The sequence below is a fragment of the Amblyomma mixtum genome, chromosome 3 (genome assembly GCF_055824585.1).
Source record: "Amblyomma mixtum isolate Tamu chromosome 3, ASM5582458v1, whole genome shotgun sequence".
In the NCBI taxonomy this organism is placed as follows: domain Eukaryota; kingdom Metazoa; phylum Arthropoda; class Arachnida; order Ixodida; family Ixodidae; genus Amblyomma; species Amblyomma mixtum.
This window is the reverse complement of record NC_143014.1, coordinates 38,355,726-38,412,899: the sequence shown is the minus strand read 5'-3', so window position 1 is coordinate 38,412,899 and position 57,174 is coordinate 38,355,726. Positions and strand designations below refer to the sequence as shown.

Genomic DNA, 57,174 nt, shown 5'->3' with positions numbered 1-57,174 from the left:
GACGGCGACGCCGACGATCGGCGGTCGCGTCGGCCAACCTGGTCGTTCCCCGACTAGCCAGTCACACTGCACCGACGACGACGACGACGCCCCCAACGTTCAAGCGTCGTCCTAGTGTGACAACGTCGCCGACCAAAGATGCCGACGAGACCCATCGGCCGACGTGTCTTGGGTAGATCGGTGGCCGAGCGAAAACATTCGCCGACCAAAAGCGAGTACCGAGCTCACAGCGCGAAGTGCAATCATTATGTAGACAAATAATGCACGCGCAGCAACATTCATCACGCCATACGACTACTTGGCCGACGCGCAGCAGCGATCGTCGCTTGCGAACTGCCGCCCCACTGCAAGTAGGGACACACGGAGCGGTGAACATCGCTGCAAGCTCCGCCCACAATCGGTGTCGCACTTCGCCGCCGTGCAGCAGTGCCTGTGCGCTGCTTGGGATGGTGTACAAATGTTACAAGAAAAGACAAGATCGCCTTGTCGTCAGAAAGACTGCTCGAGCAGCGATAAAGCATGCCTGCATATGTTTCGAGCTTTCGGCAACGGCACCGCTCGCGTGCGCTCCGGGCGGCGAGCTCTGCTGCTGCCTGGCTGCCGTGGTCGTCGCTAGGCCTATAGCCTCTTTCGCATCGGAGTCGCAGCGGCTGGCGCTTCGGAAGTAGCCTGAGCTATAATAAAAAGGCCTACTCTACACATCGCTTTACTGTCAACAGCATCATCTCACAATAATATAATAGTATGGTAAATTTCCGTGACGTCTTCAGCAACGAAGCGAGCGGGCGCAAGGCGAGCCGGACCCCAACGTCAGGCCAGCGGCAGCTGCGAGGCGGTTGTGGGAAGAAGTTTGCTTGTATCACAGTCGTTACCTTTGCCAACAGCTCAGTATTGGTCAGCGATCCTCAGAAATGAAACATTTTTCACATTTCTTATCACAGGGTTTAATATTTACGTCAAGAACACTCTTTAGCTCGTTTTTATGACACCGGCAGACGGGATCCAGGCTGGCCGGCCGGCCGGCCGGCCGGCATGCTCGGCGTAAACATGTACCGTACTTCACGTTCGCACTAGAAAATACGAAACAGCTGTGAACCAGAAAGGATGCTTGCTAGATTAGAGCAACGATAATGTGCCTGCGCAAAAGTGGATCTTTCGGCAATGACACCGCCTGCGGCAACGCCGGGCGACGAACTGTGCGCTGGTCCCAAGCTGCCCTAGTCGTCGCTAGGCCTAGGTGGTTTCGTATGGACTCCGCAGCTGACGGCGCTTCGGAAGTCGCCTGTGCTGTAATAAAAGGCCTACTATTCACATCGCTTTACTGCCAACTCGTCCCATAATAAAATATATGTTCGATTTCCACGACGCCTTCAACAAAGGAGCTAGCAGACGGGCCGCGCGCACGAAGCAGCAGCGTCGAGCTGTCGGGATACGACGAGGTCGGCGCTGTTGTCGGCAGAGTGAGACACGCGGGTCGGCCGACGCCTGCTATGTCGCCGACGCGACGGCCATGCGCTCGTCGGGCGACGAGCGGCGCTCGGTCGGCGTCTGCGCAGTGTGACAGGCGCGCCGACGGCACGAAAATCGCTGCCGCCGACCACCGCCAGACCGAAATCGGCCGATCGTCGGCCTAGTGTGAACGCGTCTTAAGCACTTTTAAAGTGATCACAGAGTCTCCCTGCCAACGACATGAACAAAAAAAATGTCATTCACCCTCTGCTTTTAGACGCACGGCCGTAAAACGTTCGCCAGCCATACCGCTGGTACCGGGCGCCGCCATCTTGAAAGACGCTTTCCCGCCACCTGCCGTGCTACAGCTGCACTACGCAAAACGGAAAACGTTGGCGAAGTACGGCGGGAACGTTTGATTGCGTTTCTGAAGGTTTATCGCGGAAGCCAGCACTGTTCTTTTCATTGAAATCATGTGTATCACATACAGTACACGGGGCAGCAGAAGATTGACGTTTAGAAAAAATTTATTTACATATGTACACATGCCAAGGTTACAAGATACATTCACATTAACAAAAACACATGACATTAAGCATGTAAGGTGAGCCAATTAAACAGGTACCGTAAACATTTCTAAGTAACTAACAGGAATGGGCAATGTAAAATAAGAATGCACATATACCGATTGACAGAAGAGCGAAAAGTCGATAATTAGTCATTGAAACATTGAAAAGGAGACCTTAGCGCCAGTTTGGCCTAAAAACCAAGACAAGACGACCGTTATTAACAGAAATAAATGCGCATGACTATTGTCGGAGAAACTCTTCCTCACCCAAGAAAAAGAGTTCCTCGGACAAAAAACTAATCAGCTCCCGTCGGAGACGGCCGAGAATTGGCCACACAGCGCGGCGTCGAAAGCCACTAGCGACCGCGGCGCATCGACTGCGCCATAAACTAAAAAGACCTGCAACTATTAACAGGCGAGCAAAACGGCCGCTGGGGAAGCGGCCGCGGGAGACGAAGCACGAAATGCCCTGCCCACGAAATCCCGCATGAACCGCGCGCCAAAAGACACGCGCTACAACACAGGTGACTGTAGCATGGCGATTAGATTCCGGGAGCGGGCAATTCGGACAGGTACTGGAGCGTAACACACCCCACCGCTCTAACCGGTCACAAGTAGGGAGCACTGCCCAGCCAAGTTTCCAGACAAAGTCACGTAGATGATCTGGGAGAGGTGTCGACGCTAAACGCGCCCACTGAACGCGGCGCATAGGTGAGCGGCGAGACGCCGGCACAACAGGTAACAATAGTGTGCCCATAATGTCCACCACACGGTCTGCAACGATGTTGACAGCAGGTGCTACTGCTCTTACATGCCTGTAAAAGGCCACTGATTAAGCGTAGAAAGCGGTAGGTTGCTCTGACTGGGGTCCATGATTAACAGGGGCCGCCGGATCCAAAAAGCGTAAAGAAGGGCCCAAAAAGTACCGAGCCAGGATTCGCGCCGGAGACGCGTTTCCTAGCAGGATACGCAAAATACTCTTCAACGCTAACAGCGAGGACGTGACGGACAAATTTGGAAAGGCAAACCCTCCTCTCTCCCGTGGTTGTCCAAGAACAGCACGGGCTACAAGCTCGGTTCCGCCTGACCAAAAGAACGAAAAAACTGTAGTCTGCACTCGCCTTATGACACGGAGGGGTGGTTTAACAGTGTAGCAGAGGTACCAGACGGCACCAAGTATGACGGACTAAACCAGGTAGCGCCTCTCAAGCGGAGGCAACTCGAATGTCTGCGCCCTTCGCACACGAGCTGTAATGTCTTCGACGACCGAAGACCACACACCATTCCATATTCCAGCACAGTCGTAGGTCACACCTAAAATGCGCATCTGCGCGCACCACTGCAAAGGTATTGAAGATGTAATACGAGTCTGGGAAGACCCCACAAAAAAGTAACAACTCTTCGAGTAATTAAGAGCAGCCCCAGACAAGGAGGCGTACTCACGGAAAACATTTAAAGTTTCAAGCAGGCTGCGTTCATCAGCTAAGTACAGAGTGATGTCGTCTGCATAAGCAGTGACGCGTACCGCTTCGCTGCCTGGCAAAGCCAGACCTCTAATAAAGGAGTGGCGATTGACTGCCAAGAGGAAAGGCTCTAATGCTAAGACAAACAAAAGCGGGGAGAGCGGACAACCTTGACGGACGCCGCGGCGAACATCAAATGCGGTACTTTCCCGGCCATCGAGGAACAGAGTGCTTGAAATATCTCTGTACATCTCTTTAATGAGAAGCACGAATGAAGGTGGGAAGCCGAAAGCATCCAGCATCCCGTAAATGTACTCGTGCTCTAAGAAGTCGAACGCCTTTTCCTGATCAAGGGAAACAAGAAGACCCTGTGCGCGCCGTCGTAAAGTATACGCTAGGATGTCTCGCGTTACAGAAGATAAACTGTGTATTTCACGGCCTGGGATGGAGCAAACCTGGTGGCAGGAAATAAGTGACGGGAGGAGAGCTCGTAGACGACGAACAGTAATTTTGCTAATACTTTGTAATCTGAATTTAGCAGGGTGATAGGGCGCCAATCTGCCGGGCATGTCGACATAGGAGACTTTTTAGGAATAAGGACAATGCGGCCTCTTTTGAATGATTCAGGAAATACGTGCTCAGTAAAGCATATTTTTAATACTTCCGAGAAAATAGGGCCCACAATATCCCAAAATTCTAAATAGAACTCCACAGGAAGGCCGTCTGGACCAGGCGCTGAGCCTCGTTTCATGGAGTCCAACGCCTCCTTAATTTCATCTGTTGTTGGCACAGCCATAAGGCCGTCATGGAGTTCAGTTGAAACCTGCGGCAAGCCTGCTAAAAATGGGGCTGCGGAAACGACATTGCGATCAACTAGAATGACCGACTGAGCAATACCCCTGAAATGGCTAAAAAACGCACTGAAATTCCTGCCACCTGGTTGGGACGTAGCCCCGGCGGAAGATGTAAACGCAGGGGCACCTGGAGTGTACAACAGCTCTTGGCGGGCCAACCGAAGCACCTCAGGATGAGCAGTTGGACTGCGTCGACAACGCCATGCAGCCGCTGTCAAAGAGGAGGCACGTAAAAGACGCTGTAGGCGCTCCGCAAGCTCCTCTTTCCATGCGCACATAAGCGACGAAGGCGACGGGGTGCGTTGAGCAATACGTAGCTTCGCCGTCACCACACGCACCTCATCTGACACGCGAGCCCTAAGGGCTCGACCAGATGCGGCGCAATGGTGACGCCACTGCTCCTTCAGACGGTCCCAGTCACCAGGCACCGCCCCAACAACCGAAAAACGCAAGACCCGTGTGAGCCCCTCTTTAGTGCTGGCGTCGTGAAGTATGCGTACATCCAACCGCCATGGTCTATGGGGTGATACTGCAGGCGCCGGAACCGTGAGTGATAGAAGAAAAGGGCGGTGGTCTGATATGTGCACCGGCGAGGATGGCAGCGTCAGTACATTAGCTACACAAACTGACCGCGAAAGGCTCGCCGGAACGTACGCCCTGTCTAACCTACTCGACGATAACCCGCGACGCCAAGTCCACACAAAGACGTTGCCATAGAGGAGCTCATACGCGTCCGTGAGCATGAAATGATTCACTAAGCGGCGCAACTCACGCGCATTCCAGCCTGGCCTACCCCTACCAGGGCCTTGCACATCGGCGACCGTATCGAGCACGCAGTTGAAATCGCCCAACATCACAACATTACGCCCTCCAAGAAAATACACATCTAAATCTTTAAAGAATGCGTTTACCAAATTGGAATGCGCAGGCGCATAAATACAAAGAATTCTCAGGTGAAGTGCGTTAAACGTGCAGTCGAACGCCAACACGCGTCCAAGCGCATCGTAGGTAACATGATGATCGCGCAACAGTGAGCGAAAAGAAGGCATCGACGCCAAACCTACGCTTGAATTTCAACACGTCACTGAGGCGAAAAAAATTGGTTTCCTGCAGACAGACAATATCGCAATTCGAGGAACGAGCGAATGCGACCACCGCTGCCTGCTTCAAAACACTGCGGAACCCCTGCACGTTAAGAGTAATAATTTGAAGGTTAGTCATTTTGGAAATGAAAAATGAAACCTGAACAGTCGTGATGTTTAGGCAATTCAAAGCGCGCCGCGAACGGCGCTAAACCACCTCACTTTTTGCGAAGGGTCGGACCAGAGGAGGCACGAGGCCTCCTTGGCCGACCGGCAGAATTGTCCGAGTCCATAGTCGACGCATGTGGACGCTTTAAGCTCGAACTTAAAGCGACCATCTCAATATCCGAAGACTCTTCGCTAGAAGTGCTAGCGCTGATCCTCGATGTTGAAGAGGACGGCGACTGCACAGGGTCAGCGTCTGGAGATGATCTTGGCTCTCGTACAAGCGATGACGAAGACGACGATGGCGGCGTCGGGTCCTCCTCAGGCGTGATGGCAGTCTCGTCAGTGACGAGGTTGACTGAAGAGTCCGAGGACGTCAAGCTGCTGTCGTCACCGTCGACCTCAGCTATGTCGGCGTCCCTGCTCAAAACCGCAGCGCTGGCCGCGGGCTCTAGCGCGGGCTCCGAGGGTGGCACGTTCTCAGCCTCAGATTTTTCCAGGGACACAGTAGGCTCGGATCCTGTCTCATCAGGGACGCTCGGAGAGACTGAGGCTGACGCAGCAGGAACCTTTACTGTCTGCTCGCTTGGTGCAGCACTGGACGCATCAACAGCAGACTCCGGCTCTTCCACGCAGCGACGCTGAGACGCAGTGGAAGCACCCGTAACGGCGGCGGTGTTGGATCCGCCGGTCTCCTTGATGGCTCCAACCGCTCCCTAGGCGGCCTGCGGGGGCGCAGGGCGGGCCGCAGCCTCCGAGTACGAGGGCTTGATAGCGCACGCCACAGTAGCGTGCGGATCACCACAACGACGACATAGCAGCACGCAACCCTGGCCTTGGTGCCCAAAGACCCCACAGCGGGCGCAGAAAGGAGCCGTGCACTGTGCCCTGAAGTGCGCAGTTGACCCGCAACGCCGGCAAACGCGCTGCATGCCCTTGTAGTCGCACGTCACGCGGTGGCCCGCGACCTTGATGTAGTTGGGTACGGGTGACTCTGGTTTCATTTCAATCCGCACGTAGCGGGTCCCGGTGGTGACAGTGGGACGCGATCCCATGACGCCGCGACTAATGTGCAGCACCTTGCCAAAAGGGGAGAGAGCCTTGGCAAGGGCGTCACTGGGTACACGTGCGGGCAGAAAAAGAACAGTCACCTGGGTCACCTGCGGGCTCAGGGGAACGATGGCGACGCGTTCCTTGCCGATGGTGAGGCAGGAAGCTTCAACGATTTTAGCCATGGCGGCTTCACTTTTCACAGTGACTTGCTAGTTGCGTCCACCGAAGTGCTGGACGCAGTACACTTCCTCCAATCCAACTACGGAGGCTGTCGCATCGACGACATCCTCCGGACTAGCCCCCTCAGGGACGACAACATCAAAGGCCAGAGCCTTTGTAGGTGGCTGGCTCACCATAATGAGGCGCCCGCCAGCCGAAGGACACCTTAACAAAACACGTCGAAAGGTCACACACCGGCCACCGATGCAAGCCGGCGGCCGGAACACACACCGAAGCAAATGAGCAGAGACTTTCCCAATACCGCTGAAAGAAATCGTACAACATCAGCTTCGCCTGCCAAGCCTAGCTGAAAAGTCGCCCAATGTGCGCAGGCCATTGAGAGCCATTACTGAAAGTTTCCCGAGCTATTTCGTCAAAAAACTGTCATACAAAGGAAATCTTGACTGATCACGACACATTTCACGGTTCTTTAATTCAAGAGCCCTCAAAAAAGGCAAATCGCACTTGAGACTACTGGTGAAGTGCCAAGAAAATGTATGTTCTCAACCCAATGGCCATACACTCTACCAAGGTAGCCAGCACGGTGTCTTGAGCCCTAGACGGTCAGAACTAACGTGCAAGTGTTTGTGCATCAGCCGTTGCAAAGAAACCGTGACGCCAAGCTGCCAAAATCTGACCCGGGCGACTCTGACAATTTGACCTTGGCCGATTTGGATGAAAATCGATGTACAGCCATAATTTAGCGTGCCCGACATGACGGTGGCCTCCAAATTAGGCCCGGGCGAACCCGAAATTTGACCTCGGCCCATTTAGACCAAAATGAATGTCCAGCCATAACTGATCCTGCCCGACACGACGGTAACCTTCAAGTTTGGCCCGAGCCATTTCCAAACTTTGGCCCGGGCGACCCCCGAAATTTGACCTTGGAGGATTTTGACGAAAATCAATCTCTAACCATAATTCAACGTACCCAGCACGATGGCGACCTCCAAATTTGGCCCTAGTAATTTCCGAAAACTAGCCCGGGCGACCCCCTAAATTTGACCTCGGATGATTTTGACCAGAAAGCGAAGTCCAACCACAAATGTCATTGTAAATTATTAAAACGAGGTTGGTACAGCGAATTAACGGTCATGGCGTGTCTCTAATGATTGAGCTTTGTAGAGTAATTCATTTGGCAAAATTATCATTTTAAAAATTTTAGGCGGGGCACGAACCCTCGATCCATCAGTTGCGAACCTGACATAGTACCAACTAGGACACACAAGGCTCGCTTGAACGGCTTGGGAACGAGCGGGAGTTCGCATCCAAGCCGTGCAGTCTTTCACGTAAAGTGGCATCTTAAGACTGTATACTAAAGAGTATGTTTGTATTTAGACAGGGCCACACCCGCTATCGTGTAATACCTGTATGTATCTGTAAGTATGTACCTGCATGTATGTACCTGTATGTACCTGTATGTGTAATGTATCTGTTTGTCTTGTTTGGTGTGTCTGATACGCATGCGTCTTCTGGTGACCTAGTTTCGCCGTTTCTCGATTAAACTTCAGTTGTTAGTCCAGCGTTGTCCTGTGTTCTTTTTCTCCTCGTGTCTCGTTCTTTCGCTGGTGAATTTATGTATATGTACGTGTAATACCTTCAAGGAGGAGCTTATGTCTACCCCTAAATTTTTCTTTCTTCTTTTGTGCCTTCCTCCAACCCTTCTTTCAAGGCGCGGTTGAGGTGTCCACCGAGAAGTGACAGGATTACTGAGCTTTTTCTTTCCTCAAAAGCAGTTGTCTTTTTATTGCGAAAGCAATACTGCTTGCACTTTTCTGCCATCGATGGAGGTTCATGCTTCGCTCCGGCGGAGCTGCAGCGCGCTACCAAGTGACCGCGAGACGTCACGACAAGAGGAGAGCTGGGGGCCCAACTCGTCTCATCGATGGAGGTTCATGCTTCGCTCCGGCGCAGCTGCGGCGCGTTTTGCTAGTAACCATGCGACCGATTAAAGAGATCGTATAGTGATGCTCCAAGTACACTGCAAAAAATTCCGTGAATGTTACGTACAAACTCTCCATAATACAACAAATGCTTGCTCTGTTGCATCTAAAATGGAGGCACCATCCGTAACACATTCGTGACGGTGGCTGGCCGTATTATGCATTTTCTGAAACGTATTACTCGCCGTAACTGTTGGCCCCCAGACTAGGCACCACGTGACGTCCCATTTGTGATCTGTGTGGTTTACTCTTGTTCAACAACGTCCGCAAACTAGCATGGCGAATAAGCTTGAGCAGGTCTAATGAGATTAACCCCATGTGCAAAGGTGAAGATCCGAGGCGGCGGTGATAATCAAATTAGACCGAAGTGACGCATAATGTTGCTTCAACATTGAGGGACTGCTACAAATTGTTAGCAACATTAAATAACAAAGGACTTACTTTGCTGTAACTTTAAAAGAAGAACGTTGACTTGATAAAAAAATGTTTTCACCACGTTGCTAGCCACATGACAGGGTAACAATCAATAAATGCATTTAATAAATAATCTAGAAACCCAGCGTAATGAGGTCAAGAGTCACAAAAACATTTAGACACAGACAATGGTTAGACAACTTCTCCAAATTGAAACTGAACACCAGCTGAAAATACATTACAAACATGATGAAAGTGCACAAGCTGAAAGCCGAATTACCGTCTGCCGTTTGATAAGGAAACGAACCACTGAGAAAGCCAAAAGCATGGCCAAACAAATTTGTGAACGCAGTGCAATGTAGCACTCACATCTTTGCTACACAACCATCAATCAAAAACGCTAACTCCTTCCCGGATAACAAAAGCACAGGCACAACAAAATCTTGCTCCTTGCAATCTTTAATTTATTAGGGACCTATAGCCGGCCATTCATGTCTGAACCAACGAATCCCAACGAAAACCACAAAGGACCATCTTCCCACATCTCTGTCTTCCATGCGTTATACATGACAAACCACCCAAAGAGCTTTTCGTAACCATGACCGGACTAGAGATCTGTGCTCGAGAGCGACCCGCCTCCTTTACCCCGAGAACACGAAAATCCACTGTAGGATATATATGGTTTGGTTTATGGGGTTTAACGACCCAAAGCGACTAAGGCTATGAGAGACGCCGTAGTGGAGGGCTCCGGAAATTTCGACCACCTGGGGTTCTTTAACGTGCACTGACATCGCACAGTACACGGGCCTCTAGAATTTCTCCTCCAAAGAAATTCTAGACAGCGCGGCCGGGATCGAACCCGCGTCTTTTGGGCCAGCAGCCGAGCACCATAACCGCTGAGCCACCGCGGCGGCTGTAGGATATATGATCACAAAAAATGTCATTCACCCTCTGCTTTCAGACGCACGGCCGTAAAACGTTCGCCAGCCATGCCGCTGGTACCGGGCGCCGCCATCTTGGAAGACGCTTTCCCGCCACCTGCCGTGCTCCAGCTGCACTACGTAAACCGGAAAACGTTGGCGAAGTACGGCGGGAACGTTTGATTGCGTTTCCGAAGGTTTATCGCGGAAGCCAGCACTCTTCTTTTCGTTGAAATCAAGTGTATCACATACAGTACACGGGGCAGCAGAAGATTGACAATTGAGCACAAAGAGAAATTTATTGTGTACGAACGGAACCTAAGAATACATAATCAGTACATATATGCACAAGGGAGCCGGCTGAGCAGAGACTTTCCCAATACCGCTGAAAGAAATCGTACAACATCAGCTTCGCCTGCCAAGCCTAGCTGAAAAGTCGCACAATGTGCGCAGGCCATTGAGAGCCATTACTGAAAGTTTCCCGAGCTATTTCGTCAAAAAACTGTCATACAAAGGAAATCTTGACTGATCACGACACATTTCACGGTTCTTTAATTCAAGAGCCCGCAAGCAAGGCAAAGCGCACTTGAGACTATTGGTGAAGTGCCAAGAAGATGTGTGTTCTCTACCGAATGGCCATGCACTCTACCAAGGTAGCCAGCACGGTTCTTGAGCCCTAGACGGTCAGAACTAACGTGCAAGTGTTTGTGCATCACCCGTTGCGAAGCAACCGTGACGCCAAGCTGCCAAAATCTGACCCGGGCGACTCTGAAAATTTGACCTTGGCCGATTTGGATGAAAATCGATGTACAGCCACAATTTAGCGTGCCCGACATGACGGTGACCTCCAAATTAGGCCCGGGCGAACCAGAAATTTCACCTCGGCATATTTAGACCAAAATGGATGTCCAGCCATAACTGATCCTGCCCGACACGACGGTCACCTTCAAGTTTGGCCCGAGCCATTTCCAAACTTTGGCCCGGGCGACCCCCGAAATTTGACCTTGGACGATTTTGACGAAAATCAATCTCTAACCATAATTGAACGTGCCCCGCACGATGGCGACCTCCAAATTTGGCCCTAGTAATTTCCGAAAACTAGCCCGGGCGACCCCCTAAATTTGACCTCGAATGATTTTGACCAGAAAGCGAAGTCCAACCACAAATGTCATTGTAAGTTATTAAAACGAGGTTGGTACAGCGAATTAACGGTCATGGCATGTCTCTAATGATTGAGCTTTGTAGAGTAAGTCATTGGGCATAATTATCATTTTAAAAATTTTAGGCGGGGCACGAACCCTCAATCCATCGGTATCGAGCCAGACATAGTACCGACTAGGACACACAAGGCTCGCTTGGAGGGCTTGGCAACAAGCGGGAGTTCATATGCAAGTCGTGCAGCATGTCACGTAAAGTGGCATCTTGCGACTGTATACAAAGCATGTTTTTATTTAGACCCTCAGCCGCTATCGCGTAATACCTTTCAAGGCGGAGCTTGTCTCCCCCTATGTTTTTCTTCTTTCGCACTCTCCTCCATCCCTTCCTTCCCTCACGGAGCGATTGAGGTGTCCACCGAGAAGTGAGACAATTACTGAGTCTTTCCTTTCCTTCTTCCCTCCACTTCCTTTCCCTCTGCCCGGCGGACCCTCCCGCGCGAGACCTAGAGAACCTCAAGACCTGGGAGGACTGGGAGACCCTGCTGCGCTCGGAGGACCCTGCCGTGCAGACCATCGCCACCGGCCGTGCTGCCAGTGTTATGGACCTCAGGAACATAAACACTTGAGTGCAGTGGGGTCGTGCGGGGACCCTGGGGCGCGCCCCGAATTCCTTTGTAAATAAAGTTTTCTCTCTCTCTCTCTCTCCTTTCCTCAAAAGCAATTATCTTTTCTTTATCTGACCCGCCGCGGTGGCCCAGGGTTCGCTGCTCGGCTGCCGAGGAACATCGCACACGGTCGAGTCTGGGCAGCGTCGGCAGGGCTTTCATGCAGAAAAACTGGTTTTTGAGGAAAGGAAATGGCGCAGGAATTCTCTCGCATCTCGGTGGACGCCCCAACCGCGCCTTAAGGCAAGGGAGGAAGGTGGGATTGAAAGACGAAAGGCAAAGAGGTGCAAATGAGAAAAAGCCCGGCGGAGGAGAAAACGGCCCTGCTCGGCTGTCAAGACGTAAAGAGCCAGAAGAAATTGGTTAAACGGACAAGGGCGGCGTTGCTTGCCAATGGGGCACCGGAATAGGGGCTCCACCCAGTATTGTAAGGGGAAAGGGCCAATATTGTCCTACCCCAATCACCTTTCTGTAAAAAAACTTAATTTCCCATAAATGTTTTTCACCACCACCAAGTTTGGCTCGGTCATTTACAAAAAATTGGCCCGGTCGGCCCCCCCAAAAAATTTGACCTCGGCCGATTTGGACCAAATTCGATGTCCAGCCATAACTGAGCCTGTCCAACACGACGGTGACCTCCAAGTTTGGCCCGGGTCACTTGCAAAAAACTGGCCCGGTCGACCCCCGAAATTTGACCTCGGCCGATTTGGACCAAAATCGATGTCCAGCCATAACTGAGCCTGTCCAACACGACGGCGACCTCCAAGTTTGGCCCGGGTCACTTCCAAAAAATTGGCCCGGTCGACCCCCTAAATTTGACTTCGGCCGATTTGGACCAAAATCGATGTCTAGCCAAATTGAGCCTGTCCAACACGACGGTGACCTCAGAGTTTGGCCCGGGTCACTTCCAAAAAATTTGCCCGGTCGACCCCTAAATTTGACCTCGGCCGGTTTGAACGAAAACTGATGTCTAGCCATAACTGAGCCTGTCCAACACGACGATGACCTCCAGGTTTGGCCCGGGTCATTTCCAAAAATCAGACCCGGGTGACCCTCGAAACTTGACCTTGGCCGATTTGGTCGAAAATCGATGTCCAGCCATAACTGAGCGTGCCCGAAATGAACCTTCAAGTTTGCTATTCCTCCCGAAGGCTTCCCTCCGTAGTCTGGCTGCTTCGTCCTTATGCGGTAAAGACCCTGGTCCCGATCCCCAAGCACATCACTGAGCAGTTTGCGCTTCTCGACGCGCACGAGCTCACGCATGGCTTGCGGTTCTGCTGCACATGGCGTCGTGGTTCAATGGCGAGCAGGCTTGACCGCTCGTATGTGCCCCACAGGATGTCCGCATATGTTACGGGTATTCATGTCGTTGCCTTGCCCTTGACGCCGGTTTATGTTACTGACCACCGGCAGGTCATGCTCACGGGCAGCCAGTGGAATGGACCTTGGAACATAAACACTTGAGTGCAATGTGGTTGTGCGCGGTTAAAAAAAAAACGCCCAAATCGTAGTAAATGGCTTATCCTCTAGCGCGCAGCCAAAAGGTTTTGTTTACTCCATATAAGGGAAGTATTTTAATTACTCCCTTAGACAATGGAGGTATCTATGAGTGCCAGGGAGTAAATTTTTTACTATCCACAGAAATGGAGCCCAGAATTGGCATTATGTTTATTTAACCTCATTCAGGCTCATTCTAACAGTAGTGCCAGCGGCGGAAATGGGCGGTAGCTGCGCGGGCCGCCGTAACCCCGCGTCACGCATTCTTTTCGCTGTCTGCAAGCCCAGCGGCGGAGTAGGAGGAGGCGACAGAAGTCGTCTGCTTGTCGTCTGCCTTTGCTGTACAAGATCGTTTGTTTGGTTATGTTCGTAGATAAAGGGATGTAAAATTAGAATCAGTATTTAAAAACTGAAAAGTATTCGCGAGGTAGTTTTCACGGCCATGCACCACTCTATATTTGACTGAAAAGCAGAGCAGGATAACTTGAAAATGAAATAACCCATGAAGGCAGTTTGGTTTGGCAATGTTTGCTTTCATTTTTACTTCTTTGAGGCTTGGCTTTTGAGTATGACTGAGGAAAACTGTTGCCTTATCGGTTCAGTCAAGAGCTCGGCGTTTAAACTATGTTCCATCCCAGTTCCTTGTTCATGCAACGCACTATAATCTGCTGCAACACACCGCGAGAACTACACTGAAAAGAAGCTGTAAGAATTAGGCCTAAGCGAGGGCTGTAACGGGGTGGCGACACTAACAAAGGAAGGTCAGGTATGGTTAGAGCACTAGAGGCCTCACAGGAGCAGTTCAATTATGTAGGTTACTGTAGCGGAAAACAGCGACAAGCCGATATCTTGTACCGCGGCAGGCGCCCGTGACGCAGCAGGTGTGAGCAGAGATCCAGCGAGGATTTTAACCAAGGGGTCGTCACTAAGCGCCTTTATCAGACGACTGACCTGCAGAAGCATATACGAGACGCTAGGTGGCGGGGCGGATGACGCAAAATGGTGTTTCTTGTACTCCAGTAGGGACTTGGGGCGCATTGAGACCGAGAAACTCCATTTAAAAACTGCCGAAACTCACTCCCCGTCGCCTCGCAGATCCTACGCGAATGCGCCGAAACGGAGCGCCTTGCTCTTGCCCCCGTTCAGTACGGCGCCTGATATTTCACTGTAAGAGCGAAAAGGCCGTAAAAACGGTGCGCAACCGTTCTCGTCCTTCAGAAACAGGGACAGGTCATCTGCGCTGGCCTTAGCCAGGCACCGGGAAGACGTGCCCGGACGGGCTATCTGCAGTGCGGCGTAGGAACGGGTCGATACATAGCACAAACAGCAGAGGACACCCTGCCTAATACCGCGTGTTAGGCTGAATGGAGCGCTGAGGGCGCTTTTCACAAGCATGCGGGCGGAGAGGCCCGTGTACAAAAGCTCGATGCGGGCCACGAAGTCCTGCGGGAAACCAAAAAGCCCCGAAAACGCCGAGTAGGTAGCGGGGCTCTAGGCGATCGAAAGCCTCCACATAGTCAAGCGAGGCAAAGCAGCCCGGTATTCCCGTTCTTGGAGTGAACGCAATACAGTCGAATAGAAAAAGTTTTATTAGACACTAACATAGGAAAGGCGAGAAGTGACCAGAACGGCAAGGAGACAAGGTAATGAACAGGGCACGTGGCATATCTCTGAGCGAGAAAATAATCACAATTTGACGTGAACCACTATTTACAGATAATGAGAGATGAGGTACTCATGATGATTATACCTATATACGCAGCGATGTGCATGAACGCAGATACAATCAGGACTAACGTACCCAGCAATGCTGGGCAGAAGCATTTGTGAGCGGGAAGCCTCTTATGAACGAATTTTTTTATATAATGTAAGATTTCACTCTTACAATCGATATATCCCCAGACACCCGACAGCAGTCGAATTTATTTTTTTCAAGAGCGTTTCCCATTTGTTATCCTATGGGAGTCTTAACTCTTCGATGCGATCGTTGGAAACATTTTGGAAAAAGAATTTGCTACATATCATCAGAATCGGTCATTACCCTTGTAATAATAGTCTTCGTAGTAGTCCGCCGCGATGGTTCAGTGGTTATGGCGCTCGGCTGCTGACCCTAAAGACGCGGGTTCGATACCGGCCACAGCGGTCGAATTTCGATGGAGGCGAAATTCTAGAGGCCCGTGTAGTGTGCGATGTCAGTGCCCGTTAAAGAATCCCAGGTGGTCGAAATTTCCGGAGCCCTTCACTACGGCGTCCCTCATAGCCTGAGTCGCATTGGGACGTTAAACCCCTGTAAACCAAACCAATAGTCCTCGTAAAGCTGGTTATGTAGCCGAGCTGAACACGCCGAGCGGTGCGTTTGCTAACGTGGAGGCGCGTGGAACATTAGCTATAACAGCTCTTTTTTCCTTGTCGCAGGTGCATGCCGTTGCGCGAACTTCGTCAGAGGAGCACCTACAGAGGCAATCGGAGACCATCTGTTGCTCCGCCCTAGTAAATCGAGGCACGAACGAAACCATGCGGGCACGTAAAACGCAGGGCCGCGAAGCACCACAAAACATACCGAAATTCAGCTCGCCGCCTGTGGCGCCGCCAATTAAAAGTTTTCTTTGACTTCCAACATTCAGGTCGTCTTTTTTCCTTCTTCGTCGTGTGATAAAAGTGCAATAGCGGTTTCAGAACAAAACTTATATACTGCAATATCGATCAAACGCGTAACCTCCATGCACGTTTGTCAGCCTCAGAGATCCATGGTGCCTTCTCTCCTGTTTCGTCATCACGCTCGTACTTGCGCGATTGGCCTGTGCCTACGATACCTGTATTTTAGTTCTTGCTCTTTTCTACCTTACAAGAGCTTTGTTTTCAGCAAGAGTTGTGTCTTTGTGGTTAGGAACTGGTATTCTATCGATACAAGCCAACTTCAATTTCTCCTCAGTGTCCCAACGTCCCAAAGCGACATGGGCCAAGAGGAACGCCCTAGTGGAGGTCTCCGCATTAATTTCGGCCACCCGGGGTTCTTTAATGCGCACTGAGATCTCACAGTACACTGGCGTCTTGCGTTCGCCTCCACTGAAATACGATCGTCGCGGCCGGGGTCGAACTCGCAACCTTGAGATCAGCAAGTGAGCGCCCTAACCGCTGAGCCACAGCAGTGGGGCGTTCATACCTTCATATTAGTTAAAAAGAGCTCCTTTGTAACGCTATACGTGAGGTTTGCAGGCTACCTAAAGAGCCCGCGCCGCATTGTCGCGTTGATATAGAACTATTAATTCGCGAAGAAAGCAGAGTACGCTGTAGAGCGGTACTGCGCGTAAACGTGTTTGTAAATCGCTTCAAATAGCCATGAATTCCTCCTTTTGTTTTGACGTATTAATAGTGAAGACTGTATTTTCACGAGTTCCAATAAAATGAATGCACCTTTTACCTGATTCTGCACCAAGTCATATCAAAGGAAGCGAAGAACCTGGACATTCAAATTTCATTGGTGTGACAGCGCGAATTGTTCAAAGGGAAAAAGGCCATTATAAGCCATTCGCTGCAGATTGCGAAAGTTAGGTCCTCGCGAAGACTAAAGCCTTTCCAGTGCCTGTCACTAAGAAAACGGCCTAAGATTCTGCGCGAAGCTCATTTCAAGAAGCCGGGCAAGTAACGAGCGACAAAAGGTCAACAGCAGCAATATGGGAAGGGGACCCCGCCACATGTCGACGGCAGCGCGAGGTTTGACCTGCAAAATGGCTGGCTTTCTCCGGAGCGAAAGGTCGTTGGCCTTGCAGCAGCGTAAGCCCGAAAGCATTATCAACCGCCAAAAGGTGCCGGCTTCGTTAGAGCCTCTCGAGCGTGCCGGGGCACTGGGCGAAAGGGAGTAACCCCGTAGCCCCGCAAACGCGAGCCCCCCGTCCGCGGCCTCTTCTGCCGCTACCCCTGAAGCTCCCGACGTTTCTATTTCGTTTTTTTTTTCTTCCTCTCCCTCTCTGCGTTCTTGTCGTCCGGTGCTTCGGGGACGATCTCGTCCCGGGAGAGATTGCCTCCGAGTCATAGAAATGCATGAGGAGCCACTGTCGCAGGCAAAGCAGGGCGCGCTCGCATTTTCCCCGCCGCTGCCTGGAGCACTCTTTTCGAGAACTTTTTTGCCCTCTTGTATCGTTCAAATTTGTTTCGTATGGAGGGTTATATATGCGGCGCGGACTATGAAAGAAGTCGGGGGGAAAAAAAAAGGCGGGGATAAAGAAACGTTGAGAAGTTAGAAAGTGGCTGAAGATACGATTCTCCTCGGAGCAAATCTCAATCTCCGGGGGGCTTTCGGACAGTGTTCGGGCCGCGTTCGTTGCGAAGAAGAAAGTGGGGCGGCGGGGATTGTGTATTGACCGCCTCGATAATTATACGAGACTTGTCTTTCGTGTCTTCCGCGCCGTCACCCCTCGCGAGCTTGTCACGGTTTACTTTCCGCGCGAGTGTCCTCTCTTTTTTGCGGTCACAGGAGCAGCGCTTCGCAGACAGCACCGCTTGCAGTGATAACAGCTGACCAACGGCGGCTGCCCATGCTGTCCATCCTCGTTCAGAGCACGTCCCTACGCTTTTACTTTTTTCAGCTCAAGGCCGATACGGAGACTACTTTTAAAGGAGATATAACGAACCCATCGATGTGCGCGCTGCGCTGCCAATGCGTCCGTGAGCGTTAAGCGCGTTGTTTGCATGCGGTTGCGCCATTCAGCAAATGGTTAGCCAATTGCGTATGATTCCTATTTCTTCTCGCGTCATTTAGCAGTCCGAGCATATCGGCACTCTGGTGAGCTTTAACTGCGAACTGAGTCGACATTTTATAGCGCGCTAGCACTTATAGCGGCCATTCCCCACATTTAGCCGTTGTGTGTTTGTCTGAAGCCGGTTTTGTGGCAGCCAGCAGTTCAATTAACTGTGACAGGCTGCTCGGGAAGAGCAACCTGGGTCGCAACCAACCCCCCGATGGCAGCACCTGTCGTAGAAGGGCAGTGGCGCATAGCTTTACCGATCTATGAATGCAGAGAATGACCAATTCCGCATATACGGGCATTAACCCATTATGGATCCGAACACCTGAACCGAAGAAAAAACCGAACTGCTAGCGCGCCTAATTCGCATTTGGCCTAACTACGCAAATCGTCCATCATTTTTATTTTTTATGACAAATGACAAGACCCTTTTAAGTGCCGTTTCCTGCTTTGAAAACCGAAGTGGGTATAGGTAACAAAAATTGGCTGTGGTTTTACCAATGGCCATCCCGAGTAGAATTGCGGAAGCAGCGGCCCGGCAATCTCAGCGGCGGCGGCATCTCATGCAGGGTGCACTTTCAAAGTTTATTTCCCATCTAACACTACAGATGGAGGAATCGTAGAAAAAAGCTGCCCTTGGGCAGCTTGACGAGTCTACAATCCTAATTATTGACAGGGAGGCAACACAAGAGTTTATACAATTTTAAAAACAAGCACATCAAAGAAGCACCAGAGAATACACGAAACAGCAATATGTATACATAATAATTCTACTGTCCAAAGTGCGTAGAGCGAAAGCGTTTTCAGCTCAGCACCACTTTGACTGCATCTGTGGCACTGTTGACGTCACCACTGGATGACGTCACACATAACTAAGCACTAATTACTAAGTAATGACAAATTACTAATTAATGGTTAATTACTGATTAATGACTAAATACTAATTAACTGCTAATATATGACGCTTAAGCTTCGCCTTTAGGAGTGGAACGCGACAGCGTGCTGTAGCGCTGCCAGGGAGTCCACGGAACGCCACCGCCCGTTCGGTGCGATGCCTTGCCCGTTGGAAACACCTTTGAACCCAACGCTTTTTGAGGAAAGGAAATGGTGCAGTAATTCTCTGTCATCTCGGTGGACACCCATCATCCGTTTGTAGAGGAAGGAGGAAGTCGGAGTGAAAGAAGAAAGAGGGGCCGTAATGAAGAAAATGAAAATTGTATTTGAGGAAAGGAAATTACGCAGTAACTGTCTCACACTCTCTCCTCGCGCATGCCTAGTTGGGGCTCTCCGGGGCTCCGCGAAATTGCTCACACCTAGCGTAGTGTTGCTTCCGCAACAAAAAGGTGAAATGACTTGCTCTTCCCAAGTGCAACTGCGACGTTTAATCCAGCGACAACTGAACGAAGAAACAGCTGCCGTCGGTCTCATACGAACGTGGCAGCGACACTTGAGCAAAGGGCCAACCGGCTGGCTGCTGCTCTACGACTGCAGACGACGGGCGGGACAAGGACGCCGAAGGTGGTTTCGTCGCCGCGAGAGCTTCAGCAGAGACGTGTACGACGCTCGTTTTCTGACAGCGCGCCCTGCCTCATGCCTTGGACACGGAGGGTACTGCCATATCGCACAAGTCTTTGAAACATTGGTTTCATCCATCTGAAATAATTTCTGACCTCTTCTCGCTTTTATAACACTCCGTTTTCACTGACAGTCGCGTCTTTATTATCAGAACGCGGTAATCTATCGTTACTCCAATTTGTTCTCAATGTTCATTCATTTAACACAACTGGTCTCCGCCCACACAAGGCGATACCCTCAGTAAATTATAACATTCTTGATCTCGTGCTAACGTCACACCGTGGTAATCAAACATCGCTCACATATTTATACGGTCTAAGTGATCAGGCAGTAAATCTGAGCTACGTTAATGTGTATGGAGCCCAACCTCATCCTCAAAAAATAAAGACAATGAGCCTGTATGATAACATAGTTAAGTCTACGCTATTACCAAGGAAAGTAATGACTCATTGACATCCACCCAAGCGCAGCCATACGGCTACAAGAAAAGCAGTACAGCTTTCTCACATTTGACCAACACTGTTACCACTTCGAGTTATTGATCAATTCGCTCTCGCCCTACCATAAGCTTGCCAGTACAAATGAGGTGATGTCCGTATTTGTGGATTATTACACAGACTTGTTTAGTGCTTCTCCTGATACGCATAATTCGGAAATTTTGGCGTATTTCAGCACCTTAGTGAGCCCTTTATAAGAAGACGATTTTTCTGTTATTAGCGGCTCTTTCACGCAGGAAGAGGTAGAACATGCAATTGATGCTTTTAAATCTATTCTCACTCCTGTCCTGCTGCGGGTCTTCACGGTGGGGTTCGATATAGGAGCCCTCCCTCAGTTTTTTACAAAAAGTCACACAGTGCTAATTCCGAAAACTACTGATGAAGGAAAACTGCGCTCCGTAGAAGGTTATAGGCCCACTACATTGGCAAATGTGGATTACAAGATTTTTGCTAAAGTCTTATCAAATCGCCTGCAATTCGCAATATCGGTACTCATTGGATCTCACCAGACATGCGGTTTGAGAGGCCGCTCCATTCAAAGTAATGTTCGCACTGCGCGTACAATTCTTGAATATTCCTCCAGTTCTCATGAGCAGCTTGCTTTGCTTCAGATCGACCTTGCGAAAGCATTTGACCGTGTTCGCCATTCATTTCTGTCTTCACTTCTAGACCGAGCAAACGTGGGGTCTACTGTACTTAAGGGGGTGCAACTTTGCTACAGCAACTGTTCAACACAATTAATTATTAATGGCCAGTTCTCGAACCCCGTGCCAATCCGCTCTTCCGCCTGTCCGATGTCTCCTCTGCTTTTTGCTCTTTACCTGGAACAGCTTTGTTTGAGTTTGGTTTATTGGGGTTTAACGTCCCAAAGCGACTGAGGCTATGAGAGACGCCTTTGTTTGAGTGTTTTGCGTAACAGTAACATCCATGGGTTCCCTGTTTTGGGTAATGAAGTCAAATTGCTAGCATATACTGACGATCTTGCATTTTTCTGCATTGAAAATCCCAGCATTGATGATGTGTTGTCCACGATAGATCGCTTTCGCATCGTTTCTGGTGCTCAACTGAATCACTCCAAAAGTTCTAGCCTATGTTTTGGTTCATGGGGCACAACTCCGCCCCTCTACGCTGGATTAGAATGGTCTTTTGTGCCTCCTAAATATCTTGGTGTTCCACTTGGTGTCTTCATATCATGTGCCCATTACTAGAGAGAGCGAGTTCCGGCCGTTGAGCGTTATGCTCAGACTTTTGTCCCGCATCGGCTTTCAATTTTTGGTCCATCCCAGGCTTCCAACACCTTTCTGGCTACAAGAATTCATTACGTACTCCAGGTTCTTCACTGCGCCCGACATTACATGCAGCGTTTCCATCGTATATTTGTGACGTTTATTTAGACTTCTAATTGAGCCCATGCGGCGTGATAACCTTGTCAGGCCTGTTTGTGCAGGAGGACTGGGCCTAGAGCACCTGTATGTGAGACAGTTGGTTGCCCGTTTCTTCTCTTTTCGTGATTGTTCCCATCCGATTATTAGAGCATTCTTGCAGGTTAACTTCATGACTCTACTTCCAAACTTAGTAGTTTCTTCCAATTTTACTGAACACCCCTGTTTACTAGGCTTTATGCTGGAAGTGTATGCCTCCGTGCGATTTTTGACAGTTCGGTTTTCAAATGAGTACTTATATTCTGTTTCGCGCAAAAATTTGTACAGGGATTTTATAACGACGCCCTTCCCGCCCCCGCTGTATCGTTCTGTCTACTTTGGGCTCACGGGTCATGATGTTTTAAAGCGAGTGCGTAAAATGCCAATTTCTCCTTGCACCACAACATTTTTCTATAATTTACACACCGGAACTCCACCTGTCAACACGTGGCTCGATAGGAAAAACATTTTTGTGTCTTCTGTAAACTGCCGCTTGTGCAATGTGCCTGAAACAATTAAACATTGTTTTATAGACTGCAAAGACGCGATTTTGTTTTGGGATGTGCTGCAGAGGACGCTACAGAAAGATTTTCTCCTAAATTCCTACAGTGTGCGCTACCTTGTTGTTTCCCAACCTGACTCGAAACCCTATGATATGATTCTTCTGATTGGACTTCATGGCCTTTGGAAAACGCGCATGCAAGACCGCAACGTTTCGCCCAGAATTCATTTTAGCCGAATGTTGCTGCAGGTAACAGACATTTACAAAGAATTGGACTTCTTACCGGATTGGTTTCCTTTCCTGATGCGCTGTATATCCTTGCCGGTCTTTTAGTTCTGTTATGTTTCTATCAATTTTGTGCCACGTAGCGTCTACCTAGGTGCTCTGTAAATAGTTTTCTGTGTGTTTTGGGTGTATACACACACCCACACACACACACAGACACACACACACATATATATATGACAGGCTCTGTCCGAATCGTCGACTCGCAATAAATGTTTACCTAAATGAAGCGTTTCTCAATTGCGTATGTATGTGTGTATATATATATATATATATATATATATATATATATATATATATATATATATATATATATATATATATATATAGTAGTAGTAGTAAAAGACTTTTATTCGACCAAAATTTATAGGCCGAGCATTTCGACCGCCTGGGCGACCAGAAGCCGCTGTTCTTCTTCCCCTTCAGCGCCAAGCCAGTCGAGCCAGGTGGTGATGGATAGAGAGGGTGGGGGGAAGGAACCCGACTGCTGAGCAGCCGGGCAATAGAAGAGGCAATGGGCCAGGTCCGCATAGATACAGGGGCAGTTGGGACAGGAAGGGTCCGATCGATAGCGATAGAGGAAGAGGCGGGACGGGGTGATAACTGCATTCATCTGAATGTGCCGAAGAAGGCGAGACTCCAGCACCGTGAGTGATGGATGAGGGGGAGGGTAAAGGCGTTTGTCGAGGCGGAGCTCAAGGTAGACCTCTTTTATGGTGCGGCGAAGAGTGAGTCTCCCACCGTCCTCCGAGGGCTTGGGCCAGGGGATCAACGGTGCCCGGAAAAGTGTGTCGCGGGCGAGCTGATGGGCCAGCTCATTGCCGTCAATCCCTGAATGCCCAGGGACCCAGCGGAGGAAAACGATGGAAGGCTGCAGTGCGGAGACCGCTCGTTCGACCTCCTGTTGGAGAGAAGGGGTCAGGGTGCGTTTCTGTATGTGGTGTATAGCGGCTTGTGAGTCTGAATAGACTGTGTACTCTTGGAGAGAGGGAAGGAGGGCAAATGACTGGAGGGCATATATATATATATATATATATATATATATATATATATATATATATATATATATATATATATATATATATATATATATAAGCAAACAAGGTAAGAGGAATGAGGGGCTCGTTATAAATATGAGAAGCCAACAGCCACAGAAACCAAGGGACACAGGGGATTTTTTTATTTATTTATTTATTTATTTATTTTGTGGTGTTGATCAGTTTAGAATATTACTGAATATGCTATCGCTTAAAGCTAATTGATTAGAAAAGCAGAAGAAAAAAAACAACCACATGCCGCCGGTGGGAACCGAACCCACGACCTCCGAATTACGCGTCCGATAACATATTCAGTAATATTCTAAATTGATCAACACCACAAAATAAATAAATGAATTGAAAATGGGAAGATGCCTAAATTCCCGCCTGCTTGAACACAACACCTCTTTGAAAGGGGCCCCTTCCTCGAACCTAGCCTTGCACTACAAAGAATGTGGTAGTAACACCTCCGCGCCTGCTGCCCAAAATGTATTCCACTTTTTAACGACACAAAGGTCTTGTACGATCACAAAGATAGATTAACTAGGGAAATTAGCGAATCATTTCATATTCAGAAAAACCGCGACACATGCGTAAGCACCTCATCCGTCCTTGTTCATGACTGTGAGATATCGTTTCTTGAACATTATGGCTGATTGTGACATCTTATCAGTGTTGTTGGCGTCGATCATGCGTGCTCCTGGTTGTTTGTAGGGTATATTTTTTCGTGTTCCGTGCAATAAACCTTCAGTTGCTAGTCAGCGCCTGTCCCGTCGTCTTCTTTTCTTGTGTCCCTGTTCCTGCGCTGTTTTTTTCTCAGCCAACGTTTATATGTCAGCAATCCGACTATGAAGTGTACCCTAGGCTGGCGCTCACTTTCATCGGCGATTCTTGCTGAGTTATCGCACTGCGTAAGCAAGCAAATGTGCAACCGGTGCAAAAAAAAAAGAAGAGATTGTTCATCCTGAGTAGACCGTAGCTTTAGAATTAATGCCGAACGAACGCGCACTCGCTGCCTATAGGCAGCAATGTAGCCCTGAGGTGCAGTCGTCGTCACGGGCGCATTCCTGGGGGAATTCCGTACTCGCCCGGTAAATGCCGAATCCTGTAGATTTATTGTGAAGGCATTCATTTAGCGAATACACTGACTGTTCGCGATACAAGCAACAGAAAAAAAAGCGAGCAGCAGGTATCGTAATCAACAGTCACGGGACCCGGAGGCAGTCTCGCAGCGCGGCTTCGCGGGCGGAGTGTAGTAGAGACACCGACGGGTATTTGTTGGTACGAAAATTGAGAATCGTGTCGCTGTAAGCAGGGGATCGGCCGACTAACAGGCGCTGTCGGCTACGGGCCACCGACACAGGCGTCTGCCGAGCATCGGCGTCGGCGTAGAGTTGCAAAGCTAAATACAACGCAGGAACCGCGTTGGCATACACGGTATGCCGACGGCCCGAGCGAACCGCTTGGTTTCTGAACTCGGTGTCGCCCTTCGCCCGCTTGGCTTTGCTCAGCATATCGCAGCACCGGTTGGCATTTCGAAAGGCACTGGTATGCACAGCATGTGTACGAGAGCAGACGACGCAGCGGTGCGTGTGTCAACATAGAACAATATCTTTCTCTATGGTGTCAACGTGACCAGGGTTGCTGCTCTTCCTTGGGAGTGACGTTTTATCACACCCCAGTGCCCAGAAACCGAAACCGAAATCGCGCAGTGTAAATTATGCGATAATAAATTATTTACCGTGCATATATAAATCACGGAGCACGTATCATTCGTCCTGGGGAAATACGCAAGCCAACCAAAAATTTGGAATCTCCATCCCTTTAATGACGTCCGTTTTGAAGGACGATAGCATATGACGACCACAGGAAGTATTAACACATCGCGGTCGAACCCCTTCGTGCATGGTGTCGAGCCTCTATCAGAAGGTCTGGATCGGGATTGCGGGCCGCTGTGTGGGCAGATGAACGGCTGGAGTCTCTGAGGCGGGTTACAGTCGAACCTGGATATATCGAGGCCGAAGGGGGTCATGAAATAGTTCTGTATATCCATAATTCGATATATAAAAAAGGCATTACAAAAGCTTATCTACATCCTGGAAGCACGAATTCATTACAACCACGCTAGTGATGTGCCTCTTGCAGCGACGTGCCGCCCGATGTCGCGCTCGTAGCGCACCACTCGCTAGGCATTGCTAGGCCTAACCTGCTTAGCATCGGAGCCGCACCGTACGGTTCTTTGGAACGAGCCACTGCCTATCATAAGACGCATAATCCTGCTACAAAAACACTATAGATAGAATAATCACCCTTTAAAATTAAGGTAAAGTTGATTTCAGCAACACCTTCGACAGCGAAACGAGCGAAGCACACCAGGATAGAGTCGGCGCTAGGCTTCAATTATTTAGCCTCGCTTGACCGCATGATAGCGACATGGCACTGAAAACGGGTACGAGAAATCGAAAGCATCCCTCAAGCACTCCCTCGTCGCACGGTATCACAGCGCTAGAGCTGCCAGCAAGTGCCCAGGGCCGCTCAGCAGACCCTTCTCTATAGTACCATCTCCGCGCGCGCGAAAAGTGATCGATGAGCGCCGTTTGCAGAAGCGCCACCATGTATGGGCACGGATATGAAACGAAAGGCGAAATTTGAGTTAAGTATACTGTGCGACTTTCCTATACTTTTACACAGGATTTTCAAGCGTACAATCTGTGTGTCTGTTATAGCTAATAATTTGAAATATCCGGGTTCGGTATATTCGGGCTCGAATGCATACCCATTTTATGTGCCCTCCGTTACAGGTCCCCGTGGTGATTCCTTATTTTCGTTCTTGGAATCTCCTACAGTTCTTTATAATTGTGTGCGTATTAAGTGTATACATATTGCTCAGCAAACAAATAAAAATTAATTAAACACTTGGTAACTTGCACATCGTTCGGCAGTCCCCGTATGCTTACTTATGTACCCCACTAGAACGAATCACCCGATCAGTGATCACAGATGTAGGTTCTGTCTCTGTGCGTTATATACACTGCATGAACCTCACAGTGCTGTTTTCAGTTCTGCTCTCAATTTCACTATATACTGCCGCTATGAGCCGGCAAGTAGCGCGAAGAAGAAACGGAACTTTGAAGTATCCACATCGCGGGTGCTCTGCGGTTCGTCGCCGGCGAAATGAAGACGAAGTGTAACAGCCCCTCTGGGCGCTGCCCCTGAGACCAAAATTTTGAGACTGCGGGCAGACTTCCTCACAGGGGCAGAACCGACGTGTCTAGGCGGGGAAAAAAGAGCGGACGATGCATTCGCCCGCATGCGCGGTACGTCCGCAGCCGTCTTCGTTGGAGAGTGCTGGCGCGGAAAGCGCGCCATGTTCAGCTCCCATTGCTGATGCAGGCGACGTTTCAGGGCGACGACAGGCCCCCCCGCCTTCCTGCTCGAGCGACCAGTGCGACGCCGAAGCTTTAACTGCAGGAGGCCAAGTCTCGGGACAGACCGGGATTACCGAGTACACTACACGTGAAAGATTTCCGTGGCAGGTGACGTTGCTGTCTCAGGTGAGCTCTCCAATTCTGTCATTCACTCACCGCATCCTTTTTGCCTTTAGTTCTGATAAATAATAGTATTTAGCAATATTCCACAAGAATAGAACTTGGAAAGAGGATACGACGACATTAATGCAGCGATGCAGTGGTATACAAGTACGTCTAAAATGCGAGCCTGAAGAGAAATTATAATAAATAATGATTTGTTTATCCACATACCCTAAAGGCCCTTTACAGGCATTACATAGAGGGGTTGAAAAACCCATAGTCAATGTAGTAAGTACATAACAAAGTGAAATTTGAAACCTGAAAATGTGAAAAGCATAAACAAACGCGCTCTAGTAAAGAGTGAACATAACTGGGTCAATGAAAGGCTTGATAACACACGCACACATAGACCACAATGCAGGAGACAAAACTCAATTCTAGCAACAGTGTAATAAGAATAACTAAGCATTGAGTAAGCACTTCGGTTTGCTAACAAATGCGTCGTAATTTTTTTCTGAAACGATTTCTGCGGGCAGCTTATTCCAATGGTAAATGGCAAGGAACAATGGCGAATTGCGCATAAGTTTGGTGTGAGCGATCTTGGGTTGCACTTTAAAGCAGTGGTCTAATCGGGGGAAAATGCGATTTGCTGGTTTGATATGAGATTCTGTGAAGGGCGAAGGACTGTGATAAAGCCTGTGAAAGTGACTTATCAGGGTGACACTTCGCTTTTCAAGTGCGCTTAAATTTAGCGATGATTTAATATCGGTGATGCTAGCGAGCGTATTTCCTTGCGATAAACCTAGCTGCCTTATTTTGAAGAGATTCCAGCTTCTCAGCAAGATATGCTTGATACGGGTTCCAGATGATACCGGCATATTCTAGCTGCGATCTTACTAAAGTTGTGTATGCCAAGAGTTTGTGAGGAAAGGAAGGATGCGGTAACTTTCTCACACATGCTGAGCATCCGAACCGCGCAGTGAGGGAAGGGATGAAGGTTTGGTTTGGTTTATGGGGTTTAACGTCCCAAAGCGACTAAGGCTATGAGAGACGCCGTAGTGAAGGGCTCCAGAAATTTCGACCAGCTGGGGTTTTTTAACGTGCACTGACATCGCACAGTACACGGGCCTCTAGAATTTCTCCTCCAAAGAAATTCCAGCCGCCGCGGCCGGGATCGAACCCGCGTCTTTCGGGTCAGCAGCCGAGCACCATAACCACACACCGCGGCGGCCAAGGGATGAAGGATAGGGCGCAAGAAGGGAGCGAGAGAGAGAGTCCAAGATACTTTAAAAAGAGTCTGGGCGCTTCATAGCGAGTGTTTTGGCGCCGTCCTCTTTGGCCACACTATAGCCACGTTATCACGCCGCCATTCCACGCCTCCTGATTGTGTAAGTTCGGCAACAATTTCGACGGCGGCCGGAGCGCTGGCGTACTCCTGAAAAACACTGTTCCGCCTTTCGTAGTACATAAATGGATGGCGGACGCTACAACAGCGTTGTGCAAACCCACCGAAGGTGTGTTAAGAGTTCAAAAGTTTTTACTTAACCGATTTGCTCGTTTCCTTCTAATACTAATACTGTGGTGGGAAAATGGCCCCGCCCTTTTATTTTTCAGTCATTTTTTATTGACTGCCGGATCAACTCGATTTTTCTCCCAAACGAGTCAGCGTTCAGTGGAGTCCTTTTTTTTTTGCTTTTTCGTTTTCTCAGTTCAGCACGATCTTGGCGGACCATGAAATTCTTTGTCACCTCGCGTTGATAATAAGGTTAGTATCGTCAGACAGATCGCTTTTCAGGGCACGCGTATTTTGTCTGCAAGGAGGAACGCTAAGAATTTTAGCAGCGTTTGCTTTGGGGACTCATGGTTAAAGACCGATACTTCATAGCGCAATGCACAGCACACAACAAATAAAGGTAGACGGAACTAGCGCTTTTCCCTTCTACCTTTATGTGCTGTGTGTTGTGAGTTGCGCTGTGAAGAATCAGGCTAAGAATGCTGTCATCCGGCGCTTGACACCGTATGAAATATGAAAATTAACGTACGTGCACGTGATTCCTCAGTTATTACGAAGGCATTATTTTTCCCGCGCTATTATTTCGACTTCCAAGGGGAAACTGTGCACTTTGCTCGAAGCGTATAGTTCAGAGCTCTGCGACGCTCGACTAATAAGCTCTGGCGAAGGTCAGACTGAAAACTTTGCACAGGAGCTCAGGTGTCTCGGACGCCGTCAGCAGGAATGAGCTGAAATATACAAGGCCATATCATGCAAAATTTCGCACGCGTTCGTTCAACATACTTTCTATTTGATGAACTGGATCCACCTCTCGCATTACTGGGCTCGACAAAACACTCTGAGGAACAGTGTGGCAATATGCTGTGACAGATAGTAGCGCAGTGGTCTCTTGAGCTTACGATTATTCTAACAAACGATCTGCTTCTGCACTGTCAGGATCAGGCTCCCCCAGGTAGCACAAAACGTTATATAATTTGTTATCGATGTTAAAATAACGTTATGTGTTGTAGAATTACGTTAAGCCAACGTTAAAACTTGACATAGCACCTATTTGTTGCGCTCAAAACTTATATATAACGTTACAGGAGAAACGACATCATCACATGTAATAGAACATAAGTAAAACTAGCTTGGCATGTAGTGTACTTTTATGTTCAAAAATTTATGCAATGTTCCATATAGAATTGGAAATTAGCATTAGAAAGAAGCACTGGTGTAACATTGAATACTCAGCACATGAAGCTTTTTATACCACTAAGAATTCATGCTCATCATTAAAAAAGTGACTAGCTATAATGGAAGCTAGGAAGAACTCCTCATTACTATTGGAAGCATGCTTCAGAAATGTATGTGGAATAATGACTTATAACATTAGCTCAAACATTACTATAACGCTAATGTAACGTTCCTGACCAACATAAGCATACTTCAAGCAATTAATTTAAACACTGTTCAAGGGCTTCTTCCCGGCCATTCCAGCTAATAGTGATGAGCTTCAACTAACAGAGCTTAGAAAGTAAACCTCTTGGCTTGTGCCAGCCATTCATATATAGTGCCAAGAAAACTTTATTATCAACAGTTGATCACTAGCACTTTTAGGGGCGCTGCTCATGACAAGCACATAAGCATGAGCTCAGGGTAACAACACAGGACAGGTGAGTGCCTGAGTATACGGCATGCCTTACAGCTTTGCTGTGTTATACTGCGCTGTTGTCGCCCTTGTAGCATTCACGCAGAGTTGATTGAGGCTTCTGGTGTGCATGTGCGTAATACCACCTGCTTGGTCTGGTTATTCGAAACTTTTATCTTAACATATTTTCTAGTTGTTTTTTGCTATACAAATGTTTTAGTATTGTTAGGAGTCATTATACAAATGTTAAGTTGTTACGTTTAAGTTGTATGCCGTAGTCAAGTTGTAGCGCTGTTAGCTATGTTGAGGTGCTTGCATGCACACTGTGGAGAGCGGTCGCTCAAAAAGTTTTTTTTTAGCTAAGCGAAATAAAATGCATCTTCCGTGTTTTCTTTTCGAAGGCCTTCAGCTTAGTACGCGAACTAAGTGATCCTTGTGAAACCGGACTTGCGCGTGGCGCCTGTTTTCTGATTGTTATTTTACGAAGAATGTTATTCGTATATTATGAGCGTGGTCTCTTCTGAGCAGTCAAGTACTCCCGAATGGGAAGAGTGACACGTGCCGTGCATGCCTTCGCCGATGTGCGCCGTGAAGGGCTCGGCGTTTTGTCGCTGGCTGCCGAGTTCTAGCCCGCTATTCGTCGGCTCGACAGATACACTCAAATTATCACAAGGTCGCACTTGAGTAGGCTTGCGGCACGAAAGGAGCAGAGAAAAGTGACGAGCGCGACGGCTTCCTCGCTGCGTGTGTTAGTCGAACATACATACCTTTCGGCTCGATAGAACCCTTTGGCAGAACCAAGCCGCTGGCAAAACCCAACGCGACTCGAATGTTTCACTGCCCGCACCGACGAACAGCCGCCGCCGTCTAAATGAGTGCTTCAAGGTAACAGTACATCATTCAGTATTTACTGTGCGTGCGCAACGATGACGACAGCCCCGCGGTGAGGTTGTTTAAATAGTTGTGCACAAACGGTACTGCTCGTTTGCTTGGCATGAAACGCGCTGTGGGCTCTCCTTATCTTAAATATTATCTACTCTCGCTCATAAATTGTTGTTTTACTCGTTTACACACTACAATAACACTGCAATAAGTGCCGATTGTTGTGATGCTATCGACTGCTTGGGAAACGCTTCGCGTTGGACCGGCGCTTCCCGCTAATTGTATTTGCTTCCCCCAATGTCACCAATGCTAGATTTTAAATCGCTTTACCTAAAAATGCGCTCGGACACCACTTGCATTTAGGTTCTACCTGGGCCCCTTTGTTCGAAGTCCGCACAGTTCGAACAAACTGTCTGTACTCTTCGAGTTGGAATCATCCAGAGTCGACGGCATGCATTAATGCCTGATTGCCTGCTCGTTCCCTACTGCGCGCGCTGAACCAGGTCGGGGTCATGTAATTAACGTCATTTTCCTCGGTGCAGGTAACAAGCGTCTTCACGCTCGCGACAGCCGTCAGGGAATGATACTGCTGCGCGGATAGCCTGTCGTCACGTGCCTCTATGCCGCCAGAGCGCAGCTTGTGTAGATGCATGCATGCACAAGCTGCGAAGGAGCGGTTGGCACTGCTCCCCGTGTGCTGCGAACGGTAGCTCAGAAGGCGCGAGATGGGAGATGTACAGCTGCAACGGAAAAAGATTATCACAAGTGACTCATGACCGGAGCGGAAAAATTGCGAGACGCGGCGCTATTGTAGCCGTGTGCGCAGATAGCGAGAGCACCTGGCGCATTCCACTTTTCAAAGTAGGGGTGGCCGACAGAAAGCAGCCCATCCGAAAGCAGGCACTGCTCGTCTTTTACTTTTGACAGTGCATCCCCAGCACATTTTTAAATGAAAACGGTGATAAAGATAACGTTGCTCGCCACGCCAGTGCAAAAAAAAAGTAAATAAAACGAGATTATTGCCACCTTAGCACATGGTTTGGCTGATAAGGCATCTACAGGCGTTCGTTTTAGATGTTGCATTTCTGATGGGCGAATGTCTAGGTGGGCTGCTTTCTGCCGGCCACCCCCGCTTTAGGAAATGGAATGTTCCCTGGCACACTCGCTATCGGTGTACTCGGCGACAATAGCGCCGCGTGTCGCGATTTTTGCGCTCCTGTCACGATTCACTTGTGCCATTCTTTTTCCATTGCAGCTGTACTATACGTATAGTGGCGCCACATTGCATATAGCGCGGTCTATTAGCATAGATGTAGGAAACCAGCAAGTCTAAAAAACACTCGATCGTTGCTGATGTGAAATGTTCGTCGAATCACAAAACCATAAAAATTATGTTTGCATGAGAGGCGTATCACGCCTATAGGGCCAGGGCTGTGTTCTCGACTGTGGTGGTAGAGATCTTTTGGGAACACTTGCTTCTGTTGCGACTGCGACATTGAAACCAATGAAAACGTCTTATAGTCCACCAGTTTTGGCATTCGATAGCCAAATGATTTCGCCGATACATGCATCCGGGCAACGTAATGCCTTTGTGTTGGGCGTGACCTCCAACCCGTTCCTCCCGCACTATCAGTGTGTGACGATCCTGTAATGTGCCGCTATATTTCCGTCGCGACGAGAACTGGTACGGTTGGAAATGTGACAAATCGCACAATTATGATATTTTTCTGCGTTCATCGTGCAGACCACTGACGTATATCTGACTCACTTGCGGTTTTGTGGTTTATAGAGCCCTCGAAACGCTTGTTCACTGCAAAAGAGATCTGCTCCATCTATGCAACCGTGACCATTATTTATTTCTGCCAGACTGTATACCTGCAAGAAGGGGTCATAAAGGAATTAAATGCTGAAAATATTTACTAAATATCTCATTTTTTTCCAAAAACAATCAACGAATTTAATAGGTTGCCCTACAAAGTCGTGTCAACAAAATTTAATGAATCGTTGGCATCACTGCTGTAATATTTATGCTTGTGTTTGTATCAAATCGCGCTGCATTATATTTTTCTGTGTATATTCTCTTTTTTTCCTTGTCCTGTCATACTGATTATGTTGTAAATCCCCCCCCCCCCCCCTGTAATGTCAAAGAGGCGCTGTGGGTAATGTGATAAACAAATAAATATATACAGTATTTTTTGTTTATCATTGATTGCACTGACACGGCAGGTGGCACTGCTCACCTTTTTTATACCTTTATTTTTTTCTTTTTGCAGTGAGTAGCTGTTATGAAGCTGTTTGGTCGAATTGCCGCTTACTGGCCCTTCGCTTCTCGGAGCGGTACTAGGAGTCCGTATGGGTTTGGGACTGCAGCGCGCTTGCTCTCTGTCCTCAGTAATTCACAATAATACGGTTCCATTTGTTTCTGCCGTAGCATGGCTCTTTTACTGATTTCGTCCATTTGAAGTGCGCGGCAAACGCGCTGGCGGTAGCTGGCGCCACGGTATGTCCTCGTGTAGGGCGCCTCGCAGCCGGAGACCGAAAGCGACCAAAGGGCCAAGTTGTGTGGACGAAAGGCGCTTCGTCCGCTCAAAAGTAGCTGAGCATAGGGCGCAGGTTCTTAAGCGGATGGTGGCACCAGGCAAAGAAAAAACAGAACTAGTGAGACAGTCGTCATCGCCTTACTCTGTGCTTGCAACGAAGCTTCAGCAACTGTTCCCGGCGTGTTTGAAGTCGCGCGAGGAGATGTCACGCAAAACTGTCGTCATGTGGACAGCTCTGGGAATCGGCACTGTCGTCGTAGTTTCCTTCGCAACCACAGCACTTTTACGGAAGCGAAAGCGAGCGAAGGCGAAACGAGTTATAGATACGGTAAGACGGCCCTTCATTTCAGTCTACGAACAATCCGTCCGTCCGTCCGCACTCCCGCAGGTATACCGGCACACCCGTTTAGTACTGCCCCGGGGTAATGACCGGCGTTGAGAACGACCTTCACAGGGACCGGGATCACTGCTTGTGCTCGTTGTATGGGGTAAAATCTTTATAAAGCTGTAGTCTTGATAAAACTAACAGCCTGGAGAAGCAACGTCTCCCCGTTGCAGGAAAACGTGGAGGAAAGGCCGTCTATTCGTTCGCAGCGGATTAGCTGTCTAGAATGAAAATCAGCACTAGAAGATATCGAGTTTGAGAGCTCTGTGATGCTTTCATTCACGAGAACGGCAGATTCTTTGTTGTCCTGGTCATTTTATCGGTATCCGAGACCTGAGGCAGCCGTGTAATGAACCGACGCCCTGTGAGCTGACCTGCTCGGGGTACGACGGTTACAACTAGCGGCTTGGCTGAATGAATGCTGGCCTCGTTGACATGCATGTGCTGGAAGCAAAATAATGAAGTCCTGACTTTACAAGCCCATTTCGGAATCACAGTTGCGCGTGTTGTATCTTTATTTGCTCAGTTCATATGTACACAAACCGTTAAATTGTGTGCCTGTTTACAGGCATTGAACACAACACTGAACTTTTTAAGTATACTGCGCGGAGCTTTATTTTTTGCTTTGGTATTGGTTTTGCAAGCTGCTTGTTGTTGTGAAAACAACTCTGTTTTTGCTTCTTTTGATTTTAGGTCCTGGAACTGCAAAAGCCCTGTGTTCGAATGAAAGATCCCGAGCGTGTTGAAGAACTAGTCTGCAAATTAATCAAAGGAGGCCCAAAGAAACTTCAGGTATGGGCATTTCTGCTTTTATAGCATGAAAGCCATGGCTTGATTTGTAAGTGTGTCATTTAACTGATAAATGAGTGTCGATTGGTGACAAGTGCAAGCAAGCAATGGGACATCCCACCAGTAGCGAAGGAGGAAGTAAAGAAAGCCTTAGGAGCAATGCAAAGGGGGAAAGCAGCTGGTGAGGATCAGGTAACAGCAGATTTGTTGAAGGACGGAGGAGAGATTGCGCTAGAAAAACTAGCCACCCTGTATGCGCAATGCCTTGTGACCTCGAGCTTAGCAGAAGCTTGGAAGAACGCTAACATTATCCTAATTCATAAAAAAGGAGACGTCAAGGACTTGAAAAATTAGACCGATCAGCTTGCTGTCTGTTGCCTGCAAGGTATTTACTAAGGTAATCGCAAATAGAATCAGAACAACCTTAGACTTCTGTCAGCCAAATGATCAGGCTGGCTTTCGTAAATGATACTTGACAACAGACCATATTCACACTATGAATCAGGTGATAGAGAAATGTGCAGAATATAACCAACCCCTATATATAACCTTCATTGATTACGAGAAAGCATTTGACTCAGTGGAAACCTCAGCTGTCATGAAGGCATTGCGGAAGCAGGGTGTAAAAGAGTGTTATGTGAAAATATTGGAAGATATTTATAACGATTGCACAGCTACTATAGTCCTCCATAAAGTCAGCAATAAAATTCCAATAAGGAAAGGTGTCAGGCAGGGAGACACGATCTCGCCAGTGCTATTCACCACCTGCTTACAGGAGGTATTCCGGGGCCTGAAATGGGAAGAGTTGGGGATAAGAGTTAATAGAGAATACCTGAGTAATTTGCGATCTGCTGATGACATTGCCTTTCAAAGCCACTCAGGACATGAACTGCAAAGCATGATCAATGGGTTAGACAGGCAGAGCAGAACGGTGGGGCTAAAAATTAACATGCATGAAACCAAAGTAATGTTCAACAGCCTAGCAAGGGAACAGCAGTTCGCAGTTGGTAGCCAGGTGCTAGAAGTAGTAAGAGAATATGTCTACTTAGGGCAGGTAGTGACCGCCGATCCGGATCATGAGAGGGAAATAACTAGAAGAATAAGAATGGGGTGGAGCGCATATGGCAGGTTCTCTCAGATCATGAATGTCAGTTTACCAATATCTTTCAAGAGAAGTACACAACAGCTGTATCTTACCGGTACTCACCGATGGGGCAGAAACGTGGAGGCTAACAAAGAGGGTTCAGCTTAAGGACAACGCAGCGAGCTATGGAAAGAAAAATGATAGGTGTAACGTTAAGAGATCGGAAGCGGACGGAGTGGGTGAGGGAACAAACGCGGGTTAACGACATCCTAGTTGAAATCAAGAGGAATAAATGGGCTTGGGCAGGGCATGTAATGTGAAGGCAAGATAACCGCTGGTCCTTAAGGGTAATGGAGTGGATTCCAAGAGAAGGCAAACATAGCAGGGGGTGGCAGAAAGTTAGGTGGGCGGATGAAGTTAAGAAGTGTGCGGGGATACGGTGGCCGCAACTGGCAAAGGACAGGGTTAATTGGAGAAAGTGTAACACCATTTTAAACCCAGTGCTCTGCTGTAGTGCTTAATGGCATTTTAGGACAGCGTGATGACGTGCAATCTGTTATTCTGACCTGCTGCCTCTAGGCAACAGGTCAAGATATGCATGAAGTATGGTGCAGGAAAGGCACATGTCACTCATAGAAACTGGTCACATAACAAATGAAACCATCAACAAGAGGGCATAAGTCTTAAAAGTATGGTGAAGTCAATTGCTTGTGATATGAAAAACATATGCACAGCATCACATTAATTTTTTTTATTCTGGTTCAGGTTGTGACGGACTTTGATCATACAATTTCGAGGTCGCATTACAATGGCAAACCTTGTCGCTCAACTCACAGTAAGTGGTTTATGAAGTTGAACTTCTGTCTCGCCTTAATGGCCATAGAATAGGTTTATATGTTAAGAAGTCATACTGCCAGCAGTTCTTTAGGCATGCATCTTGTGCCATGCAGGTGTTCTGGAGTCAAGCTCAATGATATCTGAGGAATACCGCCTGCAGGTAAAACACAGCTTCTGGTTTGAGGAGCTCAACGCAGCATTTACTTCCCTTCTCTTTCACTGCTTTTTTTTTATTTCAGGCACAGAGAATACATGATAAGTACCACCCCATCGAGATTGACCCCTACATGTCGACGGCTGAGAAAATACCACATATGGTGGAGTGGTACTCACGGTCGCATGCCATTCTTGTGAACTGTGGTGTGAAGAAGTCCGATTTTCCAGCGCTTGTGGCAGACTCGTCCATCATGTTGAGGTTAAGCATCTTTTACTGTTACCGCTGTGTTTAATTGCATTGGTTTTTTGTTTCTCATGGATTGTCCTTTTATTGCAGGGATGGCTGTGAGTCTCTTTTCGAAATGCTGCACGAACACCAGATACCTACGCTAGTGTTTTCTGCTGGCCTTGGTGACATCCTGGAAGAAGCACTGAGGCATTTCCAGTGCCACTTTCCAAACATGAAGTTCATCTCCAACTATATGCAGTTTGATGAAGAGGCAAGCTTATTTCTTTACTCAGAAAAATATCGTTTGTAACTGCTGTGAAGGGAACCTGTGCTTTAGAGAACTGTTTCAGGTATCAATTTCCTGTAAGTACCAGTGTGTGAAGAATTTTGGAGTGCTACTGGGGCATTGAGGACAAATTTAAGTTGGCATATATCGATAGGTTATAGTGTTATTATGACAAAGGTGCTGCTTTAACTGAAAACAGAGCTTTAATAAGCTATAAAAGTAGAAAAAAAAATGGCTGAGGCTTAACTTGGTTAAACCTGGAGAATGCGAAGCATCATCGTGTCGCGTAATTTGGAGGCGCACAACCACAGCGATGGCGCGAGGTGGGCCCCCGTTTCTCCACTGTCGTGACGTCATCGTGTCACGTGGTGTGACGTCATGTATCACGTGATTTGGAGGCGCATAACCACGGTGAAGGGCTGAAGTGGTAGCTAAAGTAGTATGCTTCGCATAAAAAACATTATTGATGAGGCCCCCATTGACTGTGTTCACAAACCGTGGTGTGTCAAGGCAGTTTTTCTCACTGACCCTTAAGGCTAGGCTATGCCACCGTTCACCCGCAGAAGGTGAAAACAGAGTCCTTTCCAGCCTTGATGACATGAGTTTGAGTCATGTGGTGGAAAACTGTTTAAATCCAAGTTTCTCAGCAATAAGTGCATCTTTGTTGCTGGAGATTAGCAGAGCTAGAAAGGGCCATCGATTTTTGCTGATGACAGAAGTTAGTTGGAGTTGTCTTCAGGTCCCTTCAAGATGCACTTTTTGTACAGACATTGTATGTTGCATTCACTTTTTCTGGCATTGTTATTTTGATTGCAACACCTCACTGCATTTGCACAGGAGTTACTTTTTGCAGCCTTTTACTGTATATTGTCTGGACCACTACTCTACTTGACACTGTTTTTTCCATTGTTATCCTAGATGTTCATTTGCTCTAAGCCATGGTGCCCATCAGGATCCAGTAACGTTAAAGGGCACCTAAACCCATTCTGATTAAAAAGAACATGCTACTGCTGTTATTTTTTTCAAAGGTCTCACTAATAGCCAAGCAGCAAGTATGAGCTGTTGGGCGAGTTTGTTTTGCATGATGGATGTGAAGCAGCGCAACGGCACACAGTCTAAGAAGAGAGCAGAGGGAAGAGCTGAAACGGACACAACACAGCGCTGAATAACAACTGGCATTTATTTGGCGCGGTGCGCATAGAAATACATGTGAGGCAACCAAAAAATGAATAACAACCACCGTAATGAACACACTCATGCTCCAGGAACCAGGCAAGACATCAACGGCTGTCATGCAGTTCAAGAAACGAAATTCTTTTCCCGATAAAGATATCAACGGGGCACTTACACAGCTATCACTCTGCTTCTTGATTTCTGTGGCCTCAGTTATTGCTCAACACAGGTGATCTTTGGTTTGGTTTATTGGGGTTTAACGTCCCAAAGCAACTTTTTGAACTGCGGAATGCAGTTGCAAACATGACAGTGGATGTTAAGGTTGCAAGAATCTTCATTTTCAACAGTGTTGCATTACTGCCTGAGCCTATCATTTAGGCACTGCCCCGTCTGGCCAGTATAAAAACTGCTACATGCAAGAGGAATTGAATGCAGCAGATTTTTTTGACATTTCGTAACTTTCTGTTCATGCTTCGGGATTGTTTTCCAAGGGTTGTTGATGCACATACAGAAACTTGGTAGCTTTTATGGAGCCGGAAAACAACGTCCACTCCATTTTTTCTTTTTTTTTTCTTTTTTTTTTTCAAGTTATATGAGTTTATGAATGTAAGGAATGACTGCCACTCGCTTTCTTGTTTGACATTCAGGGCTGGTGGTTATAGTTGGGGAACATTTCATTCTTTTCAGCAACACATCGGCCACAGATGAAATAATGTGAAGTGGATAGCCAGAACCAATTAGCCTATCCACTTGATTCCTAAAACTTCATTCAGTCTGATGCACACAGGATTTAGTGAGGGCACTCTTGAAGCACGGCAAAGCTCTTATTACGAGCTTTGAGTGCGAGGAACTGTATGGGAGCAACGGTTTATAACCCCCAGGCTCGAAAGACCAGCACACACAGCAAGGAGAAAACTATAAGCTGAAGTCCAGGAATCTGATGGCGTCATTTGCAGGAACTTCATGAGTTATAGCGAGAACAAGAACATCGGAGAAAATAGCATGAACTTGAGACACTGCCATGCTGGCTGTGGAGCTGCTGACTGGGAACTCCCTCCATTGGTAGTGTAGTGTCTAAGGCTTTCTTCTTGTTTTGGCTTTTCTAGTCTGTTAGAGGTTGCAGTGGAAGGCATGCATGCAGTATGCAGCTTATGCAATGCTCATTCAGGAAGCATACCCATAGTGGTTCTTTTTCCTTGCTTCCTTTTTTAAAAGACAGCACTGTTTGGAACAAGCTCTCATCCCTTCTCTCACGACTGATCTGTTATAGCACTTTATTTTGCGCTATGCATTGACTACACCTAATATTTATTACAGTTAATGGGCCAGAAGTTTCAACACTGGTGCTCTTTTCATAGTTCTCACTTATTGGTCATACTGAAACTCATTCGTATCTATATGCAAGCACTGAACCAACTTGAAGGCTTCAATCCATTCTGTGCCCCACTAAGTCTTATGCACCATATGCATGTCACTGGACCTAGAACGAGTGGGCCTGTAGAGTGTGATCTTTTTTTTTCTTTCTTGTCTGGTCTGGAATCATTTGGTGTTGATGATCAGCATTGGACATATCGGATCTTAGTCCTGGCACTTTTTGTTGCCCTGGTGGCATCATACATTCAAATTCATTGTTGTCATCATCATATTAGTTGATGGCTGGAGTTTCGTGGTTCATCATAAAATTTCCTGAAATAGATAGCAATAACATCAGACAACTGAAAAATACAGGCAGTATTTAATATGCAGCTGTGCTTTCCTGTTTTGGGCACTGGTGTAAGTGGCACATGGGGAAGTTCTTGAAAGAGCATGTCCTGAGGAATGTTCTGCTCCAAAGGATGAAAGTGAAAGATACATTATTTGTGTGTGCTGAATAGCTTTTCAGTGCAGTGCTTTTTCTAAGCTGGCTCCCAACTTTTTCATCATGCCATGGTGAGTGCCTTGTCCATAAGCTGCTTCCAATGCTTTTTCTCCATTTAGGGCAACATTACTGGCTTCAAAGGTGAACTCATTCACATGTACAACAAGAACCGCTGCCATATGACCAGCCCTGAGTACCACCAAGCAGTCAAGGAGAAGACAAACATCGTTCTACTAGGAGATTCTCTCGGCGATCTGGACATGCTGGCTGGTGGTCAGTTACAGGAAGTGGTTCTTCGAATTGGCTTTCTTAACACCAAGGTATGTACTTATTACTAGTTATTCTAGAAAGCAGTCACGCTCAACACTTGAGCAACAAATTAAATCAGAGAACTTTTACTACATTGTGTCTTTCGCTTTATGATCAACCCGCCACTGTGGCTTGGCTTTGGCATTCGGCTCCAAGGTTACGGGCTTGATCCCGTCCGCAGTGTTCATATTTCGTTGGAAGCAAAATACAAAAAATTGGCAGAGACACTTCAGACTGCTTACGTACGAGAAGGCAAAAGCTCGCCTGCTCACTTTGTGAACGCAGTTGCCGCACGCTGCAGCGTGATGGGCAGAGGGAATCGCATTACTACCACGCTGCCGGCAGCGTCCTACGTCTACTTGCTATTTGGCTGTTGAAAGCTGCCGATGTGGAGCTACTGCTTCTCTTCTGCTCTACACACTGGGGTGATGTAACCCAGTGCAGCGCAGCTTGCAGTTCTACCACTAAGCCGTCAGCACGACACCATGCTACCTTCGTGAACACAGTTGCCTCCCTACCCCGGCCCATGTCCCCCTCCCCCACCCACCAGCTGCCACATAAAGTTGCATTCGGATGCACCGACCATCTGCATGTAAAGATCCATGCATCAAGTGTTATCACACACACAGATGGGTTATCTCATGATGCCAGAATGGTTTCTTTCATCTTGCTTGAAAGAGCATCATTATTTTACTTCTGGATGGGTGCAGATCGTTGGAAAGGTATATCACCCCTCTTGTCCCAGGGGAAAATTTCTTAATTGGTCAAATTGGTTTAAGGAAGTTTTTCCCATTTGGCATAAACTGGTTTAATATTCACCTGGAATCTGCTGTTTGATCACTTGGTATCTTAATTTTCACCTAAGCTGGATATTAATAATTATTATTCGCTTCATTTACTGCTGCCCTCCTCGTGTCCACCAATGCTGAGTGCTTTCAATGCCATTTTCTACCTGCAGAAACGCCCCAAGTTCGTACTTGGCTGATTCGTGACCGAAACTTCACGTCTTGAGTGCACAGCTTGACAGCTGCACCCTGTTCGCAAATTTTTTATTTTTTTCGCTTGCCGCACTGCAGCCGCAGGACACTGGCAGTATTTTGGTGTTGTCAGTACGCTACTATTGTACCTATATGACCGCACGACAAATGCGGGCAGGCACGTGCAACGGTAGCAACGGCCATCTGTTACCAATACGGTAACAGATGGCCGTTGCTACCGTTGCACGTGCCTGCCCGCATTTGTCGTGCGGTCATATAGGTACAATAGTAGCGTACTGACAACACCAAAATACTGCCAGTGTCCTGCGGCTGCAGTGCGGCAAGCGAAAAAAATAAAAAATTTGCGAACAGGGTGCAGCTGTCAAGCTGTGCACTCAAGACGTGAAGTGCACTCAAGACGTGAAGGCCAGCCGCGTGGCTGTGCTAAAACAGTCTAAAAGCAGCAAAATCTGTAGGCACACAAAATTAAGGACGGCCCTGCTCTGTGCAATGTCAGTGCACATTAAAGAATCCCTGGTGGTCTAAATAAATCTGGAGTCCACTACAACTCCCCTGTAGGCAAGGGGCATTCACTAGGAGCCGCCACAATTGCTTAGCAGCCAGCGCCACCCAGCGAGTAGCGGTGAGGATTGCTCCGGCACAGCCAGCGTAGCAGATTGAGTAGCATAGCGTGAAACTGAAGGCACCTCAGGAAAAAGCATGCGGATAATTGTTTCGATAGCACTGCATGGCCTAGAGGGTTGAATTCGGAGTTTTTTTCATAGAAGAAATTCAAAATGGTCTTGCGCTTTCTTGAGCAAGGACACGTGACACGTATATCACGTGAAAGAGCTAGTGTTGTCAGGCGCCTCCAAGATCATAGCGAAATGCACACCACCAACGATAAACGCGCCGCTGTACTTTCTCATAATAAACACCTGTATTTTGCGGGGCTACAGATTTTGCTGCTTTTAGATTGTTTAAGCGCAGCCGTGCGGCAGGCCAATACAGTAATAGATGGCCGTTGCTACCGGTGCGCGTGCTTGCCCGCATTTGCCGTGCGGTCGTATAGGTACCATAGTTAGTGTATTTACCATATGAGAGTTCTAGAACTCTGCTGCCAACACCAAAATACTCACGGTGTCCTGCGGTCGTAGTGCAGCAAGCAAAAAAACAGAAATGCGAACAGTGTGCAGCTGTCATGCTGTGTGCTCAAGACGCGAAGTTTTGGTCACAAATCAGCCAAGTACGAACTTGGGGCATTTCTACAGGTACAAAACGACAGTGAATGAAGGGAGTAATTAATAATTAATATCCAGCTTAGGTGAAAATAAAGATACCAAGTGATCAAATAGTTGATTCCAGTTGAATATTAAACCAGTTTACACCAACTGGAAAAAATTTCCTTAAACCATTTCGACCACTTAAGATATTTTCACCTGGGACGAGAGGGGGGACATACCTTTGCAATAATCTGCACCAATCCAGAAGTAAAATAATGATGCTCTTTCAAGCAAGATGAAAGAAACTGTTCCGGAGTCATGAGATAATACCCTGGAGCTATTTTTTTTTAAAATAATGTTCCAGCACACACCCAAACTTTCCCTGTGAGTCACATACCGCTGAATACTTTATATAGAAACAGGTTCTGCAGCGGAAGTGCCTTCCCAGTGTGCCTTTGCTATCTGAAATCATGACATATTGGTTTTCAAAAGGGACAGGGGTTCAACAGAGCTATGAGATTGAGATTTTGTACTCAAAACAAATTAGTTGCGAAAAAATTTTTTTTCTTTCAGAAAAAATTTGCACTACTATAGCAATCCTCTTGCCAGAGGTCGGAGTGTCGCTTCTACAGCAGTGCCGAACGGTAGTTGGCTAGAAGGGTCTCATTTGGTTTTGCACCGCCAGCAAAAAGCTTGCCACATTTTGTCGAGTGACGTGTGGAGAGCCAGTCTCAATAATTGTTGCATCCAGTTTGCATCCATAGCTTCAGTCTCTAGTAATCAGCAAATGCTAGTGTGTGATACAACATTTGCCGCCGGACAAGCGCGATCAAGCGACTGGAGCTGTCAAACTGACTTCCTAGTGAAATATCGCATGTGCAAGCCTCTGTAGTGGACAACGATGCGACAACTCAACTGTGTAAGTTTAAAATCGGCAGTCTTAGCAAACTAAGAATGCAGCAGTCCCCTTCGCTGTGATCAGATTGCAGCCATTGGAGCTCGCGCGGTGGCTAGCTTATCCTGCAGCAGGTGTGCTTCTCACCGCAAGTGGCACCCTCGACGTTGCCGGAGTTACGTTCACCCGTTGCCTATGCGTCACATCGGGACGTTAAACCCCATAATTGGCAGTTTACTTTGTGAACAGCCTTGTCCTTACCTTCAGCTGTTCGAGAGACGTAACTCAGCAATTTTTCAGTGAAAGTTTTAGGGAGAAAAGAGTTTTTTTTTTCTAATTGATTGTCATTTCATATTGCAAAAACATTGTCATTACTGTTTTCTTTTCCATTTTAGGTAGTGTTTTAAATGTAGGTCTTGGTGGAAGCTAAATGTTAAATCCAAGAAATTTTTGGCCTTTAACTATTTAATTAGTCAGCTGTGTTGACATGCATGCACAACCACTGAAAAAGAACAAAACCACATCTTGATAGTGAGCAGACCGTGCACTCATGCAGACAGCAAACAAATTTCAGTATATGCTACTATAATTCTGTTTGTATGTGCAAAATATATTGCTAATATATATTTCAAATATATAGCTTTGTCAACTTGACTTCTGTGACTGCACACATAGAAAACAGCTACCACGTTGTTTTTCATCACTAGTACTATGGCTTTGTGATTTTCGTCAGCAAATCTTTTTAGTATGCCGCTAGTGAATGTGGTAAAATCTGAGTACTGGCTAGCCAGTAAATACATTGCTGCTGCCTATCCGTGTGCAGCTCATCCCTCGTGTGTGCACGCGTACTGATGCTGTGCTTGTACTGGGACCAGGCTACTGGTCTGCTGTAACTGTAACTGTGCAGTAAAAGTCTTCACTGTGCTGCCCATGGCAGAAGGCAAGTTGCTTGAATCCATAAACTGTCCACAGGAACGTGTTCTTTTTCTAACAGGGCATAGTTGTTGGTTTACTTAGCTCATGCAACAGCCAGTGTAAGTAGTCAGTAAAACTTTAATTATGATTGAAGGGCTATTCATATAATTGTTTTCTAATGAAACAAATGCATGACACTATTTTTTAAAGCTTTTTTATGCTTTACCAGCACCCAAGATTGCCAAAAGGAAATTTTGCACCACATTACTGTTGCAACAGCACCCTTCTAGACACAGGACAAACCAATCAATTTTATTTTATAAGCTGAAGTTGTTTCTGCAGCTGTGACCTTCTTACAATTTTTAAGGCTGGAACAAACTGTGTCAGGAGTTAAAAAAAAAAACACAGAATAGTCATTGATGATAAAAAAAAATGTAACAGGAACTCATAAATGAAGTGTGAAATTAAGACTTAGTGTTAATAAATTAGCAACAGAAAATAAAGCACCCCAGTACTAGGTACAGCATTGTGGACTTCGCTTGTCAGGTATTGGTTGCTGTATTCGTGTATGAATTTTGCTTGCTCTTGCTAATGAAGTTCCACTTTTACTTTTTTTCTTTCAGATTGAAGAACGTCTTCCACAATTCCTGAATAGTTTCGACATTGTTCTCCTAGATGATCAAACAATGGATGTTGTAAATGGAATTCTAAGAAAAATTATCTACTAGTGTGAAACATCAAGCACAAGTAGGTTATGAAGAGCTTCCACTGTGTGCTTGGCGTTATGTCAAGCAAGATGAAGCTTATTCTCAGGGCAGGTTTTAATGAAAAGACAAGTGTGAAGCATGCCTTGAACGATATCTACTACAATTTAGCCAGCATAAAAATCGTCACTTTTGGCAGCTGCTGGCAGCACATTATACGTCGTATGTGCATTCAGCCGCAATGGAAACATGTCTGCATGGTAGGCGGCCACGAAAGTTAACAGTTGCACTTGTGAAATTCTTTGTTTGGATGCTTCTGTGCTATGTTTCAGGCATGTGTGTTGAAACATATTTATCAACAGCGCTTGTCGAACCGCTGAAGAGGTGACATACCTACCTAACTGTTAGCAATGCTCTGGAGTTGTAATTTCACAACTCCATTCAAGACTCTGTAAGCCTCCGAGTTGCTTACTGCTTAGCGCACAACATGTCATTTGGTCAGTGTAAACTTGGACATGTACTTTTTTTTTTTTCTGACACAATGAAGGTTATGTTGACAGTCTGTATGTTGTCTCACAGTAATCTGGCCCTGCAGTGAAGCTACAAATCAGCGGCATGTTCATACAAGTGCACTGTGTCCTTTCATGTTCAAACTGCACAGCCTGGCTATGATTTGTTGCCTTGCAGTCTTGTATTTCTGAATTGCTTGCTGACCATGGTGTGTACTGCAGACTTCGCAGAGGTTTCATTCATGGGCCTAATTTTGCCAAACTTATTTTAGAGTGCAGCTCTTTGGCGCCCGTTTCTGCGTTTCGCGGCGTCGCCGTTGTCCATTGTAACCAGCAGTGGACACCTTAGTCGCACTTTAAGCTGTGAAACCAACGGAGTGGGAGCTTGGAAAGCAGAGGGTAAAATTGGTATTGTTTTTTTTTTTTGAGGAAAGAAAATGGTGGAGTATCTGCCTCGCACATCTCGGTGGACACCTGAACCAGAGGGAAGGCGCATAACTGCCCTCTTGGAACAGCGGACACCTCAATCGTGTTTTAAACTACGTGGCGGTGGTGAAAGATGTGCGCTACATCATTGGCATTGACAACGTGGTGCTAGAAACGCGCCGCTGAAGCCATAGGCCGTCTTCGTTCATTGTGCTCATTGGCATTGGCGTTGACGATGTTCTACACCTCGATCGTTTTAAGGAAAGGAAGTGCACATAACTGGCTCCCTGGACGCCTGAATCGCGCTTATAGGTACGTGGGGTGATGAGAGAGAGATGTGGGTTGCAGGCATTGACAACGTTGTGCCAGAAACGCGGCACTGAAGCCATAGGCCGTTGGCGTTCATTGTGTTCATTGGCATTGGCATTGACAACGTTTTACACTTTGATCGTTTTAAGGAAAGGACATGCTCATAACTGGCTCCCTGGGTCAGTGGACGCTTGAATCGCGCTTATAGGTACGTGGGGTGATGAGAGAGAGATGTGGGCTGCATGTGTTAGCGCTGACAACGGCGAGCAAACTCGCGATCAACCATTAACTGCCACCTGCCAGGATGAGTGGGTACTTTAATGTAGACATAAAGACAAACAGGAATTTCTTACCACTCATGTGGGAGAACATCCGTTTCTCTCACTCGTAACGCCTCCCACGGCTGTGACAACCTCGCGAAATACTTGCATAGGCCTCGTCTTTGAGAACCAGGCCTTGGTGAAGCAAGTAGAGCATATATCCATTTATTTCTCCGACCACAAAGCTTCCTTCATGGCAATCAAGAACTGTTAGTGGAGTGTTTCTTGAAGAAGGAATATATGTGGAAAATAAGTTGTCTGTAATTGTACATACATATCTTGCACGAATTCTTTGCCTCAATCTATTGAAAAGCTGGAACAGCTGATGAGCTGCGCTCAAAGTTTGCATTAGGAAGTACTAGCATAATCGTCGGCAATTTTTTTATCCCGTTTATTACTGCTTGCTCTTCTGATGGGTGCAAACAATGCCTGATGTAGCTGCAGTGGATGCCATGGTCAGTGCCTTAATGGATAACCCCTGCATAATGTCCAACAAATCTCGGGCATATGTGCTCACTACACACATAATGACAAGCTATTTGCTGACTTGCTATAAAGTGAATATGTTTCTTGGCAAAGCTTTATTTAGAGAATGAGTGAACAATCTGAAACTTATGCAAAACTAATAATCAAGCTTGGGAACCAGTGCTCAATCCCTGAACCCTGTGCAGAAACCTCTTTTCCATGCAAAACATTTATTATAGTTTAATTTTGAGTGTTTAAGTAATCCATTTTAGATATCATGGGGTGCTTCGCATATGTTGTGGAGAAATGCCATACTAGTGGAATTTTACAGTTTTGTTGGCCCCTTTACCAAGGGATTGTATTTATGGCCTAGAAAAAGGAAGTGCTGAATACCTGGTTGAAAAAAATTGTAGTCTGTCTGGTCATCGAGAATAGGTCTATGCATGAAATACTATATGCTTCTAAAAAGTTCAGTGAATGAAAGCATAAACCAAACCAAAAAAAACATGGAAACAAAATATATTTATTCACACTCAAAGTAACATCTATTGGCCACAATATACTTTTGGTACTGTTGGTAAAGCTGCTGGAATGAGTCAGTGAAGGCCTCTTTTGGGATCAATCGAAACACAGGATGTCACGAGTCTTTCGATGTCTCGTATGTCTGCAAAACGTGTGCCCTTCAGGACCCCCTTGTTGCGAGGAACAAAAAGAAGTCTGCAGGTGCCAGATCAGGCAACGGCTGCACAGCGTTTAGCCAAGAAGTTGAAGACACTGTTCACAGTATGCGGGCGGGCATTGTCACGCAACAGACTCTTCATTCCACTCCTGTAAAACTGTAGGGCAAACACATTATATGTGCTGCAGTAAACACTTCAAAATAGCTTCTTAGAATTTGGCATTGATGGTTTTTCCCTTCCAGGGCAAATTTCTGGTGGGTTATGCCATTGCTATCAAAAAAACTCAACCAAGAGCGTCTTGATTCTGAACTTCTGTAGGCGGCTCTTTTTGGGGCTTGGGGAAGCCGGTGAGCACCATTCCAGTGTTTGCCGCTTCAACTCTGGATCGTGCTAATAGCACCAGCTCTCATCTCCTGCAATGGTGGTTTGCAGAAAGGTTGGATCTTGGTCACAAGTATCAGTGAAATCTCCCAACAGTGTGCATGTGTGTTTCCTTCTGTTTTTTAGTCAGTGAGTGCGGCATAAAACGGGAACAGATTTTGCACTTACCCAAATCTTTGTGAATGATGGTGCTAACACTGTCCTTGCTAATTCCTAGTTGCTCCAATATCCGTCGTAGAGACAGTGTGTTTGTGAAAAACAATTAATGAGCACAATAAATCGAGGTTGATTGGTGGGCCCTCATTCCAGGAGCCCACTGGCTTTTGCAGCTGCTCTTGCCCGTTTCACCAGCCGAAGCTGGTCTCTCCGAGTCGGCGATTTTGCAACAGCATCTGTCGCATTTGCTCGATGTTTTCGATTGTCACACTTATTGAGGGTCAAACCAAACGTGGTTCATCATCCATAGTTTTCTTTCCCTCCCGAAAACATTGGAACCAGTCGTAAACGCATTTTTCTACTCACGGCGCCTGTTCTGTGCAGCTGGACCAACATTGCATGTGTAGTGAACAAGTTGCGCTGAACGCCTAGACGTAAAAGAAGATGAGAAGTGTAGCCGCCCGGCAGACTATAAGGCAACAACAACTACAAGCTCCGAAACCCGAACATTAGTGCTGCGTTTCTGACGGCTACCAGTGCGTTAAATCCCACCGTACATTTGGTGGAGGTAGCGGGTTTTGATCTTCTCTGTACACCCTGTAGCTCTGCAGCCGTCGGCTCCCCACCTCGATGACTGACTCCGGCAGCACCAGCTCCGGCCCCGCTTCTTCGACCCTTTATGTTGCTTGCTCCGGAATGCTTTGCCACTGGGACCCACCAGTCTTCAGTGGCATCGACAATCAAGACGTTGAGGACTGGCTTTCGTCCTATGAACGCGTAAGCACGCACAATAATTGGGATGACGTCCTTAAGCTCAACAACGTCATCTTTTACCTCACGCAAGTCGCAAAACTCTGGTACGCTAATCACGAAGCCTACATCACAACTTGGGCCACCTTCAAAGCCCGCTTTGCCCAATGCTTAGACATAAAAGAAGATGAGTAGTGTGGCCACCCAGCAGACTACGAGGCAACAAGAACAGCTACGAGCTCCGAAACCCGAACATCAGTGCTGCGTTTCTGACGGCTACCAGTGCCGTCACATGCGTCCGCCGTACACATGCGTTTCTGTGGCTGTTTTTTCCTAGTTTGTAACAAAACTTCATGCCACTCAACTGCCCTTAGCAGACTAATCTGCGTCGGTTTCTTGCACTCCTTGCCTTGTGGCGTCTCTCCATAGGTCTCTTCTTGCACATGCAAGTGGCTGCATTTTTTAACTCTCATTGTTTTTGCGATATCCATGCATTCACCGAACTTTTTAGACACACCTTGTACTTGCAGGAAAGGCATGGGACATTGTCATGTGCCTCATAAATGGTGGCAGCCGCACTCGGATTTCAGCCAAGTCCTCTGGCTGCAGAATGTGCCACCACCTTCGTCCATTGCTGTCCTTCTTCCTGGCCCTGGCTGCTTTTGCGGCTTGGGGTGCCACTACTATCAGCCGCTCGCATCTCTTCCAGCTGAACAGGGCACTCGATGTCCCATTTTTGGTGCTTTATGTGCCACCGTGTTCAGCCATTTTTCATTTTCACACTAGGCAGCACGCTCAGCCTGCCTCGGTGCTTTTTTTGGCTTGAGGCATCATAGCGTTCGCCTGCTGTTTGGCCTTAGCGGTCCGTTAGGCAGCCTTCTCGCCTTTGTGTGTGGCTACATAGAGTTGCTATTGCCAACATATGCGAGCTTTTTATCTCTGGACTCCTCGGGCTATGTTACACAGCAGCGATGGCATCTCTACTGCTGTAAAGCATTTGGAAGAGCAGAACTGATGAATGAAAGGTTACGAAAGCAACAATTTAAATCTCGTAGTGCCAGATACTGCCAACTGGAACACATAACTTGAGTGGCTGTGGCAATAGCTGAGCGGTCTAAAACATCGGGAAGCAAAGCTGCTCTGTTTGCTCAGGCATTGGTTCAAATCCCACTTGGGGCTTTGATATTAGGCGGAAAATTGCAGTATATTTTGGAACGGTTTGACTACATGTTTGGCCTCAGCTTTGCCGCTGTTTCCGGACGAGGTTTGCCTGAATTTGCAGAGAATGGTAACTAATAGCATCTTAAAGGAAGGAAATGTAATGCACATGATCATCTTGGCATTTAGTATTGCGTGTGGTTCTGCTGTTCAGAGCACATGAGTTTGACATTGCTTTCTCATGCGTAGTCCTGAACACCTCGGCATGTCTCGTAGCTTTTGTCTTGGTGCCAGATTATTGTGAGACAAAAACAGTAGTCCTGCTTTTGCATTTTTGGAATTTATTTCTTTTTTGTGCCATGCCTTTTTAGGAAGTGTTTTTTCGGTTGAGGTATTAATGCCCATCTGTGCTTCCAAGTTGCAGATGTGTCTAACTCTGAAATGCGAACTTTTCCGGAGCTCAGTGTGCACACCTTGTTATGAAATTGACCTTTATGTTGTCCCATGCCTACTTACACCTTTCTGATATTTATGCCACTTTTTTTTTTGTCTCTTGTCATGAGTGATCCCTCCTGCCCACGTAAGCAAGTGCTGCTGTGACTGTTAAATGCTGACCCACCAAATTGCTTAGTATTGCAACTGACTGATTTTAGTGTGGGGTATGCTGATGCGGTTTAAAAGATTAGCTTGTTCTATAGTAGAGCTTCTGGCTTGGGAGAGTGTTTTATACCAGTGTATCATTGTGCATTTCAAAAACACGGTGTTCATGAAGTCTTTCAATTCCGTAGACTTGGTTTGTGGGCAATCTGAGAAGTTTGTAAAACAGGAGTTCTCAATGCTAAAAAGCCTTGGGCAATTCCAATTTTTTCAAAAGGTGCTGAGAAACCCTGCAAGTCTTGATTTCTTTCCCTTTGCACCTAAAATGCATGCATACAAAAAAAAATGAAAATGTGCATACACGCAGTCCCTGAGAAAAATGGTCAAATTCAATATCAACGGCTGTCTTTAGAGCGAAAAAGTTTACTACAAGGAATTACAGTATGATCAATCCCAAAACAATCTGGGTAAAAGGAAAGATTAAGTTGAGGCATGCATGGGTTTAGGTGTTCAGGGAACTGAACCACTTCAAGTAACCCAAGGGTTCTGTGGAACCTAGTTTGAGAACCCCTGTTGTAAAACTGGAAATTGCTGAAGGGAGCCTTGCATGGTTACAGCATCAGTGGCTTATGCGAGCCTGAAGTTGTGTAGCACTTGCTTTATTTGTGGCATCATTTATTTGTGGTGTATGTGCTCAGTGCTTTGTTTATGTATGTTTGCCTTTGCGCAAAGCCACCTCAAAACCACTTGCAAGGATACCTTACAGTGGCAGCTCCTGTAGCACCTTCGCACACTGCTTCAAATAAGCCTGCTAGCAGAGACTTGTCAGTTAGCCTATGACTTGTGAATGTAAGGAGTGCAAACTATCCCCAGATCTATGCTGCCAGCGTAAGGTGAGAGCTGACAACTTGTATAATTACATTACTTGCATCAACCCTTGTGCATTTCAGTGCATGCTTTTTGAAATTATTGGGCTAACCAAATTTACACTCCAGCATTTTGCTTGAGCCACTGTTGCACAATGTGGATTGGACAACTGACAGCACAGGTTTTGGTTCACACTCATTTTGTGCTGGTAGCACAGTCCAGTTGCTACTGCGTGTCGATACTCGTTCCTCTAATGACTCTTGTCCATCCCCGAAGCTGCCTACACCCACAACAGTGATCGTAATTAGGTGTTTAGACTGCAGCACTGGTTTAATAATAAATGCAGCAGTTTAGGCACTCGCAATAAGTAATTCAGTTTCCCATCTGAGCATACTGAAGGTAAAGTCCTGCCTAGCATGCCAACATGTTTGTACAGATGTCTGGCCATGAACTGTGACAAGATGAAATGGAGTTAGTTTAGCCGTGCCTTTGCCTGCTCAAGGCTGGAACATATATTAGCATAGTTATAGACGTGCAGAGGGCTGTCAACTAGGAGTGCGGGAAAGAGTAAACTGTCCATCGGCACCCCACTTTTGTGCCCCACTTAAGCAAATTTAGTGCACTCTTGTGAGCATAGTGCTAAATCAGTGGACGACTTCGCCTCTTTAAAGGCCGTGTTCTTTCCGCATCCAATTTTTTGCTAAAGCAGCGTTTTTTCATTTGTTCAAACACACTGCTGATAAATCCGTTAATTGCCAATTTCTTTTCATGAGTGAATTTTGTACTACTTTTATGCTTACCGTGTTGCTAGAAGGGGTTTTAAATGCTCTTGTGGATTGTTTTTGAATGTACACTTGTTTATGGTGGTTTTTCATTCACTGTTTGCCGTTTCCAGCTTCTGTTACTGCATTCACAGATCTTGCAAAAAGCATGCCAGTAAAGTTACAGATGAAATTGTGCCAGCATGGGTCTGCTTTCAAGCAATCGGCCAATCAAAGATGACAAATTACTACTGGAGACAATCAGTGAGCAGACATGCTACAAAACGTGTCGTGTGTAGCTTTACAACTTCATTATGTAAACATTTCAGCTTTTACGCACTATGTATTTTAAGGTAACTGCAGTGCACTGCAAGGAAAAAGAGCAGTGACGCAATGGATAGGCTGTATATTTACCTTGTATTTTGCATTGCATTGTATCGCGTCATTTTAATTGATGGAACACGTCGATGCAGTTTTAACACACGCAAAGCCCGCGAACTATTTAAGTGCAGAACTTCGTCGATCTCTACGCAACAGAGTTGTATTTCTATACAAATACAGCAAATTAAAAAGAATCGCTTGTATTCGTGTGTCCGGTCATTGGGTCGCCAAACACCGATGCACAATGCTGTCGGTCAACATATTCAGGTTGACTCGTTGGGCGGCTGTCCCAATCTGCCTTGTAGCAATGACTCACGCGCGTGCACACACAAGGCTGAGCGGCAGCAACCGCAGCGAAGCACGATCACGCTAATAAGGCAGTCGTTCTAACTTCACTCAACTAGGGCGCGTGCCACCTTTCGACTCCATGGAGTCATACACTTTGGCAATCTTCTCTCTAAATTTTCGTTTTGCTTCGACACTGTCGCATCTGTTCAAGACACTGAGCATGACGCTACAGTCGTACTTCTTCAGATACTTCAAACATGACCTGATGGTTCCCGTGAGCTTCAGAACCCTCAGAGTCGCCGCTTCGTTCTTGATCTTCTTAACAAATGGCAGCGCTGATAAAGTCAATGTGTGGGCACCTCTCCGAGTCCGCAGCAAAAAGACACGTGTGTGCGGGTTGAAAAACTTGATCGCAAGGTTGAACTTCGTGACTCCGACGCCAAAGTCGCCATGTAAAAAGTGCACAGCCTTTCTCACGCATGCATAAATATCTTTTTCCGCTATTGGGAGCTCGAACATGTGCGGATCCTGCCAATCTTTCCACAAGATTTCAACCAACACATACCGATGCTTCAGGCGCACCATTTTCAAAAGCGCTAGAATGTACAGGATTGGATTGGATTGGATTTGAGACCACTTCGTAGGCGCTGCGGCCTGGAGTTTCTTAATATTTAGAAACTCTCTGGCTGCGGCGGAGTCTGTCCTACCTACCCTTGTCCTGCCTATCATGCGTGCCTTTCTTCAAGCGAAACTTTGTCGTTTCAACTGCTAGGAATCAATTTCGTCGTGTTGAATTACCTCACTGCCAGCCGCATCGCCCCCTGTCGGTTGTCCCAATGCGCGCAGGGTGGGGTAGACATCCTAACTGAGGTAGTGTGCGTGGCGGCGTCTGCCCTTTCCATGACGCCGATGGGTGGCGCACGCGTCTGCAGTGAGCTTCGAGCGCGAGTATTTGCGCCGATCTTTAACGTAATTAGCTGCGTCAGCCTCGACACTGCTTTGCTTTTCTCGCTGCCAGAGTGTCACGTATTCTTGTCGCCGCAGAAGAACACGAAGATGAAGTTACAGGACTCCAAAACACAACAGTGGACTCGTGCTCTGTTAGGCCGGAATGAAACGCGAACAGCGCCTGTTTTTGTTCATGCGTAATGCAGAAAACCAAACTGGTTTCAATGAAAGCAATACAGGGTGCTTCACCTAAGATTTTACACATTTTTTTAAATATAGGCTTTTTCGGTTAGAGCAGCGGTTTCTTTGGCATAGCGTTGTCAGCGGAATACAGCTAAGGCGTGTTTCGCTAACTAGTTTTGAATAGTTAACTCGCTAGGCTTCTTAATTACTGAAGCGTGTAGCCCACCGTAAGTAATGTCCATATCAGTTTTTAGAATTTCGAAAACGCGGTTACCCTCGGCGCTGTGACCCAACAAATTGTGGCTATTTCGACGTGTTACGTACCAGGATGCGCGGCGTATAGTGTGCAGCACGGACTGCGTGGAGGCCTTGAGTGTTTTAAGGGCATGCTCATTTCGTCCAGAATTCTGCAGGTGGAGGCCAAGGATGCGGAGGGCGGGTGTGAGGGGGATAGGAGATCCTTGTAAAGCGATTTAGATGGGCGAGTAATTGCGCTAGATTTTGGTCTAATTAGGAAGAGCGCGGATTTAGAGGGGGAACATTCGAGCCCGATGTATGACGATCGAATGTTCCCCCTCATTCGCATTCTTCCTAATTATACCAAAATCTGGCGCAACTCGCCCATCCAAATCGCTTTACAAGGATCCATTTACGCTTATCCGCATTCTATATGCTACCCCATATCTCAATACGAGTCCTGGTCAGTCCGGTAGAGTCGGCCTATCAACTCTAAGAGGTCCACGATGTGAGGTTGAACAATCCCATGATCCCATGTGAAACCATGATGCAGACCGGGCATGCGTTTGTAACATTCACAATAGCGGGCTTCCTGTGCACGCAGTACTAATACACTTCGGTCGAGATGATGATGTAAAGCAATTTCATTAGTTCGTTGTATGTAATTTTTGCGGCTAGTGCACTGTAGAATATTACTAAAGACCGAGAAAGAAAAGTTGATTAGTCGCAGTGTTTGGTCTCGTTGGATGTTAGCTGTAGCTTGCTGCACCGCGGTTGCTCTAGTTCTTCTTTTGCTGTTTTTTGATGGGTTGCAGCAGCCTAAGGCAGCCCTAAACATACCTCGTAGCACTAGCACAGCCAAACACAATGCACTAGGCATGCATCACACCCTTCATGCAGGAACTAGTTGACGCGCACCACAGTACATTAGACTTGCCGGAAGCGCCAAAGGCCGCCATATACTCTCCTCCCTTCGCATCAACATACCCGCTAACCAGTCAAACCTTATAGCCATCCCCCGACACATCCATACACCTCTAGTTGTGAAAACACTTCCTCGAAACGTCCATCCCCAGATCAGATCTCTCGCCGCGTAGCTCGCGCTAATGCCCTTCATAAGCATTACGGGCAAGACCTTGCCATTTGGGCAGACGCCGCATGTACAGAGCATGAAGCGGTAGCAGTTGGCTACAGTACAACCCTACCCCACCCCCTAACTCACCGTCTTCCCTCGGGCTCTACGCCTGAGGAGGCCGCCATCGCCCTGGCTCTTGTAGTACATTCGGACGCTCAGTACATCTTTAGCGATCGACTCTAAAGCTGCTCTGTACAACTTTGTCAGAGGCAGGATTCACACCCCTGCCTGGCATTTGTTGTACACCCCTACCCAAAACTTACCACGCAGGGTAGAGCTCCAGTGGGTGCCGGCTCACTCTGGGAACCCTGGAAACGAGAGTGCCGATAAATTGGCCCGAGATTTGATTTTCCGGGCTCAGGACAGTCTCGACCCGGGATTCTCGAGGCAGCGGGCGCACACCTTTGCAGAGCTCACGCAAACAGCACGTCTGGACCGTCGGACTTACCCTCCCTCCTCCCTCACGCACTCCCAACAGATCCTCTGGAGACGTCTCCAGACCCGCTCTCTGTCATCCTCTGAGCTGTTATCTCACTATTGTGGCACGTCCCCTGCACGCTCACTATGCAACACTCTCCCGCATCCTTTTCGGCTGCCCTGCTGATCCTCCCCCGCAGGGACAGCACGCCATCTCGAGCTGGGAAGACTGGGAGGTCCTCCTCACGTCTGCAGACCTGACATCGCAGCTTGCTGCGGTGGCTCGGGCTGCCGTCGTCATGTCCCGACATGATCAATCTGACGCAGTGCAGGACCGGGCAATGGCCCACGGACCCAGCGGGGCCTAAAACTCACTTGCAACCAATAAAGTTTTTCTGTCTGTTACATGCCCTGGAGAGATTGCTTTGCCTGTAAGCTTCTCGAAAGTGCATGTATGTAGCGAAAGCGCTTCTCGAAAGGCGCGATGTAGGCAAAATTTGTGGGGCCATAGCGCCGAGGGTAACCGCGTTTTCAAAATTCTAAAAACTGATATGGATATCACTTGCGGTGGGCTACACGCATCTCAATAATTAAGGAACTGTCGTGTCCGGTCGCTGTGTTGAATGCAGCGAAAGACGCACACGGTACTTTAAGACTTCGTTTATTTAAAGCCGATGAGGGTGCGACCAGCGTCGACCGAGGCAGGAGCCGAACTGGCCGCCCGAAGAAAGGAGGGAGTGGAGAAGTGTCCACGGCAGGGAGTGGCTTCCCAGAACAGGA

General features: G+C 47.4%; 2 protein-coding genes across 2 annotated transcripts; one reads left to right on the top strand and one right to left on the bottom strand.

The window, feature by feature from the left end:
- The first annotated feature begins 33,537 nt into the window (after window positions 1-33,537).
- LOC149349730 (cytosolic 5'-nucleotidase 3-like) lies at window positions 33,538-53,389 on the top strand. Its single transcript, XM_089578767.1, has 8 exons — window positions 33,538-33,934; window positions 34,685-34,783; window positions 36,630-36,699; window positions 36,815-36,861; window positions 36,941-37,116; window positions 37,195-37,357; window positions 40,523-40,723; window positions 45,346-53,389. The coding sequence occupies exons 1-8, from the start codon at window positions 33,569-33,571 to the stop codon at window positions 45,448-45,450; spliced, it is 1,227 nt and encodes a 408-aa protein (XP_089434893.1). The 5' UTR covers window positions 33,538-33,568; the 3' UTR covers window positions 45,451-53,389.
- On the bottom strand, window positions 53,331-54,089 carry Pop5 (POP5 ribonuclease P/MRP subunit). Its single transcript, XM_089578768.1, has one exon. The coding sequence runs from the start codon at window positions 54,057-54,059 to the stop codon at window positions 53,583-53,585; it is 477 nt and encodes a 158-aa protein (XP_089434894.1). The 5' UTR covers window positions 54,060-54,089; the 3' UTR covers window positions 53,331-53,582.
- Between the last annotated feature and the right edge of the window lie 3,085 nt (window positions 54,090-57,174).

Bases quoted from the DNA above. Each gene is read 5' to 3' on its own strand.
- LOC149349730 (XM_089578767.1), top strand. From the start codon at position 33,569: ATGTCCTCGTGTAGGGCGCCTCGCAGCCGGAGACCGAAAGCGACCAAA. The intron at 33,935-34,684 runs GTAAGACGGCCC...TTTTGATTTTAG, and splicing joins CGAAACGAGTTATAGATACG to GTCCTGGAACTGCAAAAGCC. The intron at 40,724-45,345 runs GTATGTACTTAT...TTTTTCTTTCAG, and splicing joins TTGGCTTTCTTAACACCAAG to ATTGAAGAACGTCTTCCACA.
- Pop5 (XM_089578768.1), bottom strand. From the start codon at position 54,059: ATGGTGCGCCTGAAGCATCGGTATGTGTTGGTTGAAATCTTGTGGAAA.